Source organism: Rattus rattus, chromosome X (assembly GCF_011064425.1).
Source record: "Rattus rattus isolate New Zealand chromosome X, Rrattus_CSIRO_v1, whole genome shotgun sequence".
In the NCBI taxonomy this organism is placed as follows: Eukaryota; Metazoa; Chordata; class Mammalia; order Rodentia; family Muridae; genus Rattus; species Rattus rattus.
The window spans coordinates 84,238,490-84,310,578 of NC_046172.1; positions in this window are offsets into that span (position 1 = coordinate 84,238,490).

Below are 72,089 nucleotides of genomic sequence, written 5' to 3' on the forward strand. Positions count from 1 at the left end.
AAGCCATTGTTTTTAATAGGTGAGTAGTACTCCATTCTGTAGATGTACCACATTTTCTGTATTCATTCTTCTGTTGAAGGACATCTGGGTTCTTTCCATCTTCTGGCTATTATAAATAAGACTGGTATGAACATAGTAGGGCATGTATCTTTGTTATATGTTGGAGAATCATTTGGGTATTTGTCCAGGAGTGGTATAGCTGGGTCCTCATGTAATACTATGTTCAATTTTCTGCTCAACCACCAGACTGATTTCTAGAATGGTTGTACCAGCTTGCAATCCCACCAGCAATGGAGGAGTGTTCCTCTTTCTCCACATACTTGCCAGCATCTGCTGTCATGTGAGTTTTTTATCTTAGCCATTCTGACTGGTGTGATGGTGAAATCCATTCTTACTTAAGGAAACAGTATTACAGAAAGTTTTGAACCTCCAAAGTTAGGAATCAAGCATAAGATACCATTAATTTGTCTTCCACAACTTGTATGTTACTATGGGCACTATTAAGTAGCAAAAGTGCCAATTATCTACCATATGTCTCTTCCATGGTCTAGTAAAATAACTTCCTTACTTGATTATGTACTAGAAAATCATGGAGCTTATTTAAGAATCAGAACTTGGAGAGGAAAAAATTCATATTTGGAAAATAGAAAGTACAAACCACCTTTATGCATCTCTTGAAGCATTACATGGGCTGTCCTATGTAAAGTGTGAAAATGATGGTGTGATGTTACTCATCAATTATAATGAGGCCCCAATTGTTCCTTCAAACATCTAAAGACAGATTGACAGAGCAGACCACACACAATGGATAAAAGGTTATAAATCTCTAATTTCTCTCTTTCCTGTATAGTCTTTTGTGCTTTTTCAATAGCTAAAAACGTCAAAATGATTTACAAAGAAAGTAGTTTTCTAATTCTCTACAGAGTTAACAGTAGAATGTTTCCAAGCTATCTCTCATATTTTCCATCATGGCTTGTAGCAATATGGGTGTCAGGAACTCAATTTATTTTCTTTTCAGTCACATACATACTAAGTCCATTTTCACCTGGTCCTGGTCATATTCACCATTCTGTCACATTTGGACTCATTTTAATAATGCAGTAAAACATGCAGGGATATGATAATAAATGGATATGGCCTTCTGATCCAGATTACTTATTAAATCACCTCATCTCTCTTTTGCAAAGACATTCAATGGGTAAACTTGAAGTTGTCTCAATATCACTTCTATGCATATAAGAACAGATTCTAACAGTGAAGAGAGTAAAAATCAACTATGTTTGAGCTATTTCAAGTAATGTTTCTATTTATTTCTTACATTATTATTGTTCTTTTAAAGGGATCAGAAGTCTGATGTTATTTACTATTGGATTCTAGGGCAACAGATATAGAAGAAACATTAGGAGCAATCTATAGAGAGGCAAGGTTTTGATGCTAAAGAGCACTTGAGCTTAGATGTTTAAATATTCATGGATAACAATGTCACAGTACACAATTGTATCTGACCTCATTGTGACGTATATTTACTTTGGGGCTTGAAGACACAATTCAATATCATTTATCATTTATCACTTTTGAAATTTCATAATTTGGCAGTCCTGGTCATAGGATCATGACTAAGGAAATACTGTAAAACTTAACTTCAATTCCACAAGTGAGCTTAGAGTACTTGCTTGATTGCATTTTACATTGCTGTCTTATGGTCTTCAGTGCAGGCTATGAAAGCAAGCTCATTGAGTTTGTGAATTATGTCAGTTGCATCTCTGAGTATTCTTAATGTAGCTTTTGTGCTACTTTTGCCCTAAAATTCTACACAACTTCAAGGCTCAGAAAGCTTTGCAAAATACCTTCTGACTTCCTAGCAATGGGGATTTCATTAATCTTGATGTTTCATTTCCTCTTTCAATCTCAAAGGCATTATTAACATCTCTTTTCCTGGTTTAATTTGGTACCAAGATCCTGGAAAATCTACACAGGGAACATTTGCCCCAGTAAAAAAGCATGTACAAAAGCCTTGTTAAATCAGTTTGCCTAACAATGTGGATTTTTTTTCAGGATTTCTGTTCCCCAAACTGATACTTTTCACATGCAAGGCAGGTAGGCATTGCCTTCAAAGAACTTTCTGCACAAATTGGATACAGTGTAAAATGAATCAACTGCCCTTTTGCTGTGCTTGCTTACTTCAGAATATCCTTGATAAGAAAGGGACTATGCTTATCTACAAATGTAGAAAACAGCCAAAGAAAGATTGAAGGGGAGATTTCATTAAAAGTAATGAGACTATAGACTTGAATAAGTTTCGTAACTCTTGATTATTTGATCCTTCATTTGATAGAGTTGCAAGCTGCTACAACACTATAGAAAAAATATTCCTAGATCTGATTTCTAGAATCTTTTTGCCTCAAATTAAAAACTCCTTTCTCTCTCTCTCTCTCTCTCTCTCTCTCTCTCTCTCTATATATATATATATATATATATATATATATATATATATGTGTGTGTGTGTGTGTGTGTGTGTGTGTGTGTGTGTGTGTGACTCTCTCCACACATACAAAACACACACACACACAAACGCACAGACATAAACACACACAAACACACACATTTTTAGCAACAAGTTTAATGATTCAGCTATTTGTCAACTACATTATAAGAATATTGTAAAGTAATACTTATCAACCTGTGGCTACATCAACTTTGGGAGTCACTTTTCAGATATTCTGCACATGAGACATTTATATTATGATTCAGAACAGTAACAAAATTACAGTTATGAAGCAGCAAAAAAAATATGGTTTGGGGTTACCCCAACATGAAAAAAATTTTTAAAGAGACACAGCATTAAGAAGGGTGAAAACACTGTCTTAGAGCCTGAGACACTCTAGGCTGCCTCACATTCATTTTATCTTACAGATGACAAACTATGAAGCATATATTTGCACATCCATATTTAACCTCACCAAGCCTTTGGCCAATTTACATGACAATAATTTAGAAAGCCTTATGCAAAATTAACCTTTTATTTGTTTTGAGACAGAGTTTTCTTTTGTGACTGGAAGTAGACTTAAAATTGTACCATGGTACAGCGTAGCCTTTAAGTGTTGATCCTCCTAACCCATTTTTTCAAGTTTTCGGTTACAGTCATGTTTTACCATACCCAGATCTCATTGAAAGTTTTCATTGAGGTTCCTCAATATATGTTCGAATATAATTTTATTAGTTAAATATATTATTTAACTATGCATACTATGCATTCTTAGAACTTAGGTAAAAAAAATAACCTTTTACTTCCTCTGAACCTATGTCAATACCACCTCCTGTGTATATTTTCTTCCTTTTATATTTTTCTGTTGTTTGTGACCCATTCAAGTTAATCAGGACTGTCTGTAGTCACAGGTTGGGATAAGCCATTATATCCTAGGGGGCTCATAAATTGTTATAGAACTGAAGAAAGTGACTATGCTCTTCCAGAATCTATAGTCTAACAGTAAAGAGCAGGACATGAGGTCCTCCACCATCTGCAACTGACAATTGTTGAGGCCAATTTTCAATCAGTGCAAAAAAAAACACAATTCCTGCCCATTTATGACTTCAATAGCTATGACACATCTAGAAATTCACAGCTCTTCTCTCTATATTCTATCTATCTATCTATATGTCTCACTGTCTGTCTTGTCTATCTGTCTGTCAGTCTATGTCCAGATGACCCATTTACTAGTGAAAATTAGGTTCTGAGGTCACCTACTATCACTATGTTTAAATTAATTTGTAGTTTTACATACAGTAACACCTGTCTTATGAAATTAGATACACCTGTGCTTACCGTGTGTATATATTTAGGATTCTAATGTCTTTTATTACTTAATGTATTATTCTATCTTTTTACTGAAGGAATTGATGCCATTAATATTCAGACTCATTGAAGTTTAACATTGATTACTATCATTTTGTGGTATGTGTTTTCTTAGTTCTGTTTTTCATAACTAGTGTTCTGGGATCATTTATTTATTCCCTATCCTGAACAGCTTCATGTCATCTTGTCACAAGTTAGATTCATATGGAAAGAAGGACTCTCATTTGATTTGCCTGTGGACAAATCTGTAGTGCATTTTCTTGGTTTATGATTGATGTTGGAAGGCCCAGACCATTGTGGATTGTCCAAGCGTTGAGTGTGTGGTCCTGGTTGCTATAAGAAAGTGAGCTAAGAAAGCTATATGGAGCAAACCAGCAGGTAACCTTTTGGTATGGCTCTGCATAACTTACTTCCTTCAGGTTCCTGCCTTGAATTCCTTCTCTGACTTCCTTTTGATGATGGACTATGATGTGATAGTATGAGATGAAATAGCCCCTCTTACTTCTGAGTTTCTTTAAGACATGATATTTTAAAGACTTATATGAAACTGCAAAAATTTGCCATTGTAAGAACTGAGGAAAAGTAGACATAGCTGTTGAAAACACTTCAAATCCATACTATAGTAAATCTCAATGTACAAATAATATGAGAAAAATATTCTGTATATTTTAAATGTATTTTTTAGAGCAAATTTATTTCAGAGAGGAAATATCCTATTGTTTTGCATTAGGCAATCTATCAATATTTAAGATGACTAAAACATACATCTATGTAGTGATCACAGTAAAATCAGGCATGAGGATGTCCAAAAGAAATAAATACAGCATGTAAGGCATATAAGACCATTGGAAGATGTGCTTAGCCTCAGCAATCTCAAGATGCATGGTCAATTAATTCTGCCCAATACAATGTTCTGTGTGGATGCTATGCAGAACTGTCATCCTTGACCAATTCCTATGTTGTACAGAACACTGAAGTAGAAGTTGGTATCATGTTTTTAATCCCTTTGCTACAGAAACCAATCTTCTACTGCCACTTTTAACTAATGAACATACTAGAACATCGACATTACTCTGAGCATTCTTTGCCAACTCGTTGTTACCCAGCCACCTGGGATCTAAAGCAGTATCTACATGTACTATGGTCAGCAAGTAGATACTTCCACTTGTCACCACAGAGGTATTCACATTGGCTGTGGTTCACTTGGATGCTTTAGAACTGATCATCCAGTAAGACCTGGTCTCTAGGCAGGTGTCTAATGATGTCACAGTGACAAGTTTAGCTGACATTTGGGTAGGTCACAGAGTTTGGGAAGCCACAAGTTAGGTGATTTGGTAAGAACCAGAGAAAGCCAAACTTGTGGTATGTAAGACTGATTGCCAACTCCCTGGCCATCTGGCAGGTGAAGGCTTAATTGAGCTACATATGATAGAAGCCACTGCGGATATTGTGTAAGAGTTCCAGGAAACATCACTTATCTAGTTGCTGGACAGTTCCTCATCCTTCATCTGCTCTAGTGGGTCTGCACCTAATCTGGCCAACCCAATGGGGCCATGGGCCATCCATTCTGAACACTACATTTTTTTCTTCTCCCAACCCAGATATCATTGTAAGTTTTCATGATTGGCTTCAAGTGAAAGTAAAATCACTTGCAGCAGTGGGGGAAGTAAGTTGAGAGAAAAAGGTTTTTTATTAACTCATGCCTTCAAAGATTTCTACACTTTATCATTTTTGTGCATATTTCTGATTCTGTAGAAGTTTCTTTCATGAAGAGTGGAAGCTATGAATATCTGGATATATGGATAAGTATTTAGAATAGTTATAATTTCTATAGGTTTAGGAAATTGGCATTACTAGTTTCTGCTCTAGGTCAATGATCTAACTAGCTCTGCTTATTAAGTTCAATTTAGAGTAACAGAATAAAATCGTCATTTTTATGCATGAGTATATTAACGATTATTTATAACAGAAAATAAGAAACTATATTGTGTGCATATCATCTATTCTTGGTGAACATGCACTTGTAGAGTATATTTAAACCACTAAAATGTTGATAAATCAGTAATTATTTTCAATTAATTTTAATGATAAAGTATACATATCTACTAATATTGCATGTAGTGTTACATGCTGAGAAAACATGTTATTGGGAAGCAAGCAGAAAGTGTCATGCTCAGCCTAACTTTTTATCATGTCCCACTTTATTCTAGAATTTGTATTTTTGTTGTGGTTATTGAAAACATTTCTCTAAATGACATCCCCAGCAACACTTTTAACTATCTGAATGCAAAATAGTAACCTTCCACTTCTAGTCAAAAAGCAAGACTACTGTTTCTTATTAATTTCTGGAGACTTATTATACTTATTGTTTATATAAATAATAGTCATGATTTACTAGAAGCAAAGGGAGACAAGAAATTAGTTGAAGGATTAATAAGGACATCAGTAGGGATTCATGTATTTATAAATCTTGGCCTAATCTATTTTCCACAAACAATGATGATCTTCCAGATGAACTATATTTAGTAGTACATGATGAGTATCATCAACAATTCCATAATGCTACTATTTCCAGTAATTATTTTAAGTAATGAGATCTGAATCCCTTCACTTGAAAAACTAGCCTTAAAATCTAGACAAAATTAGTTCTTTATTTTTATTTCACATCAATACACTTGACATTTTTAGCACTTCTTGCATTTGATACTTGAACAAAAATAGCAAGAGTACATATTATAATATTTCTGAATCCCAAAATTATAGTAGTATCTAAAATAATCATTTTATAAACCAAAATAAGAGAATTAGTGTGAGATGACTGAATATGACTTTATAAAATAAAAATACAAAAATAATTAATTTAATTAAAATTAAAGACAAATATATGTCAATATTTTTCTTTAAAAATTGGACAACATACACATTGACTATATTCTGTCTTAAGTCTAAAAGTTGTTATGGAAGTCTTTTCTCTCACTTTCTTTAGTAATTGATCTGTGGTTAAAAAACTGATTTAATGAATGAAACTGAGATAGTCAAAATAAAATAAGTGTTCTCCTAACACCACACTACTTTTGTGGTACATATACATAAGTGTTCTCTATTTTTATGTGATTGGGAAGCAAATCCAGAACCTTAAAGCATGCCAAAGAAGTGTTCTACCACTGAACTACATTCTCAACCCATCACGTATGACTTCTGTCAAGATTTTCTCAATGCCTGCTTTTCTTTTTTCTCAGAATCTACCACACATTTTTCTCTCTCTCAGGAACTAACCTGCATAAAGGTGGGTGTGTTTCTTTGTTTTTGTTTTTCTTTTTGTTTTGTTTTGTATCTATTGCTGTGGCAAAACACCAAAATCAAAAGCTGTTTGAGAATAAAAGGGTTTGGCCTACATATCCTTATCATGGTGCATCATAAAGGGGCAGGGAATCAAGACAAGAATATGGAGCCTGGAAATGAAACAGATGATGGACAAGTATTGCTTACTAGCTTGCTCCTTGTGTCTGGATCAGTCTGTTTATTTATTTGTTTATTTATTTACTTAATTTTACATTGCAGATTTTATTCCCGTCCCAGTCCACCCTCTGACTGTTCCACATCCTATACTTCCTCCCTGCCTACCCCGGACTCCATGAGGATGTCCCCACCCCACCTGACCTCTAAACACCCTCAGGCCTCTAGTCTCTTGCGGGTTAGGTGCATCTACTTTTATTGAACCCAGACCCAAGAGTCCTCTGCTGTATATGTATTAGAGGTTTTATATCAGCTAATGTATGCTTCCTGGTTGTTGATCTAGTGTCTGAGAGATCTTGGGGATCCAGGTTAATTGAGACTGATGGTCTTTCTAAAGGGTCTCCCTCCTCCCAGTTTCCTCCAGCTTTTCCCTTAATTTAACCACAGGAGTCAGAAGTTTTGTTCATTGGTTGATGCACATATCTGCATCCAAATCTTTCAGCTGCCTATTGGATCTTTTGGAGGGCAGTAATGATAGGTTCCTTTTTGTGAGCGCTCCATAGCCTCAGTAATGGTATCAATGGTGTTAGGATTTGGGGAATCCCCTTGAGCTGGATCCCGTTTGGGCCTGTCGCTTAACTTCTTTCTCTCAGTCATTTTAACATTTCCATTCCTGCAGTTTTTTCAGACAGGAACAATTATGCATCAGAGTTTTTGATGATGATGATGATGATGATGATGATGATGATGATGATGGTGATGGTGATGGTGATGATTATTGTCGCGCCCAACCTCGACCGGCAAGGAAGACACGACCAGCGAAGATCTTCTTCAAGCAGTTTTACTCAGGAACCTTGATACAATCTTCTGACCCCGGGAAATCCCTGCACCACACTTAAATAGCCAGCACTAGCCAATCCTAGCAAGCCACGTGGGGACAGCGGATAGGTTGTACTATGCGGAAGCGACCAGGCCAAGCAGGAACAGCCAAATAAGGACTTGTTTTTCTCAAGGACTTGTTTTTCTCAAGGACTTGTTTTTTCTCAATGAGTGGATCGCGGAAACCAGACTTGTTTTTCACAAGGAGTGGAAGGCGGAAACCTTCGCGGTCCCCAGGGCACGGGACCTCGCAGCTTCCTACAGATTATATTTTTATTTACATTTCAAATGCTATCCTGATTCCTGGTTTCTCGTCCATAAACCTCTATACTTTGCCCTGTCTGCATACTTCGATGAGGGTGCTCCTCCACTCACTCACCCATCCCTTCCTGACTCCCTGACCTGACATTCCCCTATACTGGGGCATCGAGCCTTGGAAGGACCAAGAGCTGCTCCACCCATTAATGCCCAACAAGCACAGTCTTTTCTACATAGGCAATTGGAGCCATGACTCTGTCCACTCTTTGGATGGTGATTTATTCCCTGGGAGTTCTGGTTGGTTGGTATTGTTGTTTTTAGGGGGTTGCAAGTCCCTTCAGCTACTTCAATCCTTTCTCTAACTCCTTTAGTGGGGATCCCATTCTCAGTTCAATGGTGGGCTGACAGCAATCACCTCTGTATTTGTGATGCTTTGGCAGAGCCTCTCAGGAGACAGCTATATCAGACTCCTGTCAGCATGAATGTAGCATCAGCAAAATTGTCTAGGATTGGTGGTTGTATATGGAATGGATCCTCTGGTGGGGCAGTTTCTAGATGGACTTTGTTTCAGTGTCTGCCCTAAACATTGTCTAAATATTTCCCCCTGTGAATATTTTTGTTCACCCTTCTAAGAAGGCCTGAAGCATGAAACATGTACACTTTGGTCCTCCTTCTTGTGTTTCATGTGGCTTGTGGATTGTATCTTTAGGAATCCAAGCTTTTGGGCTATAATTTCCACTAATCAGTGTGTGGATGACAGGTGTGTGGGGTTTTTGTTTGTTTGTTTGTTGTTGTTTTTGTATTGGGTTACATCACTCACGGTGATATTTTATAGCTCCCACTCTTTGCCTATGAATTTCATGAAGTCATTGTTTTAAATAGATGACTAGTACTCCATTGTGTAAATGTATATTTTCTGTATCCATTCCTCTGCTGAGGGACATCTGGGTCCTTTCCATCTTCTGGATACTATAAATATGATATAAATATGCTATAAACATAGTGGAAAATGCGTCCTTGTTATATGTTGGAGCATCTTTTGGGTATATGACCAGGAATGGTATAGCTAGGTCCTCAGGTAGTACTATGTCCAGTTTTCTAAGCAATGTCCAGACTGATTTACAGAGTGGTTGTACCAGTTTACAGTCCCACCAAAAATGGAGGACTTGTCTGCTTTCTCCACATCTTCACTAGCATCTTTTGTCACCTGAGTTTGTTTTTTTCTTTTTTTGATATTTTTTTATTTACATTTCAAATGTTATCCCTTTCCCCCTACCCAACCACCTACCCCTTCTGCCTCCAGCTCTGACACTCCCCTACACTGGGGGATCTAGCCTTCTCCTCCTATTAGTGGCCAACAAGACCATCTTCTGATATATATGCAGCTGGAGGCATGGGTTATCCACGGAACCTTTTGGATGTGCTTAGTCCCTGGAAGCTCTGGTTGTTGGACATTGTTGTTATGGGGTTGCAAACCCCTTCAGCTCCTTCAATACTTTCTCTAACTCTTCCAAAGGTGACCCTGTTCTCAACTCAATGGTTGGCTGCAAGCATTCACTTCTGTATTTGTCACGCTCTGGTAGAGCCTCTCAGGAGAAAGCTATGTCAGGCTCCTTTCAACATGCACTTCTTGGCATCATGCAGTATTGTGTGGGTTTAGTGGCTGCATGTATGTGGGCTGGATCCCATGTGAGGCAGGCACCAAAATGGCCATTCCTTCCAGTCTCTGTTCCAAACTTTGTTTCCATATCTCCTCCCACATATATGTTCCCTTTTTAAGATGGAAGTATCCACACTTTGTTCATCATTCTTCCTGAGCTTCATGTGCTCAGTGGATTGCATCTTGGATATTCCAAGAATTTTAGCTAATATCCAATTATCAGTGACTGCATACCATGTGTAAGTTTTTGTTTTGTATTTTTGATTGGGTTACCTCACTCAGGATGATATTTTCTAGTTCCATTCATTCGTCTGTGGATTTCTTGAAGTCATTGATTTACTGGCTGAGTAGTACTCCATTGTGTGGATGTACCATTTTCTGCATCAATTCCTTTGTTGAAGGATATCTTGGTTCTTTCCAGCTTCTGGCAACTATGAACATAGTTGCAATCCACCAACAATGGAGAAGTGTTCCTCTATCTCCACAGCCTCAGCAGCTTCTTTGTTTCCTGAGTTTTTTATCTTAGCCATTCTGACCGGTGTGAGGTGGAACCGCAGGGTTGTTTTGATTTTCATTTCTCTGATAACTGAGGAGGTTGAACATTTCTTTAGGTACTTTTCAACCATTTGATATTCCTCAGTTTAGAATTCTTTGTTTAGTTCTGTACCACATTTTAATAGGGTTATTTGATTCTCTAGAGTCTAACTTGTTGAGTTCTTTGTATATATTGGTTATTAGTCATCTATAGCATGTAGGATTGGTAAAGATCTGATTCCAATCTGTTGGTTGCCATTTTGTCCAAATGACAGTGTCCTTTGCCTTACAGAAGCTTTGCAATTTTATGAGGTTGCATTTGTAAATTCTCTATCTTAGAGCATAAGCCATTGGTGTTCAGGAAATTTTCCACAGTGCCCATGTGTTCAAGGCACTTCCCTACTTTTTCTTCTATTAGTTTGAATATATCTGGTTTTAGGTGGTGGTCTTTGATCCACTTGGACTTGAGCTTTGTACAGGGTGATAAGAATGTGGGAAGGATGGGGAGGGGAACAACCATATAGAAGGGGAGGATGAGGGGGTTAGGGGGATGTTGGCCTGGAAACCGGGAAGGGGAATAACAATCAAAATGAAAACAAGAAATATTCAAGTTAATAAAGATGAAAAAAAGAATGGATCAATTTTCAATTTGTATTCTTTTACATGCTGAACTACAATTGAACCAGCAGCATTTGTTGAAAAAGCTATGTTTTACCCACTGTATGATTTTAGCTCCTGTGTGAAAAATCAAGTGACCATAGTGTGTGGGTTCATTTCTGGGTCTTCAATTCTATTCCATTGATCTACTTGCCTGTCTCTATACCAATACCATACAGGTTTTTGTTTTGTTTTGTTTTGTTTTGTTTTTTATCACTATTGTTCTGTAGCACAGCTTGAGGTCAGGAATGGTGATTTCCCAGAAGTTCTTTTATTGTTGAATATAGTTTGTACTATCCTGTTGTTGTTGTTGTTGTTGTTGTTGTTGTTGTTGTTTTTTTTGCTCTTCCAAATGAATTTGCAAATTGCTCTTTCTATCTTTCTAATTTTTGAAGACTTAAATTGGAGTTTTGATGGAGATTGTATTGAATCTGTAGATTGCTTTGGGCAAGATGGCCATTTTTACAATATTAATCCTGCCAATCTATGAGCATAGGAGATCTTTCCATCTTCTGAGTAATTTGTCCATTCTTAATCTTAGAGTATGATGCATTATCATTCTGTTCAAGAAATTTTCTCCAGTGTCCATATGTTCAAGGATCTTCCCCATTTTTCTTCTATTATTTTGTGTGTATCTGGTTTTAGGTTGAAGTTTTTGTTCCACTTCTACTTGAGATTTGTACAGGGCAACAAGAATGAATCGATTGACACTCTTCTACCTACTGACCAACAGTTGAACCAGCATCATTTTTACAATTTAGTGAAAATTCTAAAACTTACCCAACTTGTCTGTCAGAGTTCTGACTGTGGGATAGCAAACCCATTCCTCATTGATACCCTGTCTTTCTGCTGGAGGTGGGCTTTACAAGTCCCCTTCTTTACTTTTCCCACTGTAGGGTATTTCATCTAGGTCCCCTTCTTTTGATTCCTGAGAGTGGATGGGGATTTAGCTTAGTGGTAGAGTGCTTGCCTAGCTAAGCGCAAGGCCCTGGGTTCGGTCCCCAGCTCTGAAAAAAAAATTGATTTCTGAGAGTGTCTCACCTCCCAGGTATCTGGTACTTTCTGGAGGGTCCTCCCAACCTCCTACCTCCTGAAGTCACCTGTTTCCTTTCTTTCTTATGGCCCTCAGGGCTTCAGTCCTTTTCCCCTATCTAATACCATATCATGTTCCCCTCCTCCCACAACCTAAGGCCATCTGATCAGAGTTTGCATTTTTTCAGAACTGGGTTCTCCTGTATCAATCATTTGTCAAGAAAATGCCTTACAGAATTGCCTACATACTACTCTGATAAAGACATTTTATCGATTGAGGTTTTTCCTCATAGATGAAATGTGACTTCATTCTTTCATTTGCAGGTCCATTTTCTTCAACCTACATTTCTTGAGAGCTATTGTCTCTGTCACCATTGTTTCCCATATATTTAATACAATATGAAATTTTAATTGTAGTCTGATGTTTATCTCTTGACTACATTGACCCTGGAATTGTCCATTTACATACTGACCATATAATGCAAACATGTACTTTAAAACAGTAGTATAATTAGACTTAGCATCCCTGGCATCCTGTCCTTTCTATAACAGCAAGGCAAGCTAACCCACTATAAATTGAGAGATACATGTGCTGATTTAAATTTTCTTAAATGAACATAGAAAATAACCTAGTATATAGCTACTATCTCTGTAGAAGTCTAGCTGTAAATTGAATCCCACACAAACAACTCATCAAATATCAGAATCACTAAGCCTCTCAAATTCATAAATGATTGTTTTAATACTTAAATGCAAAGAGTATGTTTGACTTTAATACTTTCAATTATTTTAGAATACATACAGAGAAAATTGTCATGTTCCATGTGTTCAATAATGTATGATTGTTTCTAGGTCAAATAAAGAAATAGAAGAAAGGTATTAAATAGGAGTTATATGAAAATATGTTTGTATCTTTAAAGAGTGTATTAACTGAAAAATTTCAACTTTCAGCTTCATAATTATCCTAGTATCTTTAAAATATAGGAACACATTTACATTCACTCTCCTTATTGAACCTTAATATGATGACTATTCTTGGTTGTCATTTTACTTCATCTGAAATTAACTAAAACCTCAAAATGGAGGATAAACCTATGTTAAATATTTGCTTTTACTCTTTACCTGCTTTCTCTTACCTTACTGTCAATTCTATCCCTCCATTGGCATTAGAGTCTACTTCTTCAGGATGGTAGGGAGTTCATTCCATAAGTTCTGTTACTATAAAGAACACTGAGTAATACACTGAATACAAATGAAACAAATATTAACTGATCACCTTTTATTTATCAGATGTCTATTTGAATAGACAACAGATATCTATTCAAAAATGATAAAATTGGAGCTCTTCCAAGTGACTTGATGAAGATTATACATTTAAAATGCTGATTATCCAAAATATGAATATAACAGGAAGCAATAATCACTATTCCTTTAATATCTCAACATCAATGGCCTAACTCCCCAATAAAAAGACATAGATTAACAAACTGGATACGTAACGAGGACCCTGCATTCTGCTGCCTACAGGAAACACACCTCAGAGACAAAGACAGACACTACCTCAGAGTGAAAGGCTGGAAAACAACTTTCCAAGCAAATGGTCGGAAGAAGTGCTGGAGTAGCCATTCTAATATCAAATAAAATCAATTTTCAACTAAAAGTCATCAAAAAAGATAAGGAAGGACACTTTTATATTTATCAAAGGAAAAATCCACCAAGATGAACTCTCAATCCTAAATATCTATGCCCCAAATACAAGGGCACCTACATACGTAAAAGAAAAACCTTACTAAAGCTCAAAACACACATTGCACCTCACACAATAATAGTAGGAGATTTCAACACCCCACCTCATCAATGGACAGATCATGGAAACAGAAATTAAACAGAGACGTAGACAGACTAAGAGAAGTCATGAGCCAAATGGACTTAACGATATTTATAGAACGCTCTACCCTAATGCAAAAGGATATACCTTCTTCTCAGCTCCTCATGGTACTTTCTCCAAAATTGACCATATAATTGGTCAAAAACGGCCTCAACAGGTACAGAAAGATAGAAATAATCCCATGCGTATATCGGACCACCACGGCCTAAAGCTGGTCTTCAATAACAATAAGGGAAGAATGCCCACATATACGTGGAAATTGAACAATGCTCTACCAATGATAACCTGGTCAAGGAAGAAATAAAGAAAGAAATTAAAAACTTTTAGAATTTAATGAAAATGAAGGTACAACATAACCAAAATTATGGGACACGATGAAAGCTGTGCTAAGAGGAAAACTCATAGCGCTGAGTGCCTGCAGAAAGAAACAGGAAAGAGCATATGTCAGCAGCTTGACAGCACACCTAAAAGCTCTAGAACAAAAAGAAGCAAATACACCCAGGAGGAGTAGAAGGCAGGAAATAATCAAACTCAGAGCTGAAATCAACCAAGTAGAAACAAAAAGGACCATAGAAAGAATCAACAGAACCAAAAGTTGGTTCTTTGAGAAAATCAACAAGATAGATAAACCCTAGCCAGATTAACGAGAGGACACAGAGAGTGTGTCCAAATTAACAAAATCAGAAATGAAAAGGAGACATAACTACAGATTCAGAGGAAATTCAAAAATCATCAGATGTTACTATAAAAGCCTATATTCAACAAAACTTGAAAATCTGCAGGAAAATGGACAATTTCCTAGACAGATACCAGGTACCGGTTAAATCAGAACAGATAAACCAGTTAAACAACCCCATAACTCCTAAGGAAATAGAAGCAGTCATTAAAGGTCTCCCAACCAAAAAGAGCCCAGGTCCAGACGGGTTTAGTGCAGAATTCTATCAGACCTTCATAGAAGACCTCATACCAATATTATCCAAACTATTCCACAAAATTGAAACAGATGGAGCACTACCGAACTCCTTCTATGAAGCCACAATTACTCTTATACCTAAACCACACAAAGACCCAACAAAGAAAGAGAACTTCAGACCAATTTCCCTTATGAACATCGACGCAAAAATACTCAACAAAATTCTGGCAAACCGAATCCAAGAGCACATCAAAACAATCATCCACCATGATCAAGTAGGCTTCATCCCAGGCATGCAGGGATGGTTTAATATATGGAAAACCATCAACGTGATCCATTATATAAACAAACTGAAAGAACAAAACCACATGATCATTTCATTAGATGCTGAGAAAGCATTTGACAAAATTCAACACCCCTTCATGATAAAAGTCCTGGAAAGAATAGGAATCCAAGGCCCATACCTAAACATAGTAAAAGCCATATACAGCAAACCAGTGGCTAACATTAAACTAAATGGAGAGAAACTTGAAGCAATCCCACTAAAATCAGGGACTAGACAAGGCTGCCCACTCTCTCCCTACTTATTCAATATAGTTCTTGAAGTTCTAGCCAGAGCAATCAGACAACAAAAGGAGGTCAAGGATACAGATCGAAAAGAAGAAGTCAAAATATCACTATTTGCAGATGATATGATAGTATATTTAAGGATCCCAAAAGTTCCACCAGAGAACTACTAAAGCTGATAAACAACTTCAGCAAAGTGGCTGGGTATAAAATTAACTCAAATAAATCAGTAGCCTTCTCTACACAAAAAGAGAAACAAGCCAAGAAAGAAATTAGGGAAACGACACCTTCATAATAGACCCAAATAATATAAAGTACCGTGTGACTTAACCAAGCAAGTAAAAGATTTGTACAACAAGAACTTCAAGACTTGAAGAAAGAAATTGAAGAAGACCTCAGAAGATGGAAAGATCTCCCATGCTCATGGATTGCAGGATTAATATAGTAAAAATGGCATTCTACCAAAAGCGATCTACAGATTCAATGCAATCCCCATCAAAATACCAATCCAATTCTTCAAAGAGTTAGACAGAACAATTTGCAAATTCATCTGGAATAACAAAAAACCCAGGATAGCTAAAACTATCCTCAACAATAAAAGGACTTCAGGGGAATCACTATCCCTGAACTCAAGCAGTATTACAGAGCAATAGTGATAAAAACTGCATGGTATTGGTACAGAGACAGACAGATAGACCAATGGAATAGAATTGAAGACCCAGAAATGAACCCACACACCTATGGTCACTTGATTTTTGACAAAGGAGCCAAACCATCCAATGGAAAAAAGATAGCATTTTCAGCAAATGGTGCTGGTTCAACTGGAGGTCAACATGTAGAAGAATGCAGATCGATCCATGCTTATCACCCTGTACAAAGCTTAAGTCCAAGGGATCAAGGACCTACATCAAACCAGACACACTCAAACTAATAGAAGAAAAACTAGGAAGCATCTGGAACACATGGGCACTGGAAAAATTTCCTGAACAAAACACCAATGGCTTATGCTCTAAGATCAAGAATCGACAAATGGGATCTCATAAAACTACAAAGCTTTTGTAAGGCAAAGGACACTGTGGTTAGGACAAAACGGCAACCAACAGATTGGGAAAAGATCTTTACCAATCCTACAACAGATAGAGGCCTTATATCCAAAATATACAAAGAACTCAAAAGTTAGACCGCAGGGAGACAACAACCCTATTAAAAAATGGGGTTCAGAGCTAAACAAAGAATTACAGCTGAGGAATGCCGAATGGCTGAGAAACACCTAAAGAAATGTTCAACATCTTTAGTCATCAGGGAAATGCAAATCAAAACAACCCTGAGATTTCACCACACCAGTGAGAATGGCTAAGATCAAAAACTCAGGTGACAGCAAAATGCTGGCGAGGATGTGGAGAAAGAGGAACACTCCTCCATTGTTGGTGGGATTGCAGACTGGTACAACCATTCTGGAAATCAGTCTGGAGGTTCCTCTCAGAAAATTGGACATTGAACTGCCTGAGGATCCAGCTATACCTCTCTTGGGCATATACCCAAAAGATGCCCCAACATATAAAAAAAGACACGTGCTCCACTATGTTCATCGCAGCCTTATTTATAATAGCCAGAAGCTGGAAAGAACCCAGATGCCCTTCAACAGAGGAATGGATACAGAAAAATGTGGTACATCTACACAATGGAATATTACTCAGCTATCAAAAAACAACGAGTTTATGAAATTGAGGCAAATGGTTGAACTGGAAAATATCATCCTGAGTGAGCTAACCCAATCACAGAAAGACATACATGGTATGCACTCACTGATAAGTGGCTATTAGCCCAAAAATGCTTGAATTACCCTAGATGCCAGAACAAATGAAACTCAAGACGATGATCAAAATGTGAAGGCTTACCCTTCTTTAAAAGGGGAACAAGAATACCCTTGGCAGGGAAGAGAGAGGCAAAGATTAAAACAGAGACTGAAGGAACACCCATTCAGAGCCTGCCCCACATGTGGCCCATACATATAGAGCCACCCAATTAGACAAGATGGATGAAGCAAAGAAGTGCAGACCGACAGGAGCTGATGTAGATCGATCCTGAGAGACACAGCCAGAATACAGCAAATACAGAGGCGAATGCCAGCAGCAAACCACTGAACTGAGAACGGGACCCCTGAAGGAATCAGAGAAAGAACTGAAGAGCTTGAAGGGGCTTGAGACCCCATATGTACAACAATGCCAAGCAACCAGAGCTTCCAGGGACTAAGCCACTACCTAAAGACTATATATGGACTGACCCTGACTCTGACCCCATAGGTAGCAATGAATATCCTAGTAAGAGCACCAGTGGAAGGGGAAGCCCTGGGTCCTGTTAAGACTGAACCCCAGTGAACTAGACTGGGACTGGGGAGGGCGGCAATGGGGAGGGTGGGAGGGGAACACCCATAAGGAAGGGGGAGGAAGGGGATGCTTGTCGAAAACCGAAAGGGAATAACACCTGAAATGTTTTAATAAAAAATATAGGGATGACATGCAAAGGAGGCTCAGTTTTGATATTTTATTTAGAAAAGTATGAACTAGAAACGAAAGTAATGGATTTAGAATGAGGATTGGCATGGGTATTTATTAAATATCAATTATATACTAATATAATATTTACTATGATATAGAAAGCACTGAAGACCATTATTTGAATAATAAATAAAATAAAAGAAAGATGTATAATTGCTAGGGCAACCACTAAAATTTAATACGGAAGAGATTTAACCAGTAAGTCAATGGATGATGAAAATAATTTTAAGGTATCTAGTTCTGTAAAGGAAAATAAATGGAATCATAGGTGAGAGATACAAAAAATAATCACAAAGTAAACCTAATCTCATGAGTAATATAAAAACTTAAAAGTCATATACTTACAAATTAAATAAAAGGGACAGTTGAAGCTTTGTCTATATGACATCTACATATGAAATTTTTATTTTAAATAAAACATCTAATCTTAAAAGTAAAAAGATATAAGTATACAATGAAAGGTATAAGAAATAGTGTGTTTTATTAATAGCAATCAGGGTGAACTTCTAATCAAGTGATACTATTAGGGATAAGAATTAAGGCACTGAGGCCAACAACATAGCTCAACAATTAGAAGCCCTTGTCTGGTCTAACAACCTGAGTTTGATTCCTAGCACATAAAAATAGATTAATTTATCAGAGGCACAAATATCCCAAGCTTCATATATCTCATGACAGTTTTAACATACAAAGAATGGAACCTATTGCATTTTCCAATTAATCTCTACTCAAACTGACCCTGTAGTGGCAGCATGCTTTCCTTGCTGCTAGATCCAGAGTTCTGGGTCCCCAAATGGAGTACACACACACACACACACACACACACACACACACACACACACACAGTGCCTTATATTTTAATATGCCTTAAGAGTTTTAATGACCAGGCCACCCCAATCCTCCACATGGCAAAGGCCTCCCTTTGATATTCCTGTGTTGCTTTTCTCTAGCTCTTACATGTTTGCTGTCTCTCTACCTGCTACTTCTTAGGCTTGGTCTTTATTCCTCTCCCATCATGGCAGTTCTATTTCCTTCTTTTCCCCTCATTCTCCTTGCCACAGACCCTAAAGTCCTGCCTCTGTCTCCTTGCCTAGCCATTGGCTGCCAGCAAATGTATTTATCAATCAAAACCACCTGGACACAGGGACCCTCAGCATCTTAGTGGATTATTGTGCAATTTTGGGGACCCGGTTAACATAAGTAATAGAACCCAAGAGAAAGAAATAAACAGATATACAACCACAGTCAGAAACTGAATTTTTTTCTTTTATACATAATTTGAGGTAAAATGGCAAGGGAGAAACAGTGGTTGTATAGCCATTGTCATACTTTACACTCTTGCATGATAACACAAAAATAGCTGCGTTTATTTGTTTATTTGTTTTCTCTTCTGTACTCAATCACTTCTATTAGAGAGGATGCTCAAGCCTATCAGGAAGAAATACTAAGTTCTTTTTCTTTAATCACCTAGCAGATATATATATATATATATATATATATATATATATATATATATATTCATAGATAGATAGATAGATAGATAGATATAATCTTGATGAAGGTAATATCATATTTGAATATATGGTATCACTGAGCAAGAATTTACTACGTCAACATCATCATCATCATTACAAGAAATTGAATATAGGGTATAGGGTCTCTTATATGATAGGCAAGCACTCTACTAGTGAGCTACATTTGTATGTTAAAACATGTTATTTTGAGACAGAAAACAGCATTAGCCATGTTCTGTTAAACCTCAACATTTGTATAGCATCTTTCATATACGGTTTGATTATGTTAATGTTGACATGTACAAAGGCTAAGTGCTGACATATTAACATAATGCATAACACCAACGCAAAACGCTCAAGCTAATATGTTCAAATAAATTGAAACTATAGGGTTCAGCTCCTAGGTTTGTGTACTATTCATTTCTCTAGGAATCCTGTGAAATTTAGGTTTACTTGCCAACGTAACATAACCTAAAATCTCCTTGAAAATTTAGTTTATTTTATACTGATAAATCTTAATTTTGTTAGTATAGAAAAGCCCAGATCATTGGCCCATGGATAGCTAACTGTATCTTGGCCATATCTATCCCTACTGTCCCTTCCAATTATCTCCAGGACATAGCCTATCATAATTTCATATTCTCTTTAAATTGATTATTTCTTAACTGAATCTAGTTATTATTTCTAATATGTGCATGGTGTGGAGTCATTCAATAGTTATGGGTGGCCTACCAGTGTCTATGTCTTTAGTGAAAAATGATTTCTTTTTCTTCAGTAACCATCAAGCATCAATAGTTCCTCATCCAGGTTTGGGGCCTTGGGACTCTCCTCTCCTTACTAGATATGTACCCAAGTCTTTTTTGTTCTAGACTTCTGCAGGTAGCAAATCACATTCAGAACAAAGAATTTTATAGCATCCCTGTCCATCCTTAGCACTTTCTTTCTTTTAGTAGCCGCTTCCATATTCTCTGAGTCTTGGCATTGGAGAGGTAGATACAGATATTCTAATTCTGACTGAACATTCTGACTGAGTCACATAATCTCTGCACTTTGAAAAGAAATGAGTCACTGTACGAACTACTGCTCACTTCAGTAAGAAGCTTCTCTGATCAAGGTCTGGAGCAGCACAAATATATGGATATAAAAGTAAATATTCAGAAAGCTGTTTGACATGTTGACATGATCATCCTTAAAAACAAATATAATAGGTTCTGTCCAAGGATATGTTTTTTTTTTACTATGTTTACATATCAAACACGAATTCTTTCTTATGGAGCAAGCCCCAGATCCAAACCAGAGGGCAAAGTAATTCATTTCACCCATAAACAGTTGTGCTATTGTTACCTGACCTTGCCAGGGAGGTCAGTAATATATACCCTGGAGCCCAGGATTTTTTTTTTTGGATATTTTTATTTACATATTCCCATTCCCAATTTCCCAACCATAAACACCCTATCCCATCTCCCTCCTTTTCTTCTATAAGGGTATTTCCCCTCCTGAACCAACCTCTTTCCCACCTTGCCACCCTGACATTCCCCTAAACTGGGGGTTCCAGTCTTGTCAGGACCAAGGACTTCTCCTCCCATTGGTGCCCAACAAGGCTGTCCTCTACTACATATGCAGCTGGAGCCATGGGTCTGGTCATGTGTTGGATGGTGGTTTAGTCCCTGGGAGTTCTGGTTGGTTGGTATTGTTGTTCTTATGGGGGAGCCTAGTTTTAATAAGAACATCTCTATCTTTTTTCCTTTAACATCTCCTATAGTACCTTCAATCACTGTGAATGCTTGACAGCAGAGAACGAGTTTTCTGATTAGTTCAATAATGATTTCTCTGTGGCATGTAGCTAATTTGTGTGCTGTCTTCAGCAATAGGGTCTTACCATCTAGTTATGGTGGGCAACCAAGAGTAATAGCAGTAGCCTATATTGTTTTAAGTGCCTCTGGAACTTACCTGACCAATAAATTGTGAAGAGACAACCGGTACCTAGCACTGACGTTTTCATTTATAAACAATATCTTATGGGAGCTGAATTGCTTACTAATATTAGGTATCTCCATTCAAACTTCTTTTTTAATTTATAATTTTTAATTAGCTTACAAACTAGTTGTATTTCATACAGATTATTTCTGCATTCTTTCCCCCATACACCTTTCCTATCCCTGCTTAAATCTTTAGCTCCAGGGATCCCTCCCATTTTGTTTCTGCATACCACATGTTTTCTACACATGTAATGTAATTGAAAGATCCCAAGTAACTTTTGCATACATACATAAAGTTGTTTAAGTCTCCCAACCACCTTTCATTTTCTGACTCCCATCACTAAAGAAACTCTTTGAACCCTTGTGCCTCCAATATACCCTCTTGCTACTTTCATATTCTTCTCTTTCCCATATAAGTGCACAACCTCTGGCATTGGCCCATTTTTATTTTCTTACCTTCTGTATATACCTCATAATAAACACATAAAACAAAATATTTGAAGCTAGTACAGTTAGAACAAATAATTATATTTGGGGGTGTGAGATCTTACTTTGTAAGCCCCACCACCAAGTTTAACCCATGTTCTTGAAAATTTCATGCTTTAATATTTCATTATAGCTGAATAATTTTTCATTGTGTATGTGTACCACATTTTCATTATCTATTCATCAATTGATTGCCATCTAGGTTGATCTTATTTCCAAACTATTGTGAATATGGACACAATAAAGACAGATGTGAAAGTATCTCTGTAGTAAAATACTAGTGAGTCCTTTGGGTATGTGTCCAGGAATAGTGTAGATTGATCATATGGTATTCTATTTCTCTTTTTTTAAAGAATGATTTCCACATGACTGGACTAGTTTCCACTTCTATCAGTAATGTATAACAGTCCCTATTTTCTATCTTCACAACAGTATTTGTTGTCTAGAACTATTATTATATTCCATCTCATACTAGTCAGAATTCCTATCATCAGGAAAAGAGTCTTATTGAGAGATATTCCAGGTCAGTTTAATCTATGGGCATGTTTGTAGGGAACTTTCTTAGTTTTCTTAAATGATGTTTAAAGGCACAACCTAAAATTAGGTGGCACCATTCCTTAGGTTTTAGCCCCTAGACTGTATTAGAATAGAAAAAGTGAGTTGAGTACTAAGCAAGCATACATTTATTGCTTATTACTCTTAACTGTGAATGTGGCTATATACTTCAAGTTCCTGACTTTACTACTCTTTAATTATGGAGAGTGACTCAGAATTGTAATCATAATAAACAGTGTTTTTCTGGAAGATGATTTTTATTGGATTCTATCATAACCATAAGTGTGAACCCTCTTTTTTCCTTCTTCAGTTACAGCACAAGGTAGCTGATATTTATAAGGAAATATGATGCTTCGATGATAACATGATTGCTTATAAGTTGTATTCTCATATTATTCTACAGAAGTTTTTTTGGTAGATTAGTCATTTTTATGTGGTCACCAATAGTGCTATACATATTTTCATATTACTTTTATAGCTTTCTTCTATGTCCTTACTCACTTTCTCCATATATAGAGGTATTTATCAGGAAATGTGTACTAGTTATTCTTTGTAAAGTGGACTAAAACTAGAGTCACCTGGGAAAAGGGAAATTTCAATTGAGAGTATTCAGAGAAGGTTGACCTGTAGGCAAAACTGTAGGGATATTTTCCTTTTTATGATTGATGTTGGAGAGCTCATAGCACTGTGGGCAATTTCACTCCAAGGCAGGTTGTCCAGTGTTGTATAAGAAAGCAGGCTGAGCAAGCCAGGGAAAATAGATCAGTAAGCAATGTTTACCCATGGTCTTTGCTTAATTCCTACCTCCATGTTTCTGCCTTGAGATCCTGCAATATGTTTACTCTAAATGGACAAATATAGTCCAAGTTTAGGTAAATTCCCAAGCTGGTTTCAATCAGTGTTTTATCAGAGCAACAGAAAGCAAACTAGAACATTTAAAGTAACCAAGACCAGAAGTCATAGCAACCAGATAATTGTCCATGATTTCAATTTCTAATTGGTAGGCTCATTTTGACCATATATAAGTCTTTTAAGCTCTCAAAAATAAGGTATATAATGATGTTAACCTTTTGATACTGAAAAAACTATACTTTTCTCTGACCACTTCTCTACAGGAGGTTTCAGTTTGGAGTGGAGAAAATATTAACTTTTAGGCCTGAAAAACACTGGTTCTCTCTTTTTTCTGCAACTGTAAACAGTTTCCTGATAAATATGTTTTCTCTGTACTGTACCAAAAACAGAAAAATGTATGTCTCTCTTCATAGAAAAATAAAAATAATTCTAATATATGTTGGAGGATGTTTGTTAATACAAGATGGCGAATAAAATTAGGCTATGCATCAAAAGTATATAAAACATACTACTGATCCATAAATCTGTCAGAATGGCATAACCTAAAAAATCCATATGTAGGAAATTAGAGAGATAGGGAAACAAGGAGACAAACAGACAAAAGCCTGGTTAGGTTAGACTAAGAAGTAAAGACTGTTCCAAAGAGTGAGAAAGGAAATGCTTCAGAAATCATGGGTGCTGAATACTGCAAAGTAACAAAGTAATAATGCAGCAAAAGAAGCCTTCCAGGAACATGAGTTTTGTGGTAACCTGACATTCAAGACAAACTTCTAACATTTCACAAGTCTCTAAAGTAGTTGTTGGTATTGATAAAGTGATTCCTCTGGACGGTGGGACAGCAAGTGTACAAGAATACCATGTTATAATTCTGTATGATTCAGAGGGCAGAGGATAAGTGGCATTTTGGAAAAGAACCTATTGTTTGGAAATGAACTGTGTCACTTGCAGAGAATGGGAATGTCCATTAAAAAGAAGGCTGAATTTAGTCTGCTGCATACTCAGAGCAATAGATATCCATGGAAAGCACTTGTGGAGAGTAAAGGATTAGACAGACACTGAGGAAACCAAAGGACATGTGGCAGAAGGTAATATCCTAGACAGTGAGGTACAGGTACACAAGGAAAGGTAAAACTAACAATTGTTGGAAGTACATTTAATCAAGAAAAGTTATCTAGGTATTTAGGAGTTTAGAAGCCTGAGGTCACCAGGTGAATCAACTTCTAGAGCCACCTGTTTGCTGGTCACTCTTGCAAGTGGAAAGTATTAAAGCTACAACTGGCTACATAATGCCCATAGTTCATTATTAATGGTCAGGAAGACTTGAAATTTCATGTCAGATTTAGGACTTGTATAGATCATGTTATGTTTGCTTCTACAACTTGAAAAACAAGTTGGAGAAATTTGCATATGGAAGAAAAGCAATACCAGGGCCCATTGGCTGAGACATCTCAGGAAGATGAAAAAAACTAACCTTATAGACTGCACAGGGTGGTCCAAAAATGTCCATGGTAATCAAAGAGGGAAGCTGCTAAAGTGAAGGAGAAAGCTTTGCCTGACAACTGTATCAGCTCGATAAAGCTTTAATAAAAACATATACCATAGAAAAGCGCCCACAAAGTCAAGTATCTTACTCCATTCATATAAATAATGTTTGAGGCCTCAAGATCTTCTCCATAACATCATGTTGTTTAATTGCAGTTAGCTAGCTTTTATAGTTATTTTATTTGTACTTTTATACATATTTTCAGTTTTACTCCCATTCATGTATGTATCTAATTTTATGAAATTTCATTATTTAACCAAACTTTTTGTTTTGTACTTACTACTTTCCAGATGCAAATCACCATTTTGTTTCCCTCTGCTATATTATCTTTATTTTATTAATTTTTTGTTTTGTTTTTAATTCTTATTTTATTATTTCAATGTACATTATTTTGTTCTCCACCATACATTTATTTAATTTTGGTTTTGAATGCTCTTATTACTGTGAAGTGTTATTCATGCAATTCTTTCTTCTTATTAATTTCCTTTTCTTGATTTTCTCCTTTCCCTGCATTTTTAAAAAATCTCACTGATATTTTCAACATTTACAGTAAATGATTCTTTATGTCATGGTTCAATATAGACAGTAGTTTATTTTATGGCTTATGGTCATAGGCAATATATTAATGGGACTATGTCAATTTTAAACATCTGGATTCTAAAAATAGGTCTAAAAAGACCTTATTTTTCTGTCTCCTGCAAACTCCTCAATCCTAGTGCTGAGACCTATTCCAATGCTGTTAGCCTCTACTGACTTTTTATATCCATGTCTGTCCCTAGGTTTCTAAAATTAAACAAGGGCATAGGGTCCTTGAAAGGTCCAGGCTTACAAAATAAATCATAATACATTTTCCTCCATTTGTTTTAGGTACTAAATATGCAGTTCTAAAGCTATTTCTCCACTCTTTCCAATGTCTTTTCTAAGGTTCTCAGATGTCTGATGTGATCTTTCCATTGAGATCTCAGGAGCACAACCACAATTGTGGTAAGAACCTAATAGTGATGCTTCTATTTCCTGTAACTTGAAGATCTCATTTCTTGACTATTTTATCTTCTTGTGTCTTTAGATTCTTGGAGTTTCTCAATGAAATCTTTAATCTCGCCCCCCAGCTCTGTAGTACTTTTGTTTGGCGCCCAACCTGACATCCAGGCTGCAGCATTTAAGTTAGCATTATTCAGTGCTGCCATAGGGTTTCCTGTGTTGGTTTGTACTGAGAATGGCTCTGTATTGCAGAAGATCAGAGTCCTGCCGTAAGTCCATAAGTGGTGAGATGGTAAATATTTCTTGTCCAGGATTTTTTGGAAGGCAGAAAAAAGCAGTGGCCGGTCAGGCTCTCTTGTTTTCTCTTTTTGGGTAAGTAGCAAAGGTTTTCAGAAGGTCTTTCATCAATTTTTTTATTGGATATTTTCATTTGCATTTCAAATGTTATAGCCTCTCCTGGCTTCCTGTCCATAAACCTGCTAACCCATAACACTCCCACTTTTTCTATGAGGGAGTTCCCCCACCCAACCACTCACCCCTTTCTGACTCCCCACCCTGACATTCCCCGACACTGGAGGGGTTCAGACTTGGTAGGACCAAGGGTTTCTCCTACCAGTGGTTCACAACAAGCCCATCATCCTCTGCTACATATGCAACTGGAGCTATGGGGCTGTCCATGTGTACTCTTTGGATGGTGGTTTATTCCTGGGAGCTCAGGTTGTTTGATATTGTAGTACTTATGGAGTTGCAAACACCTTCAGTTCCTTCAATCATCCTTTCTCTAACTCCATCAATGGGGACTACATTCTCAGTTCAATGGTTGGCTGCAAGCATTCACCCCTGAATTTGTCATGCTCTGTCAGAGCCTCTCAGGAGACAGGTTTTGTGAGCATGCACTTCTTGGCATCAGCAATATTGTCTGGGTTTGGTGGCTGTATGCATATGGGCTGGATCCCCAGCTGGGGCAGTCTCTGGATGGCCTTTCCTTCAACCTCTTTCCACATATCTTTTCCTATGGATATTTTTGTTCTCCCTTCTAAGAAGGACTGAAGCATCTACATGTAGGTCATCCTTCTTCTTAAGCTTCATGTGGTATGGATATTATATCTTGGGTATTCCAAGATTTTGGGAAAATATTCACTTAACAGTGAATGCATACAATGTGTGTGTGCGTTTGTTATTGGGTTACCTCACTTGGGTTGATATTTTCTAGTTAGCCTCTGAATTTCATGAAGACATTTTTTTAATAGCTGAGTAGTACTCCATATGTGGATGTACCACATTTTCTGTATCCATTCATCTGGTGATGGGTATCTGGGTTCTTTCCAGCTTCTGACTATTATAAAAAAGGATGCTGTGAACATAGTGGAGCATGTGTCTTTATTGTATGTTGGAGCATTTTTGGATATATGCCCAGGAGTGGCATAGTTGGGTCCTCAGGTAGTACTATTTCCAAATTTCTGAGGAACCTCCAGACTGATTTCCCAAGTTGTTGTACCATTTTACAATCTTACCAACAATGGAAGAGTGTTCCAATTTCTCCACATCCTGGCCAGCATCTACTGTTACCTGAGTATTTGATCTGAGCCATTCTGGTATGAGTTGGAATCTCTCAGGGTTGTTTTGATTTGCATTTCTGATAACTAAAGATTTTTGAATTTTTTCTTTAGGTGCTTCTCAGCCATTCAATATTCCTCAGCTGAGAATTCCTTGTTTAGCTCTGTACCCCATTTTTAATAGGGCTATTTAGCTATTTGGAGTCTAACTACTTAAATTCTTTGTATATTAGCACTCTATTGGATGTAGGATTGGTAAACAGCTTTTCCCCATCTGTTCATTGCCGTTTTTCCAAATGACAATGTCCTTTGCCACACAGAAGCATTGCAGTTTTATGAGGACCCATTTGTTGATCTTTGATATTAGAGGATAAACCATTGTTGCTTTGTTCAGGAAATTTTCCAAAGTGCCTAAGTCTTCAGGTGTTCAAGGATCTTCCCTAATTTTTCTTCTATTAGTTTGAGTGTATCTTGTTCCATGTGGAGGTCCTTGAGCCACTTGGACTTAAGCTTTGTACATGATGATAAGAATGGGTCGATTTGCATTCTTCTACATGAGGACCTCCAGTTGAACCAGCACCATTTGTTAAAAATGCTATCTTTTTCTCACTGGGTGGTTTTAGCTCCTTTGACAAAGATTAAGTGACTATAGTTGTGTGGGTTCATTTCCGGGTCTTCAGTTCTATTCCATTGATCTACCTGCCTGTCTCTGTACCAACACCATAAAGTTTTTATCATTATTGCTTTGTAATAAAACTTGAGGTCACGGATCCTGAATTCCCAAGAAGTTCTTTTATTGTTGAGGATTGTTTTTAATATCCTGATTTTTTTTTCTGTTATTCCAAATGAATTTCCAAATCGCTTTCTAACTCTAGGGAGAATTGAGTTGGAATTTTGGTTTGCATTGAATCTGGAGATCGCGTTTTGTAAAATCAACCTTTTTACAGTATTAGTTCTGCTAATCCATGAGCTTGGGAGATCTTTCCATCTCCTGAGATCTTCTTCAATTTCTTTCTTCAGAGGCTTTAAGTTCTTATCACACAGATCTTTCACATGCTTGGTTAGAGTCACACGGAGGTATTTTATGTTATTTGTGACTATTGTGAAGGGTGTCTTTCCCTAATTTCTTTCATAGCCTGTTTAACCTTTCAGAAGAGAAAAACTACCGATTTGTCTGAGTTAATTTTATATCCAGCCACTTTGCTGAAGGTGTTTATCAGGCTTAGTAGTTCTCTGTTGGAACTTTTGGGGTCATTGAACTATACTACCATATCAGAAGCAAATAGTGGTGTTTTGACTTCTTTTTTTCCAATTTGTATACATTTGACCTCCTTTTGTTGTCTGATTGCTCTGGCTAGTACTTGGAGTACTATATGGAATAAGTAGGGAGAGAGTGGGCAGTCTTGTGTAGTAGCTGATTTTAACGGGATTGCTTCAATTTTCTCTACATTTAGTTTGATGTTAGCTACTGGTCTGCTGCATATGGCTTTTACTACATTTAAGTATGGGCCTTAAATTCCTTATCTTTCCAATACTTTTAACATGAATGGGTGTTGAATTTTGTCAAACGCTTTCTCAGCATCTACTTAGATAGTCATGTGGGTTTTGTTTTGAGTTTGTTTATATAGAGGATTATGTTGATGGATTTCTATATATTGTACCTTCCCTGTATCCCTGGACGAAGCCTTCTTGATCATGATGATGGATGATTGTTTTGATGTGCTCTTGGATTAAGTTTGTGAGAAATTTATTGAGTATGTTTATACTCAAGGGAAATTTGTCCTAAGTTCTCTTTCTTTGTTGAGTTTTTGTGGGTTTAGGTATAAGCATAATTGTGGATTTATGGACAGAATTGGGTAGTGCACCTTCTATTTCTATTTTGCGGAATAATGCGGACAGTATTGGTATGAGGTCTCCTCTGAAGGTCTGATAGAATTCTGCACTAATCCAATTTGGTCCTGTACTTCTTCTTTTTTTTTTTTTTTTTTTTTGTTGGGACACTTAACAACTGCTTCTATATCTTTAGCATTTTTGGGACTGTTTGGATTGGTTTATCTGGTCCTGATTTAACTTTGGTACCTGTTATCAGTGTAAAATTTGTCCATTTCATCCAGATTTTCCAGTTTTGTTGAATATAGGCTTTTGTAGTATGATCTGATCATTTTTTTAATTGCCTCAGATTCTGTTGTTATGTTTCCCTTTTCATTTCTGATTTTGTTAATTTGGATACACTCTCTGTACTGTCTGGTTAAGCTGCTTAAGGGTTTATCTATCTTGTTAATTTTCTTCAAGAACCACCTTCTGATTTTGTTGACTCTTTGTATAGGTTTTTTTTGTTGTTGTTGTTCTACATGGTTGATTTAAACTCTGTTTGATTATTTCCTCCTGTCTACTTCTCACGTGTGTATCTGCTTCTTTTTGTTCTATAGCTTTTAAGTGTGCTGTCAAGCTGCTAATGTATGCTCTCTTAAGTTTCTTTTTGGAGGCACTCAGAGCTATGAGTTTTCCTCTTATCACTGGTTTCATTGTGACCCATAAGTTTGGGTATGTTGTGCCTTCACCTTCATTTTCATTAAATTCTAAATAGTAATTAATTTCTTTCTTTATTTCTTCCTTGACAAAGTTATCATTGAGTAGAGCTTTGTTCAACTTCTGTATATATGTGGGCTTTCTGTCGTTTTTATTGTTATTGAAGACCAGCCTTAGTCTAAGTCTAAGTCTTAGTCTAAGTCCATGGTGATCTTATAGGATGCATGGGGTTATTTCAATCTTCTTGTGTCTATTGAGACCTGTTTTGTGACTGATTATATGGTCATTTTTGGAGATGGTACCATGAGGTGCTGAGAAAAAGGCATATGTTTTTTTTTTCCCTTTGAAACATTCTATAGATATCTGTTAAATATATTTGGTTCATAATTTCTCTTAGTTTCTTTATGTCTCTATTTAGTTTCTGTTTCCATGATCTATCCATTTATGAGAGTGGGGTATTGAAATCTCACACTATCATTGTGTGAGGTACAATGTATGCTTTGAGCTTTTAATAAGGTTTCTTTTGAATGTATGTGCCCTTTCATTTGGAGCATTGATATCCAGGATTGAGGGTTCATCTTGGTAGATTTTTCCTTTGGTGAATATGAAGTGCCCTTCCTGATCTTTTCTTGCTAACTTTTGTTTGAAAGTTGATAGTATTCGATATTCAAATGGCTACTTCAACTTGTTTCTTGTGACCGTTTGGTTGGAAAATTGTTTTCCAGACTTTTATTCTGAGGCAGTATCTGTCTTTGTCTCTGAAGTATGTTTCCTGTATGCAGCAAATTTTTATTGGGGAATTAATCCCATTGATATTAAGAGATATTAAGGAATAGTGTTATTTTTGTTGTTAGAGGTGGAAAAAGTTTGTGTTTCTCTCTTCCTTTGGTTCTGTTGGAAGGTGATCACTTTCTTGCTTTTTTAGGGTGTAGTTTCCCTTCTTGTGTTTGAGTTTTCTATTAGTATCCTAATGGAAAATTAGGGCTGTATTTGTAGAATGATATTGTGTAAATTTGGTTTTGTCATTGAATATCTTGGTTTCTCCATCTATGTAAGTAGAGAAGTTTGCTGGATATAGTAGCCTTGGTTGCCATTTATATTCTCTTAGAGTCTGTTTGACATCGGACTAGGATCTTCTGGCTTTTTTAGGCTCTGGTTAGAAGTCTGGTGTAATTCTGATAGGTCTGCTACTTGACCTTTTTCCCTTTCTGCTTTTAATATTCTTTCTTTTTTGTGTGTGTTTGATGTTTTGATTATTATGTGGTGGGAGTAATTTCTTTTCTGGTCCAAACTACTTTGAGTTTTGTAGGCTTCTTCTATGTTCATAGGCTTCTCTTTCTTTAGGTTAGGGAAGTTTTCTTCTATAATTTTTTGAAGATATTTACTGACCCTTTATGTTGGGAATCTTCCCTCTCTTCTATACCTATTATCCTTCAGTTTGATCTTCTCATTGTGTCCAGGATTTCCTGGATGTTTCGGGCTAGGAGCATTTTGCATTTTACATTATCTTTGATGGTTTTGTCTATGTTTTCTATGGTATCTTCTACCCCTGATATTCTCTCTTCTCTCCCTTGTATTCTGTTGGTGATGCTTGCATCTCTGATTCCTGTTCTCTTTCCTAGGTTTTCTATCTCCAGGGTTGTCTCCCTTTGTAATCTCTTTATTGTTTCTATTTCCATTTTTATGTCCTGGATGGTTTTGTTCATATCCATCCATTTGTTTTTGTTTTCCTGTACTTCTTTACGGGATTTTTGTGTTTCCTCTTTAAGGGCTTCTACTTGTTTACCTGCGTTGTCTTTAAGGGAGTTATTTATGTCCTTCTTAAAGTACTCTAACATCACCATGAGATGTGATTTTTAAATCAAAATCTTGCTGTTCTGGTTTGTGATGATATACATTATTTGCTTTGGTGGGAGAACTGGACTCTGATGATGCCAAGTAGTCTTGTTTTTCTGTTGCTTAAGTTCCTGTGCTTGCCTCTCAGCATCAGACTGTCTCTGTTTTTAGCTTATCTTGCTGTCTCTGACAGTGGCTTGACCCTCATGTAAGCCTTTGTGTCAGTACTCCTGGATACCTGTTTTTTGTCAGCCAGACCTTGGAACTGCTCCTGAGTTTGAGTGACCTGAAGCCTCCAGTGGGTCACTTGGAGCAGAAGAGTTGGTCTTACCTCTGCTCTCAGATGTGTCAACACTCCTGGCTTACAGCTCTGGGCTCAGACAGATCCTGGAAGGCTCTTCCCCATGACTGCTCCTAGTTTCCTGTATCCTAAAAGGCATGAGGCAGGTGCCTCTTGAGCCAGGAATGTGAGGAGAAGTAGTTGTCTCCTGAGCTCTCAGGATTGTCTGTACTTCTGAGAGTCCAGCTCCCTCCCTCATCGGATTCGAATACTGAGATCTATGGGACTGGGTCAGCTCTGGGCACAGGCAGAAACTGGAAGTGTCTTGTCCCAGATCCTGCCTTTGTGAGTACTGAGGACTCCATGCAGGTTGCTTGGAGCAGTTACCGCTGCTCTCAGGTGTGTCAGTGCTCTTAGTAACTGGCTTTCAGCTGTGGGCACAGGCAGACACTGGAAGAGACCTGCTGCTGACTGCTCCTAGGTTTCTGTGCCCAGAGGGCACAGAGGACACTAGGCCGGTTTCTCTTGGGCCAGGAATGTGAGCAGAAGTGGTGCTCTCCCCTGGGATCTCCGGATTGTCTGCACTTTTGAGAGTCCAGCTCTCTTCCCCAGGGGATTTGGGTACATACAGCTGTGGGATTTGTTCAGTTCAGTCCCAGATGCAGGCAGAAACCTTTGTTTATATCCATAAGGGAAATTGGTCTGAAGTTCTCTTTCTTTGTTGAATCTTCCTGTGGTTTAGATATAAACTTATTTATGGCTTCATAGAAGGAATTGGTAGTATTCCTTCTGTTTCTATTTTGTGGAATAGTTTGGACAGTATTGGTATTAGATCTTCTATGAAGTTGTGATAGAATTTTCCACTAAACCTATCTAGTCCTGGGCTTTTTGGTTGGGAGATTTTAATATCTTCTTCTATTTCTTTAGGAGGTGTCAGACTGTTCAGATGGTTTATATGATCCTGATTTAACTTTTATAGCTGATATCTGTGTAGAAAATTGTCGATTTTATCCAGGTTTTCCAGTTTTGTTGAATATAAACTTTTGTAATAGGATCTGATTATTTTTTGGATTTTCTCAGATTCTGTTGTTATTCCTCAACTCTTAGTTTTATTAATTTTGATAGTACCAAAGGCTTTGCACTTCCTGTGAAAATATAAACAAATCTGCCTCCCCAATACAAAACAATCACTAACTTGCATTCTGATGTAAACACAAGCTGATATAAGTCCACAGTTTTTGTTTCTATAATTCAGTGTCATATGGTGCTATTGTTCCTCTCTTATTAACATTCAGAAAATTTAAAGTTAACACAGCTGTATTTAGCTTCTTTCTTTTCTTATAAGGAGAATCCCCCTGGGTACCAATCAACTCTGGCATATCAGGATATTGTAAGACTAGGTATATACTTTCCTACTAAGGCTGTACAAGGCAGACCAGTTAGGGGAACAGGATCCACAGGCAGCTTCTGCTCCAGTTGTTAGGGGATCTGCATGAAGGCCAAGCTGCACATAAGCTATATATGTGCATACTGGGGGTGGGGTGTTTTAGATCTGCCCCATATATGCTCTTTGATCAATGGTAGTTCATTCTCTGGGAGCCCCCAAGGGTCCAGATTGGGTTACTCTACTGTTCTTCTTGTGGACTTCCTGTACTCACTCGTCCCTCAATCCTTCCTCCAACTCTTCTAAAAGACTACCCACAATCTCTATCTACTGTTTGGCTGTGGGTCTCTGCATCTGTTTCAGTCAGCTGCAGGACAGAGCCTCACAAAAGACAACTATGCTACAGTCCCATCTTAAGGCATAGCAGAATATTACTAATAGTTTCAGGGGTTGCCTCTCTCCCATTGGATGAATCTCAAGTTGGGGCAGTCATTGGATGGCCATCCTCTCAATCTCTGCTAGATCTTTACACCTTCACATCTTACAGGCAGCTCAAAATTTTGTTCAAAGACTTTGTGGATAGGTGGATGGCCTGATACCTACACTAGGAGTCTTGCTTGGCTACAGGAGGTGGTCTCTTCGGGCTCCATATCCCTCACTGCTAGGAGTCTCAGCTAGAGTCACTCTCATAGACTCCTTAGAGCCTCCCCATCCCAGATCTCTGGGATGTTCTAGAGATGCCCCCCCTCCCCTACTGCAACCTGATTCCCCGATGCTCCCTATACCTCACTGCTGGGAGTCTCAGCTAGAGTCACTCTCATAGACTCCTTAGAGCCTCCCCATCCCAGATCTCTGGGATGTTCTAGAGATGCCCCCCCTCCCCTACTGCAACCTGATTCCCCTATACTCCCTATACCTCACTGCTAGGAGTCTCAGCTAGAGTCACTCTCATAGACTCCTTAGAGCCTCCCCATCCCAGATCTCTGGGATGTTCTAGAGATGCCCCCCTCCCCTACTGCAACCTGATTCCCCTATACTCCCTATACCTCATCCCCCTGCTCCATTCCCCTCCCCATCCCATCTCACACCCAATTACTTCTCTTTGTCCACCTGCAATGACTATGTTATTTCCCCTTCTACGTAAGATTACTCGACCATCATTCCTTGAGCACTACTTGTTGTTTAGCTTCTTAAGGTCTATGGATTGTAGCATGAGTTTCTTGTACTTTATGCCTAATATCCACTTATAAGTGACTACATACTATGAAATTCCTTTTAGGTCTTGGTTACCTCCCTCGGGATATTTTCTAGTTCAATCCATTTGCCTGCAAATTTCTTGGTGTTGTTATTTTTTAATAGCTGAGTATTATCCTATTATGTAGAAGAAACACACTTTCTTTATTCTTTTTTTCTTTTTTTTCTTACTTTTTTTTTTTTTTGGTTGAGGGACATCTGGGTTGGTCCCAGTTTCTGACTACTATAATTAAAGCTGTTCTCAGCATAGTTGAGCAACTGTGCTTGTGGTATGATTGTGAATTTTTTGGTTACACACCCAGGTCTGGTGTACCTGGGTCTTGAGGTTGAACTAGTCCCAATTTTCTGAGAAACAATCAAAAGTGATTTCCAGAGTGGTTGTACAAGTTGTGCTCCCATCAGCGACATAGGTGTGTTGCTCTTACTTCCCATCCTCACTAGCATGTGCTATCCCTTGAGTTTTTCATCTTAGCCATTCTGATGTGTATAAGGTGGAATCTCAGAGTTGTTTTGATTTGCCTTTCCCTTATGGCTAAGGAAGTTGCACAATTCTTTTAAGTGTTTCTCAGGCATTAGAGATTCCTCTGTTGAGAATTATCCATTTAGATCTATACCCCATTTTAAATTGGGTTAGTGGGGTTGTTGCTTTCTAACTTCTTGAGTTCTTTACATATTTTAGATATTAACTCTCTAACAGATGTAGGGTTGGTAAAGGTGTTCTCCCAATCTGTAGACTGTTTTATCCTACTTACATTATCCTTTGCTTTACAAAAGCTTTTCAATCTCATGAAGTACTACTCATTAATTGTTAAACTTAGCCCCTGAGATATTGGTATTCTGTTCAGACTTGGATTTTGTGTAAGGTACTCAATATGGAACTATTTGCATTTGTCTACATGCATATACCCAGTTAAACAAGCATCATTTGTTGAGGAGACTTTGTTTTTTCCATTGAATGGTTTTAACTTCTTTGTCAAAAATCAAGTATCTCTAAGTGTATGGATATATTTCTAAGACTTCGATTGATTCCATTGACTAACCTATCTTTTTCTATAAGAATAAATATTTAGGGATTTCTAAACTTTTTATTGATACTTTGCGAGTTTCACACCACGCACTCCAGTCTCATTAATCCCCTGGTACTTTTATACCTATCCTCCACCCCTGCACCCCACCCCCACCAAATAAAAAACTCAAAAACAAAAAAAAATAAGCAAAACAATATAAGGCATCAGAAATCTCTCCTTGATAAAGCTGTAATGTGCCAGTTAGTGTTTCTTGCAATATACCCCTCTATCCACAAATTGCAATGAGTCACTGATCAGCTTCATGGTGTCTGGCTTCTGTGACACCATCAATATTGGATCATCACAGGACTCTTTACCATTATCCTGTTTTTGACCCATGTCATAGAGATCCTGTAGTTTAGGATCAGCAAGACTTGCCCTTTCGAAAGTGCCCCAACTGTTCACATGATGATGTAGATTTTGGGGTGGGCCAACTCAGGGCCTGTAACTCTGGATGGTAGTCTGGATGGTAGCTCATCTTGTCAGTTCACAGATTTTCACTTATCTACACCATGGAGTGACCGTTTCACCATGTCTTCCTAGAGGGCATGAGAGCAGATGAGTGTATTCTGCCCTTCTCTGTCATCAGCACTCCTGAGAATAGCCCAAACCTCATCTGGACAGCATAGTACAGCTTACCCTATGGAGGGGTGTAAGTGAATCAGCACTAAGGGCAAGAGAAAGGGGAAGTTAGCTCTTCCACATCTCTGCTGTAAGGTAGCTGGGTGTGAAAGTGATACACTTCCACCAACTTGCTACCTAGAGCAGTTGGGAGAGCTGGCCCTGGGATCATGAAAGCCTGTGAGCTGGCCTTACCTCTCTCTGGCTGCTGTACTTAAGAGTGTGGTCCCTGCTTCTCACCTGGGCAATGTGTAGCTTGCCCTGATGGTAAAGGCACAAATAAAGCAGTCCTAAGGGTATGCGAGTAGGTGAGCTGGCCTACCCTTTTGTCATCATCTGAGACACATGGAAAAGTGGGCACCATGCTTGGACTGTGCAGCAGAGTGAAACTGACTCTAGAAGTCTTGGATCTAAGGAAGCCAGTCCCTAGGGCATGAGAATGGGAGAGCTGACCCTGCCTCCTACCAATAGGAGCATTGGGTGGTCAAGCTGGATTGTTAGTTTTTTGTCAGGTGGACACAAGCTTGGGTCATCTGAGAAGAAGCGACCTCAACTGAAAAAAATGCATTTATCTTGTTTATTTGTAGGCAAGCCTGAGGAACATCAAGTATCTCTAAGTGTATGGATATATGGATGATTAATGATTCATGCAGTTGGTCCTAGTCTACTGTGGTTATTGCCACAGCTGAGAAGTTGTTTCTGGGTTGTGTAAGTAAACAAACTGAGCAAATCTTAGTGCGCAAGTCAGTAGGAAGAATTCCTCTGTGGCCTCTACTTTAGTTCTTGCCTGCCCTGACTTCCATTCATAATGTGTTGTAATCAGTAAGTGTAAACCAAATAAGCCATTTTCTTCCAAAGTTGCTTTCTGTGCTGGTGTTTATCCCAGCAACAGTAATTTTAACTAAGGCAATCATACTTTTCATTCCAGCAGTCTCATCATGGCCTAGAGAAGCATCTATTTGACCGTAGTTATGATGAGCTGCTTTTTGTGAAAATTCACTATAGCATTACTCATAGTAGAGAGAAAAAAGTTCAAACATGTTACAATTCTGGGATTGTGGTCATAATTAAAACAGTGCACTATATTTGTGCTACAAAATTTGTGCTATGTAATTACACAGTGCCTAATACAAGAATGAGGTAGATTTCTGTGCACTTGCATAGGATAAGCTGCAAAGTGATGTTGCAGAAGAAAGTTAGTTGTAGAAAAATAGACCAAGTGTGATCACACATTTATAAGCATAAAGAATAGAAGTGGTCAATTGATCACAGAGGTTACTGAGCAGATGAGTAGCATTGCCTGATGAAGAAGACAGAATTAATTGCAAGACATACCTTAATTTTTATGATATTCACCGTGTCTTTTTATTCATCTATTACTTTTGTCATTTAGAAATTAACTTTAAGCTTTAAAACTGTATTGTGTTGAGCATTTTCTCCAACATCCTGAAATTATTTCAAAGGGCAGATCTTTCATTAACAATCTTTCACTTTGAACCCATTGCTTTTTTACTCAAGTCTTGGACTTTACCTGCATTTAATCATCCTAATTGTGTTGCTACCTGCTCTGGCATGAATATAATTGCCCTTGTTTGAGGATTTCATGTTCCTCAGCAGGAATCTCTAAAAAATAGCTTTAATCTCTCATAAACTAGCATAAAGAAAAATGCAATGGAGCTGTGTGCATCTCAACTTAATATATCTCAAACAGACTCATTTTCCTTTAATGTTATACATGCTAAGATCCTCATTAAATACTGTTAGAAGCTTCAATTTCAGGTTTTATTGATCATAGCTTATTTCCATCTATCACATCCTGTTTCAAATCAGTTCTTGCCAATATCCCTTATTTACTACAATTGTAATTCTTTTAAGTTTTTTTTTTTGCCTTAATATGACAATTCTCTACCATTTGTTTCTATTCTTGGGTATGTGGTAATTCTAATAGAATGGCATTTTTATCTTAATCACTTGGTGAATTTTCTCATCAATCTTGGTCAATTCTCATGCAGCAAGCTATTTTTTCCCAGTGGCTTGCTATTAGTGATTTGGCATCATGAGCATTTAGCTTTGTGGCACAGGTGCATTTACTGCCCTTTATTTTTCCTGGGCATATTTCTTCTCCTTCATAAACGTCATCACCAAGACTGATTTTCCTATTTATCAAGGTTTGTCACTTCACAGGTAAATGTTTTCATCCTTTCTACCACTGGCATTCATATTTGTCACAACATTGTCAGCTAACATAATTTTTCTTAGAAAATCTTTAAGTATTATGCACACAGATCAGATAAGCTCATAAGCATTTACCAAACTAGCACACAGCTTAAAACATGACAGAGAAAATATTACAGTATGTTCAATAAGAATCAAAAAGGCACCTTCCCTGAAATACAGAAACAAAAGGTTTTAGGTTTAAATGTATATATGTGTATATATGGATGATTTTCACCAAAAAGCAAAATATAACGTACTTTGACACGTCCAGTTAAACTAAGGACATTCATTAATAAATAGAATAGGTTAAACTATTAAATTATACTCATCCAATTCGACATAAGTTTATTCATTTGAAGTCTCATTGAAGACATTGCCTATACAAGATTAATGAAATTTGTTAGAAGGAATCACTCTGGTTTATAAAGTAGACAACACTTGAACTCTAACTTTTCTGTGAATCGTATGTTTAGTTATGGTGTTATATTATGAGGAAAGATGTGAAAGCCATGTCTATTCCAACTTGGCATGAAATAAATGATACAAAATGAATTTTAAGAACTATATGGGTATTCTACCTGCCAAGTTGACTGAAATTTTGTTCATGAAAGGCACACAAAATTGTCCTCCAGAGATTATTTTCGTGATTTGTTGCCCTGAAAATTAAAGTTTGTTACAAAAAGGGAATAATGTATTTCTTTACTTGCCTCTTCTCTACTAATTAAGTCTTTCTCAGGTTCATTTTCTCACCTATTCAATTGACCTTATTGGTGCCTCCAAAATGAGAAGGACTCTCTTCAGGAAGGACTTCATACAAAAAATGAATATTTCTCACTCTTGTACTGTATAGTAAAATATTTGGCAATCAGTAAGGTTTCAAAGCCCAAGCCTTATTTATTTAATTGTCAGGAGACAATTTAAATTGTCCTATACTAGAAGAATGAATAGTGTTTTTTTTTTAAAAAAAAAAAACAAGTACACTATTTTTTGAAGTATTAATGTTGAGCAATGTTTTAAATAGTTAATAGATGAAAACCCTTAAAATATTCATAAATTCATACATAGAAGTATAATGATTCTGGAAAGGGCATATGGCCCCTTTAGTCAGTGACATTTTAGCCATGTATAGCAGGTGACATGAAGTGATCTCAATCTCTACATATTTATGTTCTTTTATTAGTCTCTCTTTCTAAGCACAGCTAGAACTTGAGTCTCCTCTCTAAACAAGAAAATATAGAAAATGTGGTATATTGTCAGTCTAAAATTAAATCTACAAGCACTTGTATAGTTGCATATTGTCACGTTCCTACTGTCTTCTCACTAACTGGGAAAATACACTGTTTTAAGAAGCCCTATGATAAGGAACATATATGTATTTGTAGTAGCCATTCAATAGCTCTCTAATTATGGAAGTGAACCAAACCTTTTTAATAGGACCTTCAGGTGCTAACATAATTTTAACCTTATGAGAGATGTTAATACAAATACACCACTCTTTCACAATTAAGGCATATCTATGTTCCTGTATCACAGGAAAGAGGACATAGCATTCATAGTTTTGAGCCAATATTTATTGTGGAAATAAGCAAATAAGGTGTCAAGGTGTCCTAATGTAGTACAATAGTATCACTTGTGGGTTTTTTTTCTGTGTATTAACTTGGGTTGTCAGTATTCACATTGATGAAATGTAACTATGCAAATGCTTTAAATTTGAAACAAATTATTAAACATTAAGGTTTTGAAGAATATAGAATATCTACATTTTACTGTTCCTTGGTAGTATTAGCATGATCTCAGTATTCCTGCATGGAGTGTGTTTCACAGAAAATCATGAACTCCAAATATTATTTTCAGTATGGTAAACTGCAAATATAGCACAAATGACAAGACCAATTCCCTTGACCAGGGCATTAAGACTAATACCCTCTCAGCTTCTCTATTCAAAAGCATTTTTCAATGTTTAATATTGTCATACACGGTCAGCTCATCATGCTGGGGTTCAGTTTTATATCTAGACAGTGGGGAAGCTGCCATGATTTTCTGCTCTCACATAATGCCTTAGTTGGTTTTAATGGTATGATACACAACATAACCACAACCAATTTGACTATGAAAGGCTTTATTTCACCTTACAGCTTATACATCATGAGGGAAATCCAAGGTAGAAACTCAAAGAAGGAACCTGGAGGCAATGTCTGAAGCACAGTGTGGAGGAATGTTGCTTACTAGCTTGGTCCCAAGTTTGCTTTCTTATACAACTCAAAATCATCTGCCTAGGAATGACACCACTCAAAGGGGACTGGTTTTTTCCATATAAATTATTAATCAAAATAATTTCCCCAAATACTTGCCTATGGGCCAATCTGATGAAGGAATTTCTTCATTTGGGTTTCTTTCTTCTTAGAAGATTTAGTTTGTCTCAAGTTGAACAAAAAAAAAAAACAAAAAAAAAACAAAAAATACAAAACAAAACAGAAAACTCAACAGTACAGCTACAATTTCATGAAATTAAAATGAACAATATGAAAAAGAGTTCAGCTTGAAGATATTCTAAAATGTGAAGATATAGATATCTTTGTAATTTCACTGTGAAGACATAGTTTTTATTCTTTCTTTTCTTGTTTTACTCTTTTTATGTGAAGCATGATGAAGATTTCAATGTAAAAGTTGAGATGCTTCAAATCTATATACTTGGAAATATACCCTGGAAATAGTGTCAGGAAAATTGTTACTCATGTCTATTGCTGGTTAATGTGGATGATCATCTTACAGTAAAATAGACTGTGTTTCAATAAAAGCATTATGGGTAAATTTTGAAATTCTAAGAATTCTACAAGCACTAGTTCCTTGTGAATTTTATGATGATGTACTACAAATGAGATGCTTTTAAAAAGAATCATCAAGGGCCTTCAAAATAGCTGGAAAGGTAAGAGCCTTTACAACATAAGCAGGGCAATCTGAGTTTGATATGGAGAAGAAATGAACTGACTCCACCAAGAAAGTAAAATTCTGACCTCTACATATAGGTTTGACTTGCATTCCCATATCCATGTACACATTACACATACTTCCTCTCTCCTCCAATATTTTTTTGATGAGACTTTATAAATATAGCTTCTGATATTACTAGGTAACATACTTTCATAACAAACTTCCTGATCCTCTGATTCTTACAAGCTTTATGTTCTCCTCTTCAGCATTGTATTCTGGGCCTTAGGTGTAAGAGTTGTTTTACAGATGTATTAGTTGGGAGTGGGCTACACAATGCTGCATATAAATTGGTTTTTATTTTTGTATTGGTCACTGTTGCATAGAGAAGGTTTTTTCTTGTTTGAGAGGTAAAGATCACACTTATCTGTGCATAGGCTTCCAGGACCATTCTTGTTGACTGGGTCTTTAGACCAATTAGAGAACTGTTGGTTATAACTGAAGGATTTGAGCTACTACTGTACCCTTAAGATTATCATGCATTGCTGGCTATTGTTGTGGTTTATGATGTTACATAGTTGGGTAGGATTTTTGCTTGCTTCCCTTTCTGGAAGCTTGCTTAATACTTTCTGGTACCATGAAAGATAATGCACATAGAGGGGGCATTTGGGTCAGTTCTAATTCTTAGGGCCCTGTGTTCAAAGTGCATATTGTCTTCAGCAATAGGGACTTACATTCTCCCTCTAGAGGTCAACCAAAGGAAATAGCAATAGGCTACATTTGGGGGAGTCTCTTGGACAACCCTGACCAACAACTCAAAGGAGAGCTTCTCATGCTTAGCGTTTCAGATTTATTAGGTGAATTTGAATATTAGTGCAAGCACCATTAGCTCAGATAAATATTTTTATTTAAACTATACATGTATAATTACACATAAAATTGTGTATATTATAGGATTTTCTAAAAGGATATATAGTTAATAGTATGATTCCTTATGACTTTTTCAGATATCCTTAATATTATTTTATGTCTTTCTTCTGTTTTTAAATTTAATTTAATTTGAAAATGATTTATTGTCTCAAAATTGAATTGTTGAGAAGTCAAATCTAAAGTTCTGATAACTCAAGAAGGGAGGGCAAAATGATAACAACAAATGAATTGTGGAAAGGGAAGAGAATTATGCAGTAAGATATTTGGTGGGTAGCATGACATCAGTATATTCTGCTTTGAAGAAATCTATAGCTCCCATGCTTACAATATTATATATAGCTAGTTTTAGCCTCACAACTTTTCAATATTTCTTGGGGGAAATGTGTACAGCTTGAACAAGGACAAGCATTTCTTTTGACATGGACTTAGCTGAAGCCTTATTTTTCATGTCATCTTGGCCTGAGATTTTGATATATCTCTGTCATTTGTCTGTGACTTAAATTTTTCTAATCATCCATCTCAGCTGCCGATGGTCACAGAAACTCTTGGCTTAAACATACAGTGGTCTAGTGAGTCTTATATAATGGATTGTCTTCTTCTCTGTATGTCTGTGTCCTCTACTCTTACTGCAGTATTGAATAATTTCACTCAGTGAATTTCACCTAGTTTTTTCAACGAAGACTTTTTTCAATGTGGTATCACAGCTTAAGTAAACATGAAATTAATGGTGAGTGCACTGACCAAGTTACCACACCAAAATAAAGTATACTAAACGTTATGCTAAGTGTGATAGCACATGCCTTTAATCCTGGAATTTGGAATGCAGAAGCAGGCAGAACTCTATGAGCTGAAGACTAGCCTGGTCTACACAGTGTGTTCCAGGACAGCTAGGACTATACAGAAAGTAACCGTGTCTCAAAAAAATTAAAAAAAAAAAACAGTAATCTTTAACTTGAATATGTGCAAGGATTTCAAATTATTTAGAAATTACCTGCTTTTCTAAATAGTTCGTGATAAAGTGTAGGAAAGATTACTAAAGGAATTTGGAGTTAGATTTAAAGTCAGTGTTTCACATATATACTTGCATATCAAATTTTAGTGTTGTAATAGTCATAATAACTAATTTATGGAACCAAGCTAAGTACCAAATAATGGAGAAGCAGATTGAAATAATATATATGTATATAATTTATATATCTTATATATGCATCTAAGATTGTTTTCAGACATTGGCGAAAATACAGGCCAGTCACGAAATGGTTGATTATATATCTTTTTACATTTGTGAGAATAATATATAAAATCATGTATTTATATATGCCATGAAATGTAGAGGTGAAACTGTCTAGGATAGCAAGGGACATTAATGGGAAGATAAAATAGTGGAAAAATATGCTCAATGTATTATACATAGTTACATGAAATTGTCCTTATGCAATGCAGCGCTACACATAATGAATAAATACAATTTAAATTTTTAATTGTAAAATAAATACAACCTTTAAAATATTTTGTCAAATCTGACTTATAGGAATGTCATTTATCTTATTTTAAAAATTCACAAGGGTTCACTGGAGCATATTTGATAAATATAGTAGTGAGGCTTTTTGCTACTCTTTTGAAATATCAGGCGTTTACAACTTCATGGGAAATTTATATTGGCTCATAGCTTCAGAGGTTTTAGTCTCCTATTGTGGAGCAGTTATGGCCAAGCAAAACAGCTCACTTCATATTGAGGTCTAATAGGTTAATGAATGCCTGTAACAAGTTGCCTTTTTCATTTCCTTTCTTTTTGTATTCATGAGGTATTATGCCCCACATTCAAGATCTTTCCTCCTTTGTCACACATCTTTAGAAATGGCCTTCATGACCTTGATATGTATCTGAGGGATAGAATACTTAAAGAACATGTGCAAGAACCTCAGGCTGATGCTCATTACTGAAAAAGAAAGAGAGAGAGAGAGAGAGAGAGAGAGAGAGAGAGAGAGAGAGAGAGAAGAAGGGGGAAATCTACAAAAATAAATGACATACTTTTGTTAGTAAAGGGGTGGTTCTGTTATACTGGTAGTTTGCTCATGCCCAATAGATGACCCCACAAGCATGTACATATGGACAACATAAATAGGACTCTGGCTTATTATATATAAGAAAAGAGAATAAGAGAGGGAGATGTGTTTGCAGCAGAGGTCACAATTTGTCAAGGGAGAGCACAGGGGAAAGATGGGAAAGATACATTGTATACCTCTTTGAAAATTTCATGACTAAAATAATTATAATAAAAATATGGTCTTATTTTATAAATGAACAAAATTTTGGCATCACCATTTAAAGACATATTACATCTGAAATGTTATAATTACAGTATCTTTTTAAGGTTTTATCTAATGAATTTCTATTTTTAAAAATACAATGGTTAATATTGTCAGCTTGGCAGGATCTGAGCATGTATGTGAAAGAGTTTCTAAAGCAGTGGTTCTCAACCTGTTGGTTGTGATACTTTTTGGGGGGCCAAACCTTTTTGCAAGGTTACCTAAGACCATTGAAAACACAGATTGTTATTCATATCAGTAGCAAAATTATAGTTATGAAGTAGCAACAAAACTAATTTTCTGGTTGGCAGATCCAGCACAACACTAGAAAACATCAAGAAGTTTGAGAGCCATTGTTCTATACTGAGTTAATTAAGATGGAAAGATCTAGATGTAGTGATAGACTCCTTTAGTCTCAGTATTCACCAGTCAGAGGCAGGTGGATTTCTGTGATGTCAAAGCCAGCCTGAGAAGTTCAAGGACACACAGGGTTCCATAGAGAGACATGATTTACCAAAACAAAGAAAGCCAGCAAACAATCAACAACCACAGAGAGAGAATATACATTCTAAATATGAGCACACTATTTCATATTCCAGTCTAGCAGGCTGAATAAAAAGGAGAAAGAGCCTGGGCCATCAGTCTTCAGTTCAATCTGCTTCCAGACTGTGGATGTGATACAACTAGCTCTCTCAACTTCTTGTTGCCATACTTTTTGCACCATGATAACCTGGACCCTTGGATTTTGAGCTAACTTAAAACGATACTTCCTTAAGTTTTTCTTGTCAACTATTTTGTAGAATTAATAAAAACAGTAACCCATTCACATATACATGAGGAAGAAGTCAATAAATATTCATGAAATAGTTGGCTAAACCATGAGTTTTGTAATCAGCACATACATTTCCAATTTTCCTCTTTCCTCCCTAACATTACATAACAATTCAGTATTTTTTTAAAAAAATCAATGCAGAGGCAGAATATACACAACTTAATTGAACTTGGATCAAAACGCTTTATTAAAATTGTCTTCATTGCTCTATTATATTCAAATTAATATATTTTCTTAGGCAAGTATAACTATTAGGAAGAAGAAAGCATTCTAAGAGTTTTTACATTGCCATTTGCAAACTATCCCTAGAGAAAAATTGGAAAACTTTGGGCCAGACTAATTGGGCAGTATAAGATACCCCCATTTTTACATTTCAGCATTTTGCCATTGATTTATTTTTTATCGTAAGTTTTATGGCAATTCAGTCTGCTCTAAGGTTCCTGTTACAAAATCGTTCTGTGTTAGCTAGTTATATTTTAATGCAGCATATAAAGTACAATTCTGAATGCATACCAGTGGCAATACTGCATCAATAGTTTGGAATCCCAATTCCTATTTTACATGATTCTGCTTCTATGATGTTATCAAATTATAAGATTTTGAATGGCTTCAAGAATTTTAAACTAGGCTTCTGGAGAACAGTCAACACACTTGAAACATAGCCACTTACTTTGGAAAAAGAGTAGAGTAGTTTCATCTTCAACAAATTCATTTTTCAATCCACAGTGTCCTGCATTTGTAATATATGTTCACTGAATCTTTTTGCTAAATACTGAAGTCATTTACGTTTGTAAAATTGGAAACACATCCACATTAATGATTTGGAGCCCCATTTGAATTTTCTCCCCGGGTAGGTATGCAATGAAGCAGCAACCAAACAAAAAGAAAAAATCATGCAGAAATATAACAGCTTTAATATTTAAATCATAATTAACTCTGTTGTTACTCTTTCTAAATACAGATGCTTTTGTTTTTAAAACTAAAGTACTTAGATTAAGAAGAAACTAACTTGATCAGTTCACTCTAGGATCAGTATTTGTAAGTACAAATCTCTAGCAACTTCTTAATATAAAGGGAAATGATTTAGATACTCATAAAGGAATGAATGAAGTTTTTGTGTTTAAAAAATGGCAATTGAAGAGTTTTACCTGGTTCAAATTGCTCAATTGCCGTGTAATGAGTTAGGAAACCCTATAATACACTACCAGAAAATACTCTCAAAGAGCAGTAAAATATTAAAGGAGAAACGTGGAAACTGGCTCGATTACTATAAACAAGTTTATAGTATTCATATTTCCCATCTCCAAAATATAAATGTACATCTGTAGCAATGATATAAAGTAAGGTAAGCTTGATTAGTCACAGAAAACTGGGACTAACTTCTATCTTTGAGGTAGTTAAAAACTGCAAGCTGAATCTGTCTTCTAGGGTCTTTGCAATTTTTTGACTTTGAAGGAGCACACCCTGAAGATGTTTCTTATATAGGTAACCTTGAAGTAGGCTCAATTTCCTGAATCTTAACAATATGTTTCGAATTACAGGGGTAAGGAGAAATTTTACTTTGGCAAATTTTAATTAGAATTTTTTCTATTACGTAAATTAGAATTTTGTGTTTCTTCTCAGATTGTGGCAAACAAAATGAATGTTATATCCAACAAGGTGGGGGTGGTACTTAACTGCCATAATTTAAAGTGTAATTGTTTGTTAGAAATTTCTGTGAAGGCACCCATTTTATCTAAATCATACAGATTTTTTTTACCCTAACTATATCCATATTGTTATAAATATGCTGATTATTGACTTCAAGTTTTTTTATGAGTTTTATCAGTTTTCTACACGTTCATACCTCAGTTTACAAAGCAGATATCTAATGTAGTAAGAAAATATTGTAATACTATCATTAAGGATTACATAAGATTAAATGTGGTCTTAAAATTGATTTATTAGATTTTAATGTGACAAAGTCCACAGTTACTTTTATTTCCCACAAAAGTTCAACTAATATGCTGTCAAATACTCAGTGAGTTAAGAGTAGTTTACTAGAATGACCTCTAAGTACTCTGCAGTAGTTCTACATGTACTGAATATTATATGGCAAGGAAATCTGTAGGAACTAAAACAGGAGGACATATTAACCTTGCTGTGAAAGAGTGAGTAGCATGGTCTAACTCTCTTTTCATCTTCAAATTGTTTATTTAAGGAGTATTAAGTTCAAACTCTCTATAGCGTGATTTGTTATTTCTCTGAATCAGTTTTTTTAAAGATACTAGTCAAATTTTCATAGCACCGTCCCAATCTCCTGCACTATCACCACATATATCTTATTGTGAAGAGCAATGAGTTGAGGTTGTTTCTTTTCTATCTCAAAAATGACAGGTAGTTGATAAATTAATAGGGTACCATCGATAGGAGAATATGGCCACTCTAAGGAACAAGATGCCGTCTAGAAAGATCACCTTAATTTAAGATCATTAACCTTTCCATAGGGAAGGAATTTGGACTTTAAAATCTTTAAAGTATAGCTATTTTATCATTATCATTGATGTGAAGACTTACAGCTATACTTTGTAATACATCACTTTTTCCATCTCACTTTTTCTTCTCTCTCTTTCAAATATGTTGCTTGTATCTATAGAATATAATACCCACAAGGGGACAGTTTTGAAGCAGGCTCCACTTCGGTTTTAACTATAATTATCATTGTGGAAATAGAGATTTTAACAACAATAAAGTCACAGTGGTGATAGTTTAATAGCTTAAACATGGCTTTGATTTTAATCTGGCTCTTTAAAAATTACAGTGCTATAAGAATTTATGAACCAAGCCTACAGAAGGATTGACAATTGCCAAGTATGAGAAGCAGTTTCATTTGCCCTAGTACATCATGTGCCATCTTCCAGAAACACTATTTATAGGGCTTTTTCCATTCATACCCAAACATGAGGTTGAGATTATTATGGTAAAACAGTCAGTGCATTTGATTTGCCTGTGTTAGGAACAGAGGAGAAATTTAAGTGTGGGACTTTTCTCAGTGACTATATATTCTTTCTGATTTTATCCTACAAAGATGTGATTTTTAAGATTATGTAAATATTGTTTACCATGGTGAATAACAAGCTTCTTTAGTGTATGTGCTGTCTTGTCACATTTCAAACCTTAAAGAAGCCACCTCAGAGTCTTTCCTGGGTAACAAAGACTCATTGAATGCAACATTTGTTCTCAGGAGCTTCCAAATATGTGCACAAATTCAAAGGCATTCTCACTTTGTGCACTAATGACATAGTTTAGTTACATACACACAAGTCATCTGCAACTGTTCAGACTGAATGAACAAAATTTCCCCAAATTACTGAGTAGTTAGAGGGTAATCAAGTTACACTGAATCTTAAGAAACAATTGCAATTTCATTTGCTCATAGTCAGGCTTGATAAAAGAAAAGAAACCACTTTTTTTTTTTTATAAATGAATGTTAATGGTGCTGTAGTTCACTCTGTTTTGAAACATTAGTTGAACAATGTATCCGGGTGTAAAACTAAAGGCAAATTCAGTCATTCAAAGAGTATTTAACAGGTCTAATTGGGGAAGTAGCATCCAAATGGATTTTTGCAGAGTTGTTAGACAGTGTTTATCACACAAAGCAGCAGAGGAAGCCTACAATGCATCGATTCTGTCCCACGTTAACTATGGGAAGACAGCCTGAGTCGATGTTCAAACAAAAAGTTTGAAGATAAACTGTAACATTTTCGAAAACATTCACCTGAGTGAATTATGCCAAATAACAACTGGAAAAGAAAAATACCTTCAGGACAGCATTGTTGACAGGAATCAATTTCTTCTTAGAATGAAAACAGTCATTCCATGATTCCTGGCCTTAGTTGAGAAAGATAATTAAGAAATTAATGTGTGAACAGTCTTCTCATCAACAATGGCCTGTACATCATAATTATCTCTAGACTTTAGTTATAGCTGAGTTTAAAAATAGAGACTGGAACTACCTAAAAACGACTGTGCTATATATACACAATTCAGCTCATTAGACTGACACTGGAATTTTCTTTGAGACAGAATTCTATCTAAGCCGGCAATTTCAATGCCAAGCTTGGGCCAGATACAATTTAGAATGGTTGTGAAATAGCTCAGAGGGAAAAAAGAAATGCTGATAATGAAATTGCTGACAAACTAACTCACCACAAAAAGCTGCCCAGTGCCACCTACTAGAATGGAAACCTACAGCACAGAGACCCATTTTATTATACAAATGACATAAGGAAAAAAGTCTCTTTACATTCAGTAATGATAAAGATGAAACAACAGTTTGCACACTATAGAGGTTGCTTGCAAGAAATTGTTACAGTATTAGAAGAACCAAACCAAAATCCCACATGGAGTTTAAGCCATTTGAGAAGCCCTGTCTGTCTACTTTTTGGTATGTTCTCTGGAAAAACTCCCAGATTTAATTTATAAATAATGTATGATTTTCTGCATGATGGAGTTGACTGGTTGCAATAGGCCTGTCCAATATTTCTGTGGTTGATTGTGATTTGTTCTCCAATGAGATAGTCATCCTTAAGCATTAACTGCTATAGTAAGAAACATTACTGAAAAGAGTTTCAAAGTTAATGTAATGCTTTCTATTCACATTATATGTAGCAGCAATGATGAGAACAATATTTAATTTCCAGGGTATAGTTATCTTGAAATCAAAGAGTGGAATGACGAGATCAAGGATGCTCGGGGATGTTAATATGGTTACTGCTGTCACCAGGCTTGTCAACTGAGAGGAGCTACTCTGTTCTGCTTCCAACATCGAATACTGCTTTTGCTGTTGTCAGATTTCATGTGTCAAGGGACTACTTCAGCTCTTCTTACTTAGATTGCACTCTATCCATTTGTACATCTTAGGATCAAAGTTTAACGATTTGCCTGTTTATAAAACTGTATATAATTAAACTGCAGTATGAGACAGGAATTGTAACTAAGAAAGGAAGGAGGGCAGGATTTTTAGGCTATACTCACTTACATTTTCATGTCAGCTTACACTCTAATTGCTTCTGTGTTTATAAGCAGTTCAAGTACTACCACTAAGCCTTAGCTTGCTCATATATAAAATGGAGCTACTTTAAACTTTCTTGGTTTGCTATGAAGATTAAAGATACTATATGTAAAGTAAAGAGAAATGTTTCCACAGTTACAAACACTTGCTGCTCTTCTAGAGAACCTGAACCCCATTTGCAGAACCAATATTTAACAGTTCCCAACCAGATATCTCACAAGTGCAGCATCAAGGGACCAGATACTCTCTCCTTACCTTCTAGTCACACACTTACACATGGAATCTAATCACACAGGTGTGCATGAACATGTGCATGTGCATGGACACACACACATACACACACAAACACACACACACACACACACACACCTATGTAACTTTAATTTTTTAAAGCCTATTTTTAGTGATAGTTACTCAATTCTTTATCCTCCTTTCTATCCCATCACCCACCACAGGTAGTAGAAAAGAAAGGATACAGAGGAACTGGAACTGTTTAGAAATCATTCTTTGGAACAAATCCCACTTGCATTGTCATGAAGTCAGCAAGTCAGTTCATAGGTCAACAAAGGCAGCTTAATTCACTCGCGAACACTTTATGGGTACAACAGCAGACCAGTTCAGTAGAGTTGAGATAACCAACAAGAATCAGAAACAGCAGCACGACCTAGCAGAAACACCTAGGCCTCAGGTGAGTTGGCACAAGTCAGGAGGAAGAGACAACAAGAGAAGGTTATGTCAATGTCTCTCAGCAAAGCAAAGATCATCAAAAGGTTAGACTAAAAGTGTTGCTCAATAGCAAGCCCCCTTCAGAGTCCTTTGTGTCTTATTTATATTCTCTCCAAACATCACCTGTCCTCCATGGGTCTTGATTCACCATATGTCTTGCCTCAGCACCTGAGTCAGTCTCAACAAAGCTACTTGAGTGTGTCTCATCTGACCTAACTCTACCAATTGCCTGAAATCTGAGGAAGCCACAGCATACCACAAAGAATGTTTGTGTTGTGTTTCTTTCTATGGAATCCCAACAAATGGTGCTCAACTACACATTGTAAGGTGGACCAATACATGAGTGTCATTCACGAAGAATCCTTCATCACATGTCCTTTTAAGTGCTTACTTTTGCTCGCTTTAGCATTAACATCCTTTCACCTGTTTCTTCTTCAGCAAAACGTTCCTCTATGTGTCTGCTTTAGTAAAACAGTACCCAACACAACTGACTTTCAAAAGAACCCTTAATACTCCACCTCTCTTTCTCTCTCTCTCTCTCTCTCTCTCTCTCTCTCTCAACTCTCTCTCTCTCTCTCTCTCTTTTTCATATACACACACAGACACACACACACACCACATAAACTAAAAAAATAAATTTTAAAAAGCACATAATAGATGTTATTCCTAATATTGCCTCAAAAGGCTTAGGATTCATATTGGTTCCATTTCTCTTTCTTCTGCCTCAAGAACATTTGTGAGATTTTCTCTCTTCTTTGGTTATATAAGACACACAACTTCCACAGTTTTCCAGTCTTGTGGAAACCTCAGCTTTTTATCTCATCCTTCAGTCTTTACAAGGGAAGTTAACCAACCACACAGACAATGTTATGATTGTTTTTACAATACATAACATGATGACTTCATTATGTATACTTTTATGTGGGAGTAAAGACAAGATTGAGTGAATTTAGGGTGATATGACCAAAGACACATGGAAGTAAAGAAATTTGAAAATAAAAGTGTAAAAGGTGAAGTATAATATGGGAATAGGTATCACTTGTTTTGTCTCAGCCAACATCTATATTCATGTATCATATTTTGAAAAAAAGTATTCTTGTGAGAGATCAGACAAATTTCCTTTTCATTTGACATATGATCCTGTTATGATTCTTTTTTTCACCTCCCTGGACATTATTCAATGCAAATCAGAGTGAGGTATTAGTTGAACTACATTTTAGGGTAAGGTTCCTAACTTTGACATATAACATTTCCCTTACTAGCATGATCCCACTATCTCTGTAGAGAAAGCATATACAAAAAGGATAGACAAAGCTGTGCCAAGATATTTAAGGCAATATATTTCTTTATAAACCACTTTTTGAGGATTTCAAAGGTGAATACATTTTTAACTTTTCTAACCCCCTTTCCACACCGAATTCATCTCATGTACTTCATCTCTAATTTATGTTTTCCTTTTTGAAATAATTGCTATTGTTTATACATTTATACAACCTACTGAGTCAAATTAATATTGCTTGTATGAAAATAAATTTGCAGTTGACCACTTAGACATTGGTAACTTGTCATGGGACTCTTCCTTGATGAAAGCTGACTTTTCCTTCTCCGTGTAAGCTTTGGCTTCCTATAGTTCTTCAACTAGAGGTAGGGTCTTGTAAAACCTTCCAGTCTTGATTCGACATGGCAGTGGGGATCAACACTACTAGAACCAAGATGTCTGAAAGACCCACAAGGGTAGACATATCTGTGGAGACTGATTCTGCATAGCTTCTAATATTTTCAAAACAGTGTTGTCTGTAATGTTAAAAAAAATCCACACTATCACCCACTGTGCTCATGTAATACAGTTTCCTCACCCCCATGGTCCCCATGTAGCGCAGCCCAAATTGCAGTTCACTTGCTGTGAAACCTGCTCACAAGCCCAGTCATCCTCCACCTGAGACTAGCTGTCACAAATCCCTGTAACCCAGTAAAACAAAATTCTAGAGGATTGTAATTTATCAGTCAGATTTATATCAGTAAATTCTTAACCCACAAAATGCCTACACAATGAACTCACAGCCAATTGATATTGATATAAGCTGCTCACTTAGATTGGACAAATTTTCCTATAGTATTCCATCCCTTCTATGATATTCATAGCTACCTGCAGCAATTTAAAGAACTATCAGGTTTGTTCTTTTCTTCTTCCATCATCTTTGTCCTTCTGTCCTTCCTGTCCTCTCCATCTCATCTCTAAAACTCTCAGCCCACCTTCTTCTTTCACTGCCTAATCACAGACTCCATTCTTATATTATACTTGCCCACATCTGCGTAACAAGAGCAATCTATAGAACAGCTGAAAAGAGTAAGTCTTATGGAAAAAAATGGTTTTAAAAGTGATATCATGGAACTATAAATAAAGATGATGGACCCATGGAAGTCAGATACCTAAAGAGTATGGAAATGCTCCATCAGACAAAATAAATATTTTTGTTCAGTAGAGCTGGTCCTTGGCCTGCTGGGAGGATCATCCTAGCCTGCAGTGTGGAGCCATGCCTGCTGCATCTCTCATTGCATACCATGGTTGAGGAGCAGAGAGCAAGGCCCTGGTGCTGGCTGCTAGCTGCAAGCATGATTGTTATATCCACTGGGCTGACAAGTCAACTTATGATGAAAGCTGGAGGTGTTCAGTAGACTGAAACTTTCAAGGATCCTGCCTTCAGACACACTGCCCACTCACAAGACACCATGATTCTGCTCAACAATAGGAGGCAGTAGAACTAGAGATGCAGAGGTGTCAATGATAAGTAAGGGAACATAGCTATGGTAGACCAAAGAGTTATGCCATAATTGAATAAAACTAACAGGGTATGCAGCAACCTGACCTCATTCATGCTCTGTCTACAAATGTGATGTTCAGCTCTATGATCACCTTGGCTCTGTGAAATAAAAAGATATCCAAAACTGATTCATTTTTGGGAGTGAGCTTCCTGGAAAGACCTTCATGGTCAATGCTGTCTTTGGACATCATCATGTTGGTGTCCATAGTCCATGCTATGTTTTAGGGGACCATGCTGGTTGTTTGTTGTCTATGCTGCTATCTGAGACTATTGATGTCTGTGATCTGTGCTGCTACTGAGGTCTGTGTTGGTGTTCTTCAACTGTGCTGCAACATATGGTCATGTTGATATCAGAAGTCTGTGTCAGAAACAATGTTGAGGTCAATGTTGCCAACAGGGACCATGATAAGGTCCATGTTCTGTACTGCTGCCAGAGGTCATGTTGATGCTTATGGTTCTTGCTGCCACCAGAAACAAACAATGTAGAAATCCATAATTCATGGTGCTGCTGCCTCTTCTTGGCAAGGAAACTTCTTTTGCAGTGATACTAATGACTATAGAATCATAAGTGAGAATGAGAAATATTAAAGGCTTCTCCAATAACTATCTCACCACACCTCCACCCCCAGAATACAAGAAACAATCTAAACAGAAAGCCACTGAAAATGTACTTAAAGTTTGAGATCAAAATGCTAAAGTGCAGTTCTTCCTAGGTGATGGCTTCTGGTGGATATATGAGTGGAGGACTATGGTGGGGAGGACAAATTATCTTAAAGGGTCTAGTCAATGGGAGTTCGGCCATAATCCAATGAGTATATGGGCAATACTTGGTGCATGATTTTTCTTTTTTAGAGGAGGGCGCAAGGATGGGAAGGTGAATCTTGGAGGAGTAGTCTCAGTGCATTGTATAAAATTCCCAAATAATAAATATGTTTTGTAGCAAAAAAGTTTTCTTATTCAGGTTGGCAAGTTGATTGCTATGGCCTTGTGTTAATTCTGTTAAGACAGCTATATTATTAAGAGGTCATGAGTGAAATATCACTTTCATGGCCAAAAGACAGTATCTATCAGAACTTCTTTTCCTCTGGTATTTTCAATATTACTGGTAGCTACCTCTTTTCTTGATGTTTCTGGAGACTGGGCTTCAAATATTCTATTACAGATGTCCATTTTGGGACTCAGCACATCACTATTACTTATTCTCTGTACTTTGAACCAGTTCTTGCTTTCCCTTGTAGTCTCCATTTGCTCTAAAGGAAGCTTAATTGATGATAAGTGAGAACTGCTTTTATGAATGTATATAATGATAAATCTTTCAAAAGCACTAAGATAGTATATGAACTTAGCAAGATGACAGTAATAGGTTCTCCTCAAGAATCTATGACCTCCTCAGTCATGAGTTCTTAGCTAGGTTTATAATAGCAGGGATGAGAGCCTTTCTATTATACAGGCGTTAAATCCAATCATATCTTTTTTTTTGTTGCCTTCAAGATATTAGTGCTAATATTGCAGTATTGAGTATATCTTTCCATACCAGTCATTATTGTACTTCTCAGAATTTGCAGCCAGAAATAAAATGTTGATGAAATAAGCATTAGGATTTATCCCTGAATGTGGTTAAATACATTTGGATGTTAAACAATAAATCTATTTTTACTTAATGTGTGTGGGTGATCACATGTTCTTGGAAATTAGAGGACAACTTACAGAGGTTGGTTCTTTCCTTCCACTGCATGGATGGAATCAAATTCAGACCATCAAAGTCAGAATTGCCAGCAAACAATATACACTTACCCATCTCTAGAAACATTTTGTGAGTTAATAGACACAAAAATGTATTATTATAGTTTTCAAACATTGAGAGAGCATTTTCTGAACAGTGCCAAGAAATACAATAGCAATATAACAATGACAAAAACAGCAACGATAACAACAAAACAAAAGAAACCTTTAAAAATTGAGTAAGGATGATTACAATTAAAGTAGGCATATTAAGCTGAAACTCCTGCAAACCTCTTTAAAACATCATCATAAAAGGGAGATACAGATTTCTTAAAAGTTAAGAGCAGTTGTTGTTCTTGCAGAAAGCCTGTGCTAATTTCCCTACACTCACATGATGGCTCAAAACTGTCGACAACTCTATTACCAGGGACTCTGACAGCCCCATCTGGCCTGACAAAAAAAAATATTATATATATATATATATATTATATATATATATATATATATATATATATATATATATATTATAAACAAACAAACATACATTTGTGTAATGGTTTGTACATGTTTGGCCCAGAGAGTGGCACTATTAGGAGGTTTGTCCCTATTGGAGTAGGTATGTCACTATGGGTGTGGGATATGAGACATTAACCCTAGCTGCCTGGAACTTAGTCTTCCACTAGCAGCTTTCAGATGAAGATGTAGAACTCTGAACTCTGCCTGTACCATGCCTACCTAGGCTGCTGTGCTTCCTGCCATGATAATGGACTGAACCTCTGAATCTGTAAAAGTCGGCCCCAATTAAATGTCATATATGAATTGCCTTGGTAATTGTGTCTGTTCACAGCATTAAAACCCTAACTAAGACAGAAGTTGGTACCAGGGACACGGCTACTGTTATGATAGGACTGACTGTGCTTTTGTTTGGCATAATATAAATTGTGGAACTTTGGATTTGGAAAGCAGTAGGATACTTTAATTGGGGCTTATTGGGCTATCCTTGTAGAGGTATAGAAGACTTTGTTGCTGATGGTGATTTTTTAATTGTGGAAGCCTGTCCCAAGAGATTTCAGTGGAGAATTTCAATATGTGGCCTAAAAACTGTTTTTCAGGTATTTTGGGGAAGAACATGGCTGCTTTTTGCCCTTGTCTGAACAGTCTGCCTGAGGCTAAGGGGAAGAGACTCAGATTAATTTCATTGACAAAAGAAGTCTCAGAAATGCCCATCATAGACTTTGTTCCCTGTTTAAGACTTTTGAAGAGCATCTTAAATAATATAGCAAGCTGAGAAACGAAAACAATTATAAAATATATGCTTCAAGTATTAAAGAAGGGGTACCAGGAAGTGAAATGGAGATGAATCCTATGTTCAAAGAGATAACAAATCAAGGGAGAGGAACTTTGGGGCAAGATCCTACTCAGATAAGTTTAGTTCCAGGCACGGTGGTACACATCTTTAATCCCAGGAGATAAAGGCAAACAGATCTCTGTGTTCAAAGCCAGCCTGGGACAGAGCAAGTTTTAAGTGAAGGAAATCTTAAATCCAGGCATGGCAGTACATACCTTTAATCTCCAGAAATAAGCATGCAGATCTCTGAGTTCAAGGTCAATCTACAGAACAAGATCCAGGACAGCCACAATTAGGCAGTGAAGGAGTTTGGAAATAGAAAACTAGTGATAATATAATAGAATATGTGGGGCTTGTTCCAACTCCTATGAGCAACAGGACTCAGTAGCTTCACCCATGTGGCTCTGGCTTTAGAGTCCAAAATGGGAGGGACTACTGGGACAATTGATGCTGGTTAGCTGGGCTAAGAAATGACAGTGATTAAGGAGACAAGCATCCCTGATTTAATATTGTGGGAAGTGTTTTCTGGAGCTCAAAGAAGCTGTGTTCCAGAGATATACCCTATTTTGTACCTGTATTTGTTAATGTGTAAGAGGTACACACCCAGGTACTATTGCTTTTGAAAGTATGAAGAGATCATAAAGAGCAGCTGAACCTTGGCATTGTAAGAGGCCATGGAAGGCCATTAGTGAAAGTGCAGCTTCAGTTGAAGTTGACATCCTAGGACTAAAGATGTCATGCAAAGGATTTGAGGCTTGCCCAAAGGTGAGAGCCTATGAGAGGCTATTGGTGAAGCCTAGTTGCAGCAGACAACCCTACTACATTGTATATACCAGTACCATGGTATGGCCACCAAGAACATCAGCAACTGTAGAGTGGATCAATCTGAGCATAGAGTGCGACAGAGCACAGAGTTGGAAAATGACGCCAGCCCTTTGGAGAAGCCCAGAAAAGCATGTGTGGACCCCAGACATTGAAACAAGAAGCTGTAACACTGAAATTGCCTCAGAAAGCCCAAGATGCTCTAGAAGCCAGATCTCATGGCCCATCTGCTTAAAAAGGCTGCTAATAGGGAGTAGAACCAGCACTGGAGAAAGAAGTTTGTTGAAGTCAGCAAAGATGAAAAGGAGTTGGAGATCTGATGACCGTATTGAAATCAGCCTTGCAGATGCAGAGTTTAGAGTTTGTCCAGCTGGTTTCCTGTCCTGCTTTGGATAATACAGTTGAGCCATTGGTTGTATCTTAGAAGAGACCTTGACATTTGGGCATTTAGCGTTCTTGAGACTGCCATAGACTATTGGGGCTTTAGAAATTGGACTAAATATATTTTTTGTTAAGCTATATTTAGGTTCAGTCCCCATAGATTCATATGTTTGAACAAGCCTAAGGGAGCCAGAGAGTAGAATGCTATTGTTTGTATACGCTTGGCCCAGGGAGTGGCAGTATTAGAAGGCATGACATTGTTGGAATAGGCATGTCACTGTGGGCATGGACTTAAGCCCTTCAACCAACTACTTGGAAGTCAGTATTCTGCTAGCAACCTTCAGGTGAAGATGTAGAACACTCAGCTCCTCATGCACCATGCCTGCATGAATGCTGCCATGCTCCAACCTTGAGAATGGGGGACTGAACCTTTGAATCTGTAAGCCAGCCTCAATTAAATGTTGTTTTTATGTGAGTTGCCTTGGTTATGCTGTCTGTTTACAGCAGTAAAACCTAGCTAAAACAGAATATAAAATAAAATACTTTATTTTTAATATAATTTTTACCCTTCTTTATGTTGGTTTGTCAGGGTTTTTGTGCCACAAAAATAAAACATATAACTAATGTAGTTACCTGCATTATATCTGAGTTCTATGGATCATTATTCTGCCCACCTGAACCAGTTCCTCAATTTATAGTGCTTGAAAAAATATGTAATCCCAAATCATGATTTTCATTCAGTTTTTGAAACATACACTATTTTGAGAAAGAACTTTTGTTAGTCATTGTTTTTTCCCTTTTAATCCTTTTTAATTGAGAAATCAACTTAATAGAGGGAGGCTTTATTTTGATTCATGGATTTTAAAATGTCTAACCATGCTCAGCTGATACCACTGCTTCATGGGGTTTTTCTGCTGATGGCTGTTGTTGCATGGCATGTAGAATTGCTGGACCAAAGTTCATCATATAATGTCACCAGTAAACGAAACGAAGGGTTTGGGGACAAAACACATTCTTTTGTTTTAGAGAGGGTGGGACAATTTCAAGAGCCATAGACAGTGGACAAATCATAATCAAATCTTTTACCAAATTCAATACAAAGTTGTTTTTAATCCCTATAATTGTGATGAGGTGATTCATTTATTGGGAGTCTGATTTGAGGTTGATACACTTAAAGTATTTGAGGTCATGACTTCCAATAACTATAGTACATAGGATATTTTGTGATTTCAAATGAGTTAAAAGTAATTTTGTTTTTAAAACTTTGATAGCTCTTGACATCCATGCAAATAACCTTACCTGTTCACAACCTGGCTCATTAATCATGGCCTTAGGATCCCTCTTTACAATAGCAATTCAACTGGTAAAATGGGACATGAATGGGAGGTTGGTTGTCAAATGTGTTTTGAATTACAAGAAAAAGTTAATTTGTTTCTAAGATTTTTTTTTAATAATTAGTTACTAGCTCCTTGATTGAGTTAGCTTTCCCAACCTATGGTTTGGGAATCATGTAGAGAGAAAATAGTTCAAACCTATGCAAACAAACAAACAAAACAAAAACAATAAAAAAAAAACCCAAAACCAAGCAAAACAAAACAAGAAACCCAAAACAACAAAAACACCTCCCCAAACCATAAAGCAAATGAAAAAACCCACATTCTTTCCTTATTCAATTACAAAGAATCAAATTTACATAGCTAAGTTTAAGAGATTGAACCATACCTAACTACTTTCCCAGATTGGAAGAGTCTACAGAACATCAATTTCTATTATTCTGAGTAGAATTCTCTTACAGTTATAATACCTCTTTGGTTTGCATGTTTCTCAATATCAATATTTTTGGTACAAGAAAATTGGAACAAAGCTTCTGTTACAGTTAAAATACCTCCTTGGTTTACATGTTTCTCATTATCAATATTTATGGTACAAGAAAATTGGAACAAAGGTTTTTGTCTCTAGAAGCAATTACAGCTCTATCTGGGGGATGAGAAACTCTTCTGAGATTCTACTGTCTAGTTCTCTGTTGAATAAGGATTCAAATATATGGACCCCTGGAATTTGAACTTTCAAAATGTCTATGTGACCAAATGGGGAAAACTCACCCATCACATTGTTAAATAGTTCATCATTAAACCATTACTGAGAGCCATTAAAAGACAAGCTAACACTGCAGGGGAATTGATGCTTTCCAGTTGGCAATTCTTTAGCACCATAGATGGGGCAAGCATTTTAACGTGTAAAAATATGGACTTGTCAGACTATGAAAATATTTAGGGGAGTAGCCGTTTAAATCCTCACCTATTTTCTTAGATTGTGGTTTTGCTTTTGTCTTGACAACAGGAAGTCTCTAAAAGAAACACATTCTCTCACAGTAGAAAGCAATACTAAAAAAGATATACCTCTCACATTTCAATTTAAGAAATCTTATTATGCTTTGTTCTGCATATATCTCAAAGTGACAGTCTCCTGTGGTCCTCATCACAGGAACCTGGCACAAAAAAATATCACAGCCTGGTGCGACTGTAGGATGACAGCCAAAACATTTTGTTCAAACTCCTACTGGCAGTACTTTGCATAGGCAGACAGCCTACCCTCTGGCCTTAGTTTGGCTAAAGCTTAGCAACCAAACATGTAGCTAGCGTAGTTTTTCTTCTTCAAGGACAGACACAGCTTTCTAAGTCAAAGGTATAATTTTCACATGAAAATGGTTGATTTTTCATTACTACCTTGTAGTGCAAATCAGTTAGAAAACAAAGGAAGAAATGAAAGCATACAGGATGATAGAGGTTAGGAGAGCCTAGAAAAAGCCAAAGAAAGGAATACAGGAAAAACTACCTGGCAGATAGTCAGCCCCAAACAACTGTGCTATTCCTTTGGCAAAAGATAATAGAAAAAAGTGAGTTTTGAATGCATAAACAAGTCAAGAAAGAGAAAGGGTAGAGTGGAGGAGACAAAGTGAAAGTGCAGCAAGTTTGGTGGGAAAAGAACCAAAGGGAGAATTGTAACTGGCCCGCATATATCTCCTAGCAAGCCTGAGCTCTGCACCCATCATTTGCTCAGTTCAATTTAAGTTTCTTATATTCTTTGATTAACCAATTCTATGTTTTAGTCGAGTCACAGTTTGCTCTATTTAAATCCCACCCTTCTCTTGAATCTTTCCTCCCTTTCAATTATAAATCATCCTAAATATTACTGCCACCTTTGCTATTCCACTTTGAATTTCACAACATGGTACATACAAATTCATTCACACACACACACACACACACACACACACACACACACACACACACACACACACACTCCTTTTCAGCTCAAGTTTCTAAGAGCAGACATGATGCTTTTGCTATGCTCTAAGCTTGAGATGTTTTATACTCTTCAGTATACACTGCTATTGTGCTAATTCTTCCAACTTCACAATACAGTGTTTAAAAAATGAAAGTGGACAGTTTGGGGCTTTGATTCACAGCAGGGATGTTTTTCTTAATCTTTTATATTTTACAAGGCAAAGGGCCCCTTTGAAGGGCTGATGGAGGTTGGGACAGAAGAAAGGTCTGAGAAAGAAAGCTTTTGGCTATAATGGACAAGAAGTCTAACAGTCAGAAAACTCAGCAGGATACCACCGCATTTCTATCTTTCTTTAGTGTATGAAATGGCCACTAGCACCATCAGGAGAAAAGCGTTAGCTTTTCTGAGAAGAACTTTACAAAAAATGTCACTAGAATGGAAAATATGACAGAAAACACATGTATTAACATAATGCATTCCTTCTTAATTTCTTTGCTGGGTCCAGATTTGCCTCTGATGCTAAATCTAGTAAAGGTGTAAGGAAATGAAGAGAGCTAATCTATTAAACAAGAAGGCATGCAGCAGCTCAAAACTTCTAATGGCTTTTGAAATGTTGACAAGATCAAGATAACCAAAGTTTTAATGGATTTGGAACAGAAAGAACTGGTATGAGAAAACAAAATGAATACCATCAACAAGGAAAAAGAAACAAAGCCAGTAAACTGAAGGGAATTTTTCCAATGATGAGAAGAATCCACATGTTAATTTATTCTTCATATTCAGACAATTTTCAAGATAAAATGCATTATGCAGCAATGGCTTTGATATACAAAATTAATCTCTAGTATACTGTCAGTCAAATCAGAACAAGAAGCTTCTCTAATGAAGGGTGGATAATTCCGGGATCTCCTTCAAAATGTTTAAGTCAGGTTTGTTGGCCTCATTTGAGCTTATATTGATGATGAGATTCAGAAGTAGGGGTATTGTGCTTAATTTTCATTTAATTAAAGAAATAGCACATAATTTAAAAATCAATCAGAATGTTTGAAAGTAAAACTACATTTCCTGTCCTTTGTATTTGAAAACCATGCCTTTTAAAAATGACTTATTAATTTTTGTTTTGGTTGTGAACATTTTGTTTCCATGTATTGATGTGTACCACATGCACACAGTGCTTGTAGAGGCCAGAAGATGGTAGACAGATGCCCCTGGAAGTAGAGTTTCAGCAGTGTATGAGCCAGCTTATTGTTGCTAGGGCTGAGAACCTTGATCCTCTGAAAATGCTGCAGTGCTGTTATCTTCTGAGCCATCTATAAAGGCCTGTGCTTTTTTAATGTATGCTTACACATCTTGACTATATAGAAATACATACATGTATGTGTATAATAAAATGTTTTTCTGTATAAAAAATGGATCAATCATATTATTAACTTCCTTTGCAATCTGCTGTTTTACAGTCAATATTCAAATATATAAACTTTTGCACTCAAACACACCAAATGTACATGTCATGCCCTCTGTACCATAATGCACTTATTTACTTTCCTTATATAAACAATTTTGTTATTTCCAGACTGTTGCTGTAGGTTTTTTTCTCCTATTAGAGTCAAGCTTCTGACATCAAAATGTTAAGCAAGTGAAACACTACTGAAATATGTTCCAAGGAACACTCCATTGTTGTTAAAACTACCCAGCTATCAAAAACAACGACTTTATGACATTCATAGGCAAATGGATGGAACTGGAAAATATCATCCTGAGTGAGGTAACCCAATCACAGAAAAACACACATGGTATGCACTCATTGATAAGTGGCTATTAGCACAAATGCTCGAATTACCTTAGATGCACAGAACACATGAAACTCAAGAAGGATGACCAAAATGCGAATGCTTCACTCCTTTAAAAGGGGAACAGGAATACCCTTGGCAGGGAATAGGGAGGCAAAGTTTAGAACAGAGGCAGAAGGAACACCCATTCAGGCCACCCCTTGTGGCCCATACATATACAGCCACCCAATTAGACAAGATGGAAGAAGCAAAAGGGCAGGCAGACAGGAGCCGGATGTAGATCTCTCCTGAGAGACACAGCCAGAATATGGCAAATACATAGGCAAATGCCAGCAGCAAACTACTGAACTGAGAACAGGACCCCTGTTGAAGGAATCAGAGAAAGGACTGAAAGAGCTTGAAGGGGCTCAAGACCCCATATGAACAACAATGCCAAGCAACCAGAGCTTCCAGGGACTAAGCCACTACCCAAAGACTATACATGGACTGACCCTGGGCTCCAACTGCATAGGTAGCAATGAATAGCCTAGGAAGAGCACCAGTGGAAGGGGAAGCCAGTAGGGGAGGGGGTTAACGGGGAGGGTGGGGAGGGAACACCATATAGAAAGGGAGGAGGGGGTTAGGGGTTAGGGGATGTTGGCCTGGAAACCAGGAAAGGGAATAACAATTGAAATGTAAATAAGAAATATCCAAGTTAATAAAGATGGAGGAAAAAAATATTTCAATGGGTTGGGGATTTAGCTCAGTGGTAGAGCGCTTGCCTAGGAAGTGCAAGGCCCTGGGTTAGGTCCCCAGCTCCGAAAAAAAAAAAAAAAAAAAAGAACCAAAAAAATTTTTTTTTTCAATTAACGCTATTTGGCACATGTCTTTTCACAGTTATACCATGACTTCGTATAATGTGTTATGTTTATCAATTCACTTATTAGACCAATATTATCAGAATAATTGTAACACATGCATAATGCCATAAAACCTAATAATAAAATGACCACATGGTATCATCACTATACTTAAATTTTGAGCCATTCTTCAGAGAAAATACAAAATTCCGTGCTATCCAGTAGGAATAGTTAAGATTAAGGAAGTAAGAAATATTTGCATTGATTGAGACCAAAGACAATATATTTTTTCTACCTATGTAGAATGTGTCAGTGTCTTGTCTCAAATGTGGCTATAGGAATTGAATCATCTTCTTACAATTTGACATGCCACCCTTCCATAGAGTATGTTTTTTTTTTCCATTGAGCATTGTTAGAAGTAACTATTGTGTATAAAGGTTGCATGTCTTTTAATGTTTGTCATAAAATAGAAGAGAAAGATTAATTTCCATGGACATAAGACACACAGTCTCATTCCTCATGACTGAAAAAAAATATTTACTGATTCTCCACAGAAAAGCAAAAAAGCTCTCTTAGTTTTCTAGTGTTATATTGTGAACAAAGGAAGATGTCCCTTAAGTCTTACTTATCACTTTGAAATAGATAGAAGAGAATTGAACATGATGACACATGGCTATAATTATAGCAATTGAAAGGAGAGGTAGGAAGTTTGGGATGTCAGGGTCTTAACTATTTTGTAAGTAGTTGTGAGAAACTGTCAGTGAGACAGATATAGAGAGAGGAGGGGGGATGAGGGGGAGAGACAGAGAGAGAAAGAGAGAGAGAGAGAGAGACAGAGAGAGAGACAGAGACAGAGACAGACAGAGACAGAGACAGAGACAGAGACAGAGAGAGACAGACAGACAAACAGACAAAGACAGACACAGAAACACAGAAACAGAGAGACAAAGTGAAAGTGGGAAATTGTTGACGGATATGATTTGTCCTATAAAAACTGTATGACAAAATAAATACCATGGGAATTCTCCCCAATATAGGGTATGGTCTCTCACTTGCACTGTGATATTAAAACTGTTGTTACTTGTACAATGTTCTTTCTATATTTGAAGGAAAGTAGAGAAGAAATATGTCCTGATGAACTCTGAGTCTATAAATATGTTTGATGACCTTTAGAAAGGTGATATGTTGTCAAGCATGTCAATAAAGTGCAATTTGAATGTATGTTCTAAGACTCAACGGATATATTCTTATCAAAATATTTCTATTGACATAATTCAATTCTGTTAATTTCCTTGTTTGTTCTAACAATTAAATAAAATATTTCCACTAATTAGCAAAGAAGTAAGTAGCCTAGTGCAAAAAAATTAGAAAATAATTTATGTTTATAAATATAGTCTGATTAGAATATCCCTCTAGGGGGCCTTTGGCCCCAAGTTTGATTAGAGAAACAAGCTAAGTGCCCAGATTTTCTGACATGGTTTTGCAAATTAAAAAGTCTTAACAAGAAGGCTGATGGCTTTATGGCTGCATCCTAAACCTGAGACTCCTATGAACAGGTGTACCTCCCAAGATGATTATGCTGAGACATTAGGCCAAGCGAGGAAGGTAGAAGGAATGGCATCCCATAGAAACCATCCAAGAGACATTTATCAGTTGTGAAGCAATATGAATTGACATATTAATATAAGGGTGTTTTAAAATGTCACCACAATGTGACCATTAGTACAGCATTAACTCCAATCATATTTCTTGGCAAAAAATACTATTTTCTAAAATAATAGTATTTAGAGTCTTCCTTAGAACTCTGCAATTCAAGTATGTTGGCTTTGCTTTTAATTTGATTGACCAAAATTTAACCTAATATACATTTCCAGAGGCTATGCATTTCATTTTGTTAAATTATGATAGCAAATGGCACATTGCTTCCTATATTAATCTCTTAGTTTATGTAATGTCAAAATCAATTAAGAAAATTAAAAATGACCTTTGCTTTTTCAGCTAGAAAATATTGGGCAAAAGTGACAATTTTTTTTCAAATATTTTAAAAATGTGAACTCCTAGAGGAAGAGATTTAATACACATAAAAATGGTAGTCCAAATGTATATATCATTTTAAAGTTGTATATCATACATATATTCAGTGTATTTTCATCAAATACACTTTTATACATTAAATAAACCAGTGGCATTTGAAAATGTACATCATTCATTTATTTTTTAAGGCTTTAATGACAATAACCAACTCATTCTCTAGAATACATGATGTGGTGTATATAAATGGATGTCTTAAAATTGTTATAAAAATGATAGTCCTTTTACACTGGTAAATTTTACCATCTGAAACTCTCCTAGAGCTTCATGTTCTTTGTAGAATTTGAGAAAAGTTGGTAACTTAGAGATGAAAGATTCAGTGACTCACCTAACCAATAAAGAACTTCTGCTGAGGTGAATTATCTACAAAAGTCCAGTAGAAGGCTAAGCTCATGCCAAACAAAAGCAATGTAATTTCCTTCTATAATTAGGGAAAATCCAGAAGGAAACTTTTCTCTTTATTCCTGAAGCAAACAAACAAACAAGGTAGATTTCACAGCTAAAGGAAAAGCTGCTGTGGCAATCCACAGGGCGGCTCGGAAAGGAAGCTCAGAGATTAATACATGGACATCACATCTCTAGAGAACAAGCTTTAATTCCAGCTCTTGTCACGAACGAAATGAGTTTGACGGTCTATAGTGAGCGGTAATGCATGAGACACCAAACTGCTCTACTCCTTGCCAGAGAAAATCAAGAGTATTCCATCTAGAACAAAGTTAATCCTATTTGATGGAAAATAACTCATAGTGCAATCCCTCCAAGTATCCAGGGAAGAAAAACCCTCACAAATAGTGGGCATTGTTGATTGCAAGATACAGGAAATTGCCACCTCTATCTCATCACTCTGCTTGGTGGGATAATCAGAGAAGAGTTTCAAGCACCCAAATTATTAATCTTACACATTTTTATTAGAAGAAGAGACTGTTGGCTTATCATTAACCCTAGTGGCCTCTCCAAAAGAGATACCTATGCACTAAGAGAAAATTGTTTGATGCTATATTTTTTCAATGACCTATCATTGCATGATTCACCTGAGCTCCATAGATCCCAAGTTATTAATTTGAAGGCTCACTTAAGACATTTCCAATGTAATCCAGCATGTTTTTCAATGATATCTCCGATTCTCTATTTCAGTTATAATTTCCACCAATTGCTCTCTGCTACCATTTCACAAGGGCCTAGGCTTTGCGAACAAAACATTAATAATATGTTTAGATTGCCTTTCTGATATAGACTCTGAGTAACACACTGTGTAAATTATTCACAGTGTCTGACAATGCCCAGTTCCAATCTCTCTTTCTACACAGACCTAATAAGTTCTGTGATTTTGTCCATGTGTCAGTTTCATCATTTGAGTCTAGACACTGCATCACAATGATAAGATCTCACAAAGACTTGAGGGATTAACCATATTTCTTGTTTTAACACTAGAGTGTTGTGAAATGTTGTGATTCAAGGCATGCATTAATACAAAAGCCTCCCTGACCAGTCATCTCATCCCTGAAGACATGAAACATATTTGTTTGTTCACTCAGCCATCATATCTATGACATGGAGATCTGCAAAAAAAAATCAAAAAAGTCTGTTCAAGTGAATTTCTCTTGCCAACTGCCATATTCTTAAAATGAGTCTGAATATGTCAAAATCTATTTTAAAATAAAAAATATATCTAGTTGTATAATATTGGACATTGACTAGATAAAAATGTATAAATAGAATTAATGTGAAAAAGGGATGAATTGTATAAAAACCATCAATCCAATAATGCAAAAAGCATTAATGAGAATAGTAAAAGGGCTGTGAAAATACATTTACTGAGTTCCACACTTTAGTTCAGGGCCCATTTAAGTTAACATACCTCCACCTATTTCTGGAGTTATTTATTTATGAAACATATTTCTTTGCTTTTCACATAATGATATGCTCAATTTTTTAACTCTGTTTTACAGAGTCATTCATGGTCCTAACTTTTTTCCACTTTTATGACAGTGAGTTTTCCTTCCTGCCCAGTGAGAATTATTAATAATACTTATTTAATGTATTAGCTGTCTTCTGACACACCAGAAGAGGGCATCAGATCCTATTACAGATGGTTGTGAGTTACCATGTAGTTACTGGAAATTGAACTCAGAACCTCTGAAAGAGGCTTAACTTAAACATCTTATTGAAGACACTGTATTTTGAAAACTCACTGTCATAAAAATTACCCTGTATTCTAATTATTAAGTCTGTCTAATTATTAAGCCTATTTAAAACCTACATACTTTGCTTGACATATAAGTCAGGTCGCATGATTCTATTGCTATCATTTCTTGCATAAATGACATTGATAAGTTATTTAAAGTGTATGCACTCATTTCCCCATCTGCTGAATAATAGTATCAATATCTACCCATATGAGAACTTGTTTCTGTTTCTTCAAGACAGGGTTTCTTTGCGGAGCCCTGACTGTTTGGAGCTCACTTAATAGAGCAGGCTATATTTGAACACCTGCTTCTGTCTCCTGAGTGCTGGTATCAAAGGCATGTGCCACCACTGTCAGGCTCCAAGTACATTCTTGAACCCCATCATGTGAGTTTGAATTCCAGATCTGTTGTATTGTAGCTGTTTGACTATGGTGAATTATTCAAAATTTTTTGGATGTTAGTTTCAAATAATAATAGTGCACACACCAAATAGGCCAACCCTATTTTAAGGCATATTAATCCATTGGGTATTTTATATTTTTTAAAAATTTCCATCACTTAGTTTTTATTTAATCTATATATATACAATATTTCAGTATAGTTATGTAAAAATCTTTAGATATTTTGTTTTCTTTTTCTTTTTTTAATTGGATATATTTCTTTATTTACATTTCCAATGTTATTTCCTTTCCCAGTTTCCTATCCATAAGCCCCTATGCCCCCCCTCCCATATGAAATGTTTCCCCATCCACACCTTACCAACCCCCCCACATTCGTTGCACTATTCTCTGCTATGTATGCAGTTGGAGCCCTGGGTCAATCCATTTATAGTCTTTGGGTAGGTGTTTAGTCCCTAGAAGCTCTGGTTCATTGGCATTGTTGTTCTTATGGGTTTTAAAGCACCTCCAGCTCTTCTAATCCTTTTTCAATATTTACCTACAGGAGGTACGTTTTCAGTTCACTGGTTTGATACTAGCATTCACCTCTGTATTTGACATGCTCTGGTTGTGTCTCTCAGGAGAGATCTATATCCAGTTCCTGTCAGCATGAACTTCTTAGCTTCATCAATCTTATCAGTTTTTGTGGTTGTATATATATATATATATATATATATGCACATGTGAATGAACTCTGAATGGCCATTCCTTCCAGTCTCTGCTCTCTAAACTTTGCTTCCCTATAACCTCCTGTTTGTTTTTCTTCCCCCATTTTAAGAAGGAGTGGAAGCGTCTGCATTTTGGTCATCCTTCTTGAGCTTTCTGTGGTCTGTGGATTGTATCTTGGGTAATTCGAGCTTTGGGACTAATATCCACTTATCAATAAGTGCATACCATGTGTGTTTTTCTGTGATTGGGTTACCTCACTCGGGATGATATTTTTTAGTTCATTCCATTTGCCTATGAAATTCATGAAGTCATTGTTTTGATTGTTGAGCAATATTCCATTGTGTGGATGTGCCATATTTTTTAATTCATTCCTCTGTTGAAGGGTATCCGGGTTCTTTCCAGCTTCTGGCTTTTACAAATAAGGCTGCTATGAACATAGTGGAGCATGTGTCTTTGTTTTATGTTGGAGCATCTTTTGGGATATGCCCAGGAGAGGTATAGTTGTGTCCTCAGGTAGTGGAATGTCCAATTTTCTGAGGAACCTCCAGACTGATTTCCAGAATGGTTGTACCAGTTTGCAATCCCTCCAACAATGGAGGCATGTTCCTCTTTCTCTACATCCTTGCCCCCATCTGCTGTCACCTGAGTTTTGATCTTAGCCATTCTGGCTGTTGTGAGGTAGAATCTCAAGGAGATTTTGATTTGCATTTCCCTGAAGACTAGGAGGTTGATCATTTCTTTAGGTGCTTTCCAGCCATTTGATATTCTTCTGCTGAGAATTTTTGTTAAGCTCTGTACCCCATTTTCTAATAGGGTTATTTGGCTCTCTGGTGTCAAATTTCTTGAGTTCTTTCTATATTTTGGATATTAGCCATCTATCAGATGTAGGACTGTTAAAGATCTGTTCCCAAACTGTTGGTTGCCATTTTGTCCTAATGTCAGTGTCCTTTGCCTTACATAAGCATTGCAGCTTTATGGGGCCCTATCTGTCAATTCTTTATCTTAGAGCATAACTTTTGTTCAGGAATTTCTTCCCAGTGCTTATGTGTTTAAGATTCTTCCCCACTTTTTCTTCTATTAGTTTGAGTGTATCTGGTTTTATGTGGAGGTCCTTAATCCATTTGGACTTAAGCTTTGTACAGGGTGATAAGAATGGATCAATTTGCATTCTTCTACATGTAGACCTATAGTTGAACCAGCACCATTTGTTGAAAATGCTATCTTTTATTCATTGAATTGTTTTAGCTCCTTAGTCAAAAATCAAGTGACCATATTGTCAAAAATCAAGTGACCATAGGTGTGTGGGTCCATTTCTGAGTCTTCAATTCTATTCCACTGATTTACCTACCTGCCTGTCTCTGTACCCATACTAAACACTTTTTATGACTATTGCTCTGTAATACTGCTTAAGGTCAGGAATAGTGATCCCCCGCCCCCAGAATTTATTTTATTGTTGAGTATAGTTTTCTCTATCCTGGGTTATTGTTGGGAATTTCATATATTATACAATGTATTTGATCTGATTCTCTCCCAATCATCTCCATAATTTCTCACACACTTATCCCCATATAACCCATTGTGTACTATTTTTGCTTCCCAAATGGTGTGAGGCCATTTGGGAAAATGTAGTCACCATATCAGGGGCCTTATCTCAAAGAAAATTTACTAGTTTCTTCTCTCTCACAGAAACCATCAACTGTTTCAATCCCAATCAACCCTAGGTCTTTCAATGTTTCTATTCTCTCTTCCTTGATGGAACCTGAGCCTTAGTGCAAGGGAGTGTAAAATAGATGTCTCATTTATGGTTGAGCATTCCCATACACAAAAAATCTTTTTGCAACATTGCTAGTTTAAATTTTAGTGTTAACTGTTGTCTACTGCAGAAAGAATCTTTGCTCATAAGATCTGAAAACTGCATTAATTCATGGGGGTCCAAACTATTTTTAAAGATGTAGGGCTATCTTCCCCATATGCATTTTTATACTCTTCAATATAATAGGAATATGT